This window comes from Brassica rapa, chromosome A01 (genome assembly GCF_000309985.2).
Source record: "Brassica rapa cultivar Chiifu-401-42 chromosome A01, CAAS_Brap_v3.01, whole genome shotgun sequence".
Classification (NCBI taxonomy): Eukaryota; Viridiplantae; Streptophyta; class Magnoliopsida; order Brassicales; family Brassicaceae; genus Brassica; species Brassica rapa.
The window spans coordinates 15,839,423-15,911,511 of NC_024795.2; the positions used below are offsets into that span (position 1 = coordinate 15,839,423).

At 38.2% G+C, this 72,089-nt stretch overlaps 1 protein-coding gene, 2 long non-coding RNA genes and 1 other non-coding gene across 6 annotated transcripts; 2 read left to right on the forward strand and 2 right to left on the reverse strand.

Annotated features, from left to right (window-relative positions):
* Positions 1-9,349: 9,349 nt before the first annotated feature.
* On the forward strand, positions 9,350-14,613 carry LOC103872946. Of its 2 annotated transcripts, XR_004458298.1 has the most exons (4): positions 9,350-13,388; positions 13,465-13,529; positions 13,865-13,989; positions 14,256-14,274. It is a non-coding gene; the product is annotated as an uncharacterized LOC103872946 (transcript). The 2 variants fall into 2 exon arrangements; XR_004458297.1 differs by lacking the exons at positions 13,865-13,989; positions 14,256-14,274 and adding an exon at positions 14,321-14,613 and having other exon boundaries at positions 12,476-13,388; positions 13,465-13,533.
* A 38-nt stretch (positions 14,614-14,651) lies between these two features.
* Positions 14,652-22,430, reverse strand: LOC103872961 (kinesin-like protein KIN-14F). The gene is made up of 19 exons (XM_033291924.1): positions 22,315-22,430; positions 22,102-22,223; positions 21,503-21,651; positions 19,237-19,400; positions 18,999-19,145; positions 18,531-18,905; positions 18,380-18,448; positions 18,059-18,286; positions 17,876-17,957; positions 17,709-17,804; positions 17,437-17,616; positions 17,254-17,360; positions 16,998-17,176; positions 16,739-16,903; positions 16,413-16,666; positions 16,166-16,329; positions 15,906-16,082; positions 15,067-15,824; positions 14,652-14,987 (listed from the first exon to the last, which is right to left on the reverse strand). Exons 3-19 carry the CDS (start codon positions 21,591-21,593, stop codon positions 14,858-14,860), a joined length of 3,366 nt encoding a protein of 1,121 aa, XP_033147815.1. The 5' UTR covers positions 21,594-21,651; positions 22,102-22,223; positions 22,315-22,430; the 3' UTR covers positions 14,652-14,857.
* A 1,008-nt stretch (positions 22,431-23,438) lies between these two features.
* On the forward strand, positions 23,439-26,451 carry LOC103872936. 2 transcript variants are annotated; one of them, XR_004458302.1, is made up of 4 exons: positions 23,439-24,820; positions 25,077-25,186; positions 25,348-25,436; positions 25,661-26,451. It is a non-coding gene; the product is annotated as an uncharacterized LOC103872936 (long non-coding RNA). The 2 variants fall into 2 exon arrangements; XR_004458300.1 differs by having other exon boundaries at positions 23,439-25,186.
* Positions 26,452-27,373: 922 nt separating this feature from the next.
* On the reverse strand, positions 27,374-30,116 carry LOC103872930. The gene is made up of 2 exons (XR_004451721.1): positions 29,388-30,116; positions 27,374-29,149 (listed from the first exon to the last, which is right to left on the reverse strand). It is a non-coding gene; the product is annotated as an uncharacterized LOC103872930 (long non-coding RNA).
* Positions 30,117-72,089: the final 41,973 nt, after the last annotated feature.

The window sequence follows — 72,089 nt, forward strand, 5'->3', positions numbered from 1 at the left end:
TTTTCGTAAAAATTTATCTGTCTTTACGATTTTCGAGAACATTGAGATACGAACGGAGAGGCATGGTTTATGATCTCGTATCTTTTAGATATCATGCCTTGAGATGTTTGAGACCAGAGCGTTGGGTTTAGGGCAAGACCTAGGTTTACTTTCGGTTAAGGTTTGTGCGGTGACTAGCCGACTATCGTTTTTCCTGTTGCGATTTCTTCCTGACTCGCACCGGTTTAAAGTCTGCGATATGTTCTCGGCTTATATGACTTGTATGGTACGAGTCGAGCATCTTCTCAGAGTAAACTGGAAGTGCTAAACCAAAATTTCGGATTTTTGTTGTAGCGCGCTTTTGTCCTTGTGCTGGACGTTTTTAAAGATCAAAAGAGTGATCGGATTGCGTTTGTTTAAGACGGCTGGCGTGTTCGTCGGGGCCAATCGACGAACGGGGTGTAAGGTTTTTTGGTGGTCGCGTTTGGACAATTTGTTTAGCATCGTCCTCGAATTTTAACTTCTTGCGACGTCTCGCAGTTATTTTCGAGGATTATGCGTGCATTTTTGCGTGTTTGAGAGGTGATACGTTTTTTGGGCCGGGTGAGGCCGCAGACGAGTGTAAACTGAAGCGTAGGCGTTTTCGATAAAAAGACAGTGTATATTGTAAAAATTTTTATGTTTCTAAAAACTCGATTACAATAATGGCGATTGTGGGAGTATATGAGTATACGCACCCACTCCCCCCCCCCTTTTTAGAGAGGGGGATAGCTGAACTCGTCTTTTGACAAGCTGCCTACGTACCCCTTTCGAGGATCAAGCCATCTCGTAGTTCTGTTTCATGCCGCGAGTGTTCTTACTCAGCGGTTGGTGTCGCGATGTCCGCCTTGACCATGTCGATCGTGGCTGGGTCGACGCTATTTTCCGGATGTTCCGGTTGAGTTGTCGCGTGGGCTTCGGGTTTATGTCGAGCTTCGACATCCGATGCGTTTGCGTTGACAGATGATTTTACTTCGTCGTGGTGCGGGGCGCTTTTGGCCGAAGATCGATCTATCTTCGCGCGTTTGCCGTTTGCAGAAGCCGTGATTTGCCTTAACTTATGCTCCGCGAGAAAGCATAGTCGCGACTGTTTTTGGCATCCCCAGATGGCCGCGACTCCGTTCGGCGTTGGGAACTTGAGACCCAGGTGGTAAGTTGACGGAACTGCCTGCATGGCGTTGAGCCATGGGGTTCCCATGATCACGTTGTAGATAGCGGGATGGTCGACTACCGCGAATTCGACGATTTTCGTGATCTCCTTGGCCATGACTGGCAATTGGATCGACCCGAGAGTCATCGATACTTCGCCTGAAAAACCCGTGAGTGGTTTTGGCGTTGGAATTACTTCTCCAAGCTCGATACTCATCCTCTTGAGAGTGTCGCGGAAGATTACGTTGACCGTGCTTCCCGTATCGACGAGTACCCTTCCGACTTCTAAATCTCGTATGACGAGATCTATGACGAGCGGGTCGCAGTGAGGTTGGTCGATACCGCCGGCTTCTTCCTCTGTGAAGGTGATCGAGCAACTTTGGCCGTCTCGGGGAGGAGACCATGTAGGCCAATTTGCGCTTGATTCTGCCTTCCGTTGGTAAGCCTTGATGGCCGACACGGTATCGCCGCAGTATTGAGATCCTCCGATGATCATATTGACTCTGCGACGATTGTTATCATTCCCTTTGTCATCCGGCCTCCTACCGCGTTTATCCCCGGGTTGGTTTCGTTGAGGGGATTTTTCAGCGGGCAGATTTCTGTCTGTTTTTGGGAGCCGATCAGAATCGAGGATGAGATCCTTGACGCTAGTTACCTCCGAAAGCTCTCCAGCGAGTAGCTTCGCGGCCAGTCTTGCTCCCAAGACTTTGCAATTGGTCGTGGAGTGTCCTCGGGATTGGTGGAACTCGCAGAAGGTGTTCTCGTCGTACCCTTGATTGCGAGTCCATGTGTTGCCCGTGGTCCGGCCTTGCTCCGAATTGATCGCATAGTTATGCGCCCCTTGGAGATCTTCCCCCTCGTGATGGACGTACTTGTCGTTACGTGAGTTCTTCTTTTTCCCCTTCGGATCTGCGTCTTTCGAGGATGGTCTTGCCGGCTTATGTTTTTGCGATAAGACTTTAGTTTCTTCCTCGACTATGATGTAGTCCGTCGCTTTGTGGAGGGCGTCCTGGATCGTTCGCGGTTTGTCGAGAGTTATCCATTTTCTGAATTTCGACTTGTACCAGAGCGTCTTTCTCAGCGCGTCGATGGCCACTTTGTCGCTTATCCCGCTGACCCTGGACATTATCAGCTTGAACCGACTGATAAACTCGCGGAGGGGTTCGTCTTCCCTCTGGGAGAGACTCCAGAGGTCCACATCGGAGGTTTCCCTGTCTATGAATACAGAGTACTGTTTGAGGAATTCCGATGCGAGCTGTCGAAAACTCCCGATGGTGTTGCGACGAAGGCGTGCGAACCATTCGAGCGCTGCTCCTTCAAGATTTTCGACAAACAAGCGGCAATAGCCGGCATCCTTTTCGCCGTCCTTCAGTCTTGCTCTTCCCATCGCGATATGGAAAGCCTGAAGGTGCGCTTTCGGATCGGCCGTACCATCGTACTTTGGTACTCTGATTTTTCCCGGATCGGACACCCTCATGTCCGAAATGCGGCTGGTAAAGGGGGTCTTTCGAGCTCCTTCCAGCAGTCGATCGATCTCGGGGGCAGCACTAGTAGCATGATGGATTTGAGACTTTACGGCTCTCACTTCTGCCGCAGTCTTAGTGATGTAATCGCGAAGATCGCGGATATCCGATGTCTCGTCAGTGGATTTCCGAGCCTGTCGGCGTTTACTGCGAGTGAGCTCGGTTTGCCTTTCGGCCAGCTCCTCTTGTTCGTTCCAATAGGCGACTTCTTCTTCTTCCGTCATTGGTTTTTCGAACGGGGAGCCTTCCCGAGCGGATCGGCTTCTAGTCATTCTTGGATGTCTGTCGACATCCTCGTCGGTGTCGTTGGAGACATCGCTAGGATCCAGGTCAATATGTTCGGCTTCGTTATCCTCCGAGTCTTTTGCAGGGGGGGAAGACTTTCAGAGTTCCCCTTTTCGATGGGAGATTTCTCGCTGGGGTTTTGACCGGAAGGTTGTTCCCGCGCGACTCCTGCTCTATCGAGTGGGGTGGCGAAGTCGAGCCTCTTTCCGCGGATTTTGGTGGTTCCGCGGGGACGGATAGCTTGGGTCCTTGCCGTTAAGGTTTCAACCTGTTTGGTCAAGGTATTCACGAGCTTATCCTGTTCTTCCGACCTTTTTTCATAGGTGGCGAACATCTTTTTAAACTCCTCGAGCGTCGCGGCGTTGGCTTGCACGTTGGCCGCAGATACGTCCGCTACTGGAGTGTGGAGATCGGTGCCGCTGCCTCCGTTAAGGGGAGTTTGCACGTTATCCGCGTCGTTGGTTGACATGTCTGACTGTGTGTGGCTTTTGCGGGTTAGATTGATCCGTAAGGCCCCCTCCTTCTAGCGCCAAACTGTGGGAACCGAAATTCGCACTGTCGATTTCCGTTTAAATAAGGAAACTAAGAAAACCCTAGTTTCCCAGAGGACCCGGATATCTGTTAATTACCACACGTCAAGCAATCAGAACACGAGAATAACAACGATAAAAATAAGAAATCGAAAAGAGAGCAAAGTAGATCTTATTCCGAATCTGCGTATGAGCGTTACAACAAGGTATAAGCCTGGGCTCGAGAGCTGTCGGCGAGATTCCTAGTTCTAGCAACCCTAAGACGGCTAAACCTAATTGAGTCGCAGCTCGAAATAACAAAAACGGAAAGTTGCCTAAATCGCTCTAAGTGCTAAGTTTGCTCTGAAAAAGTTCTCCTTTCTGCTCCTCGCCTAGGACTCCTTATATACTAGCTCCAAGGTCGGTTTACGTTTTTACTCTTCTGCCCTTAAGCCGTCATAGCAAAAAATGGAGATATTCCATTTTTCCCGATCTTCACAATTATCTTCAAAACTTCCGTATTTATCCGCGGAAACTTGACATTTATCCTTCCTCGTGGGCCAAGTGTGAACCATGCTGTGGTTCACGGGCTTTTGATTAGGAAAAATCGTAGGATGGGCCTCGAGTCGTGTTTTAGGTCCCTTTGGGCCGTCTTCCGACTCGACACGTTTACTACGAGTTTTTTCTGCGGTTTCTAATCGAAGTTTTGATCGATGGATTTAGAATAGCGGGAAACATGGACTGAGCTTGCCACGGTCTTCGGGAGATAGCATTCGAAGGTTTGACGAGAATGCAAGGACTGGTGTCGTATCGTTGTTCGGAAAGGTTCAATCGCTACACCGCGACCGACCTTTGGCTCGAGCCCGGTCGCTACGTAGCGACCGAGCGGGACGATCGCTCGGTCGTTACGTAGCGACCGAGCTTTGGCTCGAGCTCGGTCGCTACGTAGCGACCGAGCGGGACGATCGCTCGGTCGCTACGTAGCGACCGAGCTTGGCTCGAGCTCGGTCGCTACGTAGCGACCGAGCGGGACAATCGCTCGGTCGCTACGTAGCGACCGAGCTTGGCTCGAGCTCGGTCGCTACGTAGCGACCGAGCGGGACGATCGCTCGGTCGCTACGTAGCGACCGAGCTTTGGCTCGAGCTCGGTCGCTATGTAGCGACCGAGCGGGACGATCGCTCGGTCGCTACGTAGCGACCGAGCTTTGGCTCGAGCTCGGTCGCTACGTAGCGACCGAGCGGGACGATCGCTCGGTCGCTGTGTAGCGACCGAGCATGGCTGAGCTTGGTTGCTACGTTGCGACCGGACTTGGCTCGGGTTTGGTTTGAATCTCAAAGAATACTTCTTCGTAAAAACCTCGTATAGGTTATTTTTACGGAAATTACATCCCTTCTTTTACTAACTCTTTCGGAAATACGATCTCCGAAGATTTTCGGGTGGTAATTCCGTCATGACCGTTTTTGACCCCAACAGGTATCTAATTTTTACAAACCAAAATATCGAAAACTGGCCCGAGACCAGACCAAAATTCGGAAATCTACTTTGAATATATAAATGGGCTTATTTGCTAAATAGCCAAAAAAAAAGGAAAATTAGATTTTTAGAGAGAGAGTAGAGAGAGATAGGAAGAGAAAGTAGAAGAGAGGAGGTGTTTTTAGTTAGGTAGTGAATTTTGTTTTTTTTTATGGTTACTGGGTGCAATTTCCCTAATTTTTATGCATGTCTCATCCACACAAAGCGTGAATCTCATCGTAATGTTTATATATATATATATATAATAAAGAGGTCTGCTGACTTCAGCCGTTCTCCTGTTTTGAAGATTAGATTAAACTGTTTCAGTATATATAATAAAGGGGTCTGCTGACTTCAGCCGTTCTCCTGTTTTGAAGATTAGAGTAAACTGTTTCAGTAATCCTGTTCACAACTGTCTCAGTAATACTGTTCACATGTTTCATTCAAATAAATTCTCTTTTCCACCACTGTATGTTGGTTACAATATTATGAACATTTGATACTAAAATAAGTTCTTGTACCACGTGTGGAAGATAAACTCAGATTTCTATATTCAGATATTAATATGTTGAAATATTGAATGGCCAAAACTTTGGAAATAAGACAGAATCCTGAAGAGAAAATTGCATTTTAAACACCGAGAGTGTCACTTTCTAGCATTTTAAACACTAAAGTTTTTTTACTAGCACTTTAAACCTTCAAAGTAATATTTTTATCATAATAAACCTGCAAAGATGTTTTTCTGTTCATAGACTACCGATACTGTTTATTTTACAGGTTAAAATAATGATGTGTCGGTATTTTTAAAACAATAAAAATAAAAATACAGAAAAAATCGAATGAAATTGGCAAACAATTGTAAAAAAAAACAAAACCAAATTTGGAAAAATCTAAAAAATTCAAAAACATAAAAATTAAAATTTCAAACTTAAAAATAAAATAAAATATTAAAAATTCGAAACAAAAATCAAAAATTAAAATGTCAAATTTAAAAAAACAAAAAAAAATTTAAAAAATTCTAAAATAAGATATAAAATTAAAACTTCAAACTTAAAAATTAAAATTGTAAATATTTAACCCAAAAATTTTATTTATTTTTAAATTCCATCCAATGAAAATGACTGTCACTTATGATGATATCAAAACTTGCCACCATCAAAAACAATATATCAAAACTTGCAACCATTAAAAACTTTTTTTTTTGATAATCCAGATATCCAGACACCTTACATAGCCCGACTAGCGCCTAAGTACACTTCGCAGAAAGCATATCAGGGGGCCGCCAATTTCACCCCATGTTAATAGAAGAAGGGAGTTAAAGAGTTTGAAGGTGGAATGGCATTTTGGTTTAGCACAAGATAGAACAAGTCAGGAGATGATAGATTTATTTTCTGAAATTTTTTACAAAGGTTACACTTGATGTAAAGCAAATTACTTTTTCTTTTTGAATTGAATTTAACATTCAATTCAAAAACAAAAAATATGCCCTTGAAGTCCTAAGGAAAAAAAGACTTTTTGCAAATCTTGGTAAATGCTCTTTTGGAACATATCACGTGGTGTTCTTAGGTTTTGTTGTAGATGCTGATGGACATAGAGTGGACGAGGAGAAGATCAAAGCCATCCGAGACTGGACGAGTATAACCACCGTGGGTGAAGTGAAAAGTTTCCATGGTCTTGCTGGTTTCTATAGGCGTTTTGTCCAGAACTTCAGTACCATAGCAGCCCTATTGATGGAAGTGATCAAGAAGAATGTCAGATTCAAATGGGAACAAGCTCAAGAAGAGGCATTTCAAATCCTTAAAGGGAAGTTGACTCAAGCACCTTTACTTGTACTTCCTGATTTCTCTACAAATTTTGAAATCGAATGTGATGCCTCTGGTGTTGGTATTGCTGCTGTCTTGATGCAGGATAGGAAACTCATTGCTTACTTCAGTGAGAAACTTGGAGGAGCCGCACTCAACTACCCCACCTACGATCATGAGTTATATGCTTTGGTGAGGTCCCTTCAAACGTGGTAACACTATCTTTGGCCCAAGGAGTTTGTTATCCACACGGACCACCCGTCCTTGAAACATCTTAAAGGCCAGCAGAAGTTGAACAAAAGACATGTACGTTGGGTCGAGTTCATCGAGACCTTTCCTTATGTTATCAAGTACAAGCAAAGTAAGAAAAACGTGGTAGCTGATGCCTTGTCTAGACGGTATGTTCTCCTGTCATCCCTTGAAAATTTATCAAAGATCTTTAAGCAACTGATTCTGATTTCAAAGAAGTTTTCAAAAAGTGTCCCAAGGCGGCTTATGGAAAGTATTATCAAGCTTCTGGATTTTTATTCTTTGATAACCGCTTGTGTGTGCCCCAATGTTCTTTGAGGGAGTTGTTTCTCAGGGAACCACATGGAGGAGGTCTTATGGGACACTTTGGAATTAAGAAAACACACAAGGTGATGTATGAGCACTTCTATTGGCCGAGTTTGATGAAGGATGTGGAACGGATTTGTGGCCGATGTGTGGTTTGTAAGAAAGCCAAGTCTAAAGCCAAAAACGAAGGTTTGTATTCAACTCTTCCCATTCCTTCTCATCCTTGGGTTGACATATCTATGGACTTTGTGCTTGGACTGCCTAGGTCTAAATCTGGTAGAGATTCTATCTTTGTGGTGGTTGATAGATTCTCTAAGATGGCTCATTTCATACCTTGTCATAAAACTGATAATGTTGTGCAAGTTTCTTATCTATTCTTTAGAATTTTTTTTAGATTGCACGGAATGCCTAAGACCATTGTTTCTGCTCGTGATGCTAATTTTCTTAGCTATTTCTGGAAAACGTTATGGTCTAAGCTAGGAACTAGATTTATGTTTTCCACCACTTGTCATCCTCAAACCGATGGTCAATCTGAGGTTGTGAACTGGACCTTGTCTGCATTGCTTAGATCATTGGTTAAAAAAAATCATGGGAAGAATGTTTGCCTCATGTTGAATTCGCTTACAATCATTCATTGCATTCTTCTACCAAGTTTTCTCGTTTTGAGGTTGTTTATGGTTTCAATCCCTTATCTCCACTTGATCTTTTGCCTTTGCCTTTGCCTTTGAGTGAAAGAGTTAGTACAGATGGCTAGAGGAAGGCGGACACGATCAAGAAGTTGCATAAGACAGTTCGTGCCAACATTGAAGCCACAAACGAGGTGTATACAAGGAAGGCAAACAAGAAGAAAAACAAGGTCGTTTTTTAGGAGGGTGATCTTGTTTGGGTTCATCTTAGGAAGGAACGATTTCCGGAAGAAAGAAAATCCAAACTCATGCCCAGGGTCGATAGTCCTTTTCAGATCCTTAGGAAAATCCATGACAATGCTTATCAGCTTGATTTGCAAGGTAAGTATGACATTTCTTCAAGCTTTAATGTTTCTGATTTATCTTCTTTTCTTGCATATAATCCAGATTTGTGGACAAATCTTTTTGAAGAGGGAGGAAATGATGTGCCTCAGTACACGGAACCAGTCCAGGATGGAGCTCAAGACGATCAGATCATTCCAACCGAGGTTCGCACAGCCAACCGTACCAGACTGACTGACCGAGCCGTGTACTGGTTCGGCCCGCGAACGTCCGGAAAGGAGCTAAGGCTGGAACAACGTCTAGACGACCAAACCGACCGAACCATAACCCGTCTTCCCCGACCCACTCGCCAAGCCAAGATTGATGGTCTAGCCAGAAATCACTTTGATCGAGAGGAATCCGAGTCAGATCGTAGCTTCTCCCTTTTGGTCCATTTGTTCTGTACCAAGTGTCCCAACGAACGCACTGATGGACCAGCTGGACAGTACGACCAGTACCTGAACTTTGATGATCAGAATTTCTCTAAGGCACGGATTCTTCAACTGGCCGAAGACTTGGGTCGTGCTGGAACCAAGTTGGTTCAAGAGAGTTACCCGGCGGACTGTCCTGGCCGCACCGCGTCCGTACTGCTCCTTACCACGAAGGAACCAATTGGTTCGGATGAACCTGGACGTCATCCGAAGAGTCTTCTTTGACCAGATCTAGAATCCAAGAGTTTTCTACATTGTCTTTCAAACTTCTTAGTCAATTTCGATTTCCTATGCTTATCTTTACACATTCTTATGTCTCTTTCTATTCCTCAAGTAGTATAAATATTTAAACACTTCTCATAATAAAATCATTCCATTTTCTTTCAACTTTTGAGTCTTTACTTTTTGTTCTTCGATTAGAACTTCTCTCATTTTCTTGGTGTGGTTAGCTCCAAGCAAACTTCTCTTTTCCGTTGGTCTTGTGTGTCATATCAACCAACGGATCAAGACTACCCTTTTGTTGGACCGGTGCATCCCATCCGGCAACAAACTGGTTCGGGAATATCAAAGGCCATTGCGCAACCTTTGTGCGACCTTTCAATCCATCAAGTTCTCCTTCGGAGTTCATATCCAATCAAATCCGGTCGAGTGATCCTTTTTAGGGCGTATCAGTGAGGTTTTGATCGTTGTAACGAAAGCTATAGGTATTGCGATAACCATCATGTTGTACTCGATGATCAAATAGCCTAGGGCATCCTAAGAGAAGGTGACAAGCATCCATCGGTGCTACATCATAGTGAATTTGATCCTGGAATGTTCCACCAACTAAATAAGACATGAGAGCAGGGCGAGTAATGATCAAGTCTGTCTTCTGGTCTAACCAAGCTATCTTGTAAGGACATGGATGAATTTCCGTTGTCGGTTTGAGTTTGTTGTTGACGTCTTCTGCAACAACGTTTTTGCTACTTCATGAGTTGATAATAAATTTGCAAACCTTGCCTGCAATAGTACATTTTGAGTGGAACATGTTATGTCGTTGAGGGTTGTCATCGATGTGGCATGAAGCGAGGCAAACACGCTGAACCCTTAAGCAAGGTCCACTGTCTGCGGCAAGATTCTCTGTTTCCTCAAGAGTTTCTGCAATTTGCTCATCATAGATGACCTCTACATCATTGTCAGTCGTATCAACGAGAAATCCCCTGCGATTTCTTTTTGTACAGGTAGACTGACGGTGACCGATCTCTCCACACGTGAATCAACGAAAGCGAAGATGGTTGAGTTGTCATCTTATCCATAAAAGGCAGGAGGACAGTCTCAGTTTGTTGAGGAAGCGAATCATCAGTCGGGTTCGCAGTCTGTTGTTGCTGAGCAGAAAGGTTCGCACGAGAGGCAGACCAAAATAAATTGCTTCTAGTTAGCGATTCAATGGCGAGTGCTTGCTGGTGAGCTTCTGATAAGGTTAGTGGATTAAACAAGTTGATGGTGTGTTGTATTTGTTGACGAATACTGGCATTGAATTGAACAACCAATTGGCGTTTAGAATCCTGGAGATCAACTCATGTAAGAAGCAAAAAAAAAATATGTGGAATGTTTAGCAACCAAACGAGTTCCTTGACGAATATTATGTAGACGCTGGAACATAAGCAGATCATAGTTATACGGCAAGACTTTATTCTTGAGTTTTGATTTAAGCTTGTCCCATGAAATTATCTTAGGTTTTCCGAGACGAGCTCGTGTAGTTTTCAGTTGCGTCCACCATGCTGCTGCTCTATTGAAAAATCGCATCCTAAGAACAGGAACACAATGTTCCATTGGTGCTCTTTTGAATTCAAGAATTTCTTCAGTTGTGAAAATCCAATCGAGAAGTTCTTTGGCTGAGGAATTACCATGGAATTCTGGAATCTCTATTTTAAATCATGTTTTCCATTGAAAACCATCATCGATTCTTTGACGTGCAAGGGCGGGTTATTTCGGAGTGGGGCAAAAGCATTATCAGTGAAAATATTCTCATCTCTATCTTTTTCTTTATCTGTTTCATTAGCTTGGTCATTGGCGGGGATGCAAACAGGGGGTGGTCCGTTGCGTTGAACGTTGAGGTTTTGGAGGGCGGCGGTGATCGTTTGCATCTGAGCTTGCAGCTCAACGATTGCATCACGAGTGATTTTTGCTTCAGTTCGAACAGCTGCTCGATGAGGTCTTGCCATGATGAATGGAAACAAATTTCAAGGAACATAGCAAAGCTCTGATACCAACCTGTCGCACTGTATCAACGGTAACTCAGCTCAAATCTAGGGATTTACGTTAAATATCTATAGATCTGACTTCTTGGGTTGATGAACTTAGTCAAAATCAACACAAGGCTCTCGAATAGATAAAATAATCGAATCAATGCAAGGCTTTAGAGAAAACTCTAGTTTATTATCTTTCAAAAACTCCACTTATATAAGTCTCGAGAGACGGTTTAAGTAACCTAACTCTTCGAATAATAGAAAAACTAACAAAAAAAAATCATAATAAGAAAAGGAAATCATAAAAAAGCAGACAAAATATAGTAATTCCTTGGCGGTGAAGGTATTATGATGCTGTTCATTATGTTATTTGCATTAAAAAAATTTAACATATCATAAATTATTAATCTATTAAAAAAAATATTACTCGCATGATTACAAAACCGATCTAAAAGTTCTATACTATGTTCGAAATTGCGCTAGGCGTGATTTAGACGCTCGGTCTCAGCCTAGCGAGTTGCACAAAACTCGGGGAGTAATCGTAGATTAATCGGGGATTAGTTTTTAATAGTTTTAATAGTTTGTATGTTTATATAAATTTAAATGTATACAAAACGTAATTGAATCTGTTGGCCAAGTGGTAAAATTTTCCTTACTTACTCTTAGATATCAGGTTCGATCTATTATGAGCTCAAAAATTTTTGTTTTAATTTTTTTTTCATTAACTAAGCATTATTATTATATTGACATTGTCTTCTTCCCCTAAGTTCGGAAACCCTAATTCCGCCGCCCTTCATTTTTCATCCAATTTCATGTTTTAGTTAGAGTTCATATCAAAATCTGAAAGATATATCACGTATCCATTGATTTCATTCATGAAAAGTGAAGAAAATTTATTTTTTCCTCAGTTTCGAGTTTTTATCCGCACAGGCTCTAAACACCACGGTGAGTAGCCGCCAAGCACCTCCACGCCGAGAACTCGGCCGTCTTCCCCTCGTTTTCGAACATGGGTTCTATACAAACAAATAACCAAGATTACCCATAAGAGTAACTCATAAGATCAAATATTATAATGAATATATCTCCTATATAAGATTAAAATTTTATTATTTAATTAAGTTTTGTTAATATTATTAAATAATAAAAATTTATAAACGTTTTCATTTTCTAAAAAAGATATTATATAAAACAACTAATTTGATTTATTTTAACAAAAAATTGTAAATGTGGTATCCTCGTCAGAAAAATTAGGTTATGTAGCATTTACGTCAACAAAATTAGATGATGTGACATCTGATATGATGACTAAAATAAGATTTCGCCAAAAAAAACATGTATGTTATTTGAAATTTCAAAAGTATAAGTATATTTTTGCACGGTTATACAAGATGAATATAAATTGAACGTATTGCTTTATGTTGGGTATGAAATAAATGTTTTCTCGTTATTATCACTATTAAAATCACACATGCGTGTTACCATTCAAACCATTTTTCATTTTGAACTACAAAACAGTTTACATGGATCATTAAAACAAAATTAGATAGATAACTGAACATATGAATCTGATAAGAAAATAAAAAGAGAGAATAGGAAGATGAAAAACAGCTGTCAAACAATGTCAGAACCGTTGACTTAGATTGGAATATCTTACCAAACATGCAACACTTTATCATTTAGTTTGTAAGACTTTGGTTGGACCACACATCCTCAATTATATAATGAAATATTGCACTCGCCGTATTGCAAAAGATTTCCTTGTCCCCCTTCATTTGTACTCGGAATAATTTATCTCAATCATATTTCATTTAACATTATTTAATTTCACACTATGTGATCTGTGTATAAGATAATAAAACAAACCGATTTTTTGTAACAAAGGTAAATAAGTCGTTTTTATGGAAGAGTTTTGGTACATTGTGTTAACTATAAAAATCAGTGGCAAAACAAAATATTCTCTAATTGAAAAAAAAAGTCTTGTGTTTTGGTTCGATTTTTACATTTTCTGGTTGACATGATTAAATTTTATTGATTGAATCTTATGTTGTATATTTAGTTACACATTCCATTTGCTAACATCAGGTACTCTCTGTTTTATAATTGTCCATCGTACTTCAAGGTATCACGAGCATTTGACCAAAAGTAAAAACTTTTTTATAAAATATTTAATTTTAAATAGATTATGTATTTATATTTAGTATACACCTATGGATCAAAATTCACAACGCTTCTCACTCTTCCTTCTTTTTCTCTCTTTTGTCTCTCTCTTTCACAGCCAAGAACATGAAGCAAGCCTTGTGCCTCACAGTGTGTGTTCTGTTCTTCATCTTACTAATTTCTTGCACAAGTTCGTCTATAACTCAAAGAGGTTTGTTGAACACTCTGATTATCAAATAATACATATATAATCTTCATTAAACGCTAAATCTTAATCATTTATTTAGGAAAAGAGGATCCAGAGCTGAATCCAAGAGTTTCAGCTATACCAGTAGTAGACGACTCGGTTGATGTAAGTTTATCTATTTTTTCCCAAAATATTCATTTTTTTAACGGCTACAATACGCTATCATCATAGCCGTTCCCCATTATTATTATTTTTGAAAGGACTCCCCATGTCAAACTTATAGAAACTATATTTTTCCTTTTTTATTTTGCTACAACCTTCTAAAAACCACCTAAACTACGCTAAAAATTCACAACTATTTTCAGATGCATACCAAGAAAACGTTTGCAGTTGATAAAAAATAATGCCTATATTTTACATTCCTAAAGCAAAATTAGGCTACCAATGCTGCATTGGGCTAGTGGTTTAGGACTTAAAATCGGTTTCATTTGTGTTTCTAGTTCGATTTTTGTTGGGAGAGGGTGTGGACAGGTTTACGCCATGTCTAGTCTTGGTATTACCAACTGCTCAACTGCTGCGCCCAGCTTGGAGAGATACCCAGCTTGGAGAGATACCAAGACATGGCGTAAGGGCCAGATCACCTTCCGGTTAATAAAAGAAAAATCAAAATTTGGATTCAAATATATTTAACATCTGCCTGTGATTTAATTTTCTTTTATTTTTATGCTTTACAAAATAAAAAATGAGAAATATGGTGCATTATTTTCTCCGAATTTCAAACTTATAGCGTTACCGAACATAATATAAAGTAAATTGTAGATTATATGAAGCCTGGGATAAGATATATTATTAACCTGTGTAATTTTGTTTTCTAATTATAATTAATGATAGAAATTGATAGGGATGGAATATTTTTTTTTTTTTTTTTGGTAAAATCAGGGGAGGGGGGGGGGGAGGGAATATTGCGGAGAAGGAGATGAAGAATGCCTGAGAAGGATGATGACGGAATCTCACTTAGACTACATTTATACACAGCACCATAAGCATTAACATCTTTTAATCATTATGATTTGCATAGAGATATGTATGGTGAGGTTTACTTAGATATGTATTGTATATGATGAGTCCTATGTGACAAAAACCGTTATGAGGAAATTTCCTAGCGAACTATTTGCAGGTTTAAAATATATAAAGATTGTTGTAATGTTCCAAAACTTTTGAGTGTGCAAATATTATTTAATCACCCGTTGATTTTACGCTTACATCAATTGAAATGAACAATGTAAAGGGTAAACAGCCTTGAGTAGAACAAATATGTTTGCTACAGAGGACACTCGTTCATATGATAAAACGGTTCAATCTCAAATAACAACTATGGAGTGAAAGACACGACAAAACCCCAAAGATAAAAAAAACTCAACGTCGAACTGTCTGTACAAATGATACATATATAATGTGTGATATGGACTTTATGAGACAAGCTTGGAACATTTCTATGGAAACCTTCCGTGATTCGTTGAACGACTTCTCCTGAACTCAGGCATAGATATATTAATATTACCCTTCGATGGCTTGTCATCAAGTTTATTCACGAGTGCAGTGTCCTCGTGAGGATAGATCGTCCTGCATGGTATAACGAAATGAAGTCAACAACTGTTGTGATTGTACGTAATGAAAAGATCTTGTGGAGTTTTATAGTAACCTAAGTTTGTGGTTCTGGGAGTTTCTGGTGAAGTTTCTTTGTACGTTCTTCAATCGTAAAGGTGGTTCAACGAGTACATGCTCGTTGTCTGTCTCCGAGGAATCACTCTTGAGTGTTGTTGAATCTGATTTGTCACCGGCACAGAGATCAGAGAACAAGCTGATCCCAACGTCAAAATTTTGGAATCTTGAGTGCATCACATTGGGGTTGTTCCCTGAATAACTTCCAGTCTTTACTTGAGAATCTGCCTCAGAACGTAAACTGATCCCAACGTCAAGTTTCTGAAACCTAGCTGGCGATGGCTGCTTACCCTTGGCTTTAATGCTCTCTGCTTTGGTCTTCTTAACACCACCTTGACGTATGTTTAGTGCATGGCTCATATGTTGCTCATCAACCTCAGGGAAGAGCTTTCGAGCGCTTAACTTCTGATGACTGTGTAATGTCTCTGATTTGTTATCTATGCGCAGCCTGTTTTCTCCTGATGGGTTTAATGGAACAGTTGCAAAGGATTTGGCTACTGGTACTCTAGCTGGAAAAGGTGTTCTTGAAACCGGAAGGTTCTGAGTAACCTCGGGCTTGTTCCTACTTTTGATGGAAGATCCTCTATCTGTAGATGATGACCTCCTACTCGTAGGCGATGGTGATCTCGGATCTAACCTCTCTTCTGCAAGATTTGGCATCTTTTGGCTTGCTTCTCTGTTTCTTATTGCAGATGTAAACCCTGCCTTTCTCTGCTTGCCAGTTGAGCAACTTCTTGTCTGTAAATCAAAGTTCACCAAACAGATTAGATCATAGTCTTTTAACTAACAATAACAATTCAGTCTTTGCGTGAGTTTTACCTCGTAGTTTCTCATACTTTCACTTGGCTGTGGACTTGCATCAGCCTTTTTTCTTGGGATATGAAAAGGAGAAACTGTTCTTGCTTTCTGACATTCAGTTGTGGCCCGGATGCTACCGGCTCGCACTTGTTCAAGCTCTGCTTCTTTCTTCTCCAATGCTGATTTGAGGCTTGTTATCTACAAATGTGGAAAGAAAGAGTGTTTCACAACATATAAAGTTACTATAAGTGCAACGAGAATGAAGCAGGTGCTATTGAGACCTCATCTTTAAGATCACGAATTTCGCCAGTTTCCTTGTTTGAACGAGCTGCTCCAAGTTCAATGGACGAAACCCTTTGAGCAAACTTAAGGGTGCTTATAGTCTCTCCTACCGCGTTAACTTCAGGGTTAATATGCACAAACATTAAAGTTTTGGCTTGCCCACCTGCACATAAAGTTCATACTAATATATATGAGAGATGAAACTTCCAGATAATGAAAACAAAAGCCTTGTATTAGTGTTTATACCTAAGGAATCCTGTAGAACATGTGTAAGCTTGCTGTTTCTGTAGGGAACGTGTGAACTCTTTTGTGCAAGTGCTGAAATAACATCTCCTAGTGCAGACAAGGATTTGTTTATGTGTTGAGCTTCTTTGAGTCTCTCTCCCACAGCTTCGGATTTCTCTACTCTTTCACTTCCAGCCAAATCCACTAGATGAAGGCAGCCTCTTAAAATGGATCCTGTGGCTAACTCTTTTCCTTGGACGTGAACGGTCAAGACACTGCAGAGGAATTATTCAGCAGTTCAACGACCGTTACATAATAATCATAGGGTAAGTTTAGAGCTTTGATACCTGTGGGAACGGCTGCTTCTCTCATTTAGAGCAGTGGCGCCCACTGCACGGTTCTTTTGGCCAATCCTCATCAAATCAAGAACATCTCGAGTACTAGAAACCGGAACCAGGCTTGCGTCAGGTACATTAAGTCCATTGAGTTGAGAATTATTGCGTATGTCTAACGTGAGAAACTGGTTAAGAAGAAAACAACTCGAAGAGAGTAGTAATGTAGACAATTCAATACAACTTTTCATTTTTAAACTATATGAAAGGATATCTTCTGGAAGAACCATCACTGACTAGTAGATCTCTAACTTGTTCATTGTATATTTCAATCATTTGTACTCCAATTTCATAAGCCACCACATGTGTTCTTGCATTTGAAAGCTGGAAGAGATCACGTAGAGCTCTGTAGTTCACGCCCCAAGTTGTCTCAGTCATCAGATCTGGCCCACTCTGCAAGGGAAGATGGTAATACTATAGATACGGCATCCCTGACAATGTACGGGGAAGCAGATAGATATAGATGATACCATTGTGTATGTTTTCCCTGAACCAGTTTGTCCATACGCGAAGATGCAAACATTGAATCCATCAAGGACAGACCTTATTACCGGCTGAGTGTCAATGTATATTTGCTCTGGAAAGTAAAAAAACCATTGATCAGTATAATAGACAATAGATACAAGAAAGCATTGATCATGAAAGTAGTATACCTTGTGAAACGTTCTGTCCAAAAACTTTGTTGAAGGCAAATATTTTCCTTGCATCTTTTTCCTGCTTAAAAGGATTGACAATCATAATATTGCCATTTTCTCCAATATAATCCACGGTTGATTGCATATCTTTTGTTCCTTGTAAGAAAGGTCTGACCCTGCAGTATACTCTTATGGTGCCTATAGTACAGCGATAACACAACTCAACACATTAGAAAGTAGTAAAAAAAAAAAAAATCAAATGCAAGCAATGTAATAGGTGGTGGTGGCACCTTTAAGATCTTGGACCTCATTGTAAAGTAAGCGGTTTTCCTCCAGAACCTTGTGGTAAGAAGAAGATGTAACTTCAATGGCCTTGACGTGATGGACTGCCATAGAGTGTGATGGAGATCATAAATTACTGAGAAGATGAAATTTGGGTAAAGAGAAAATAGATAACCTATCCTTTGAAGTTCTTCGTGCCATTCTGACTGCATTTGTTCAACTTGGCATCTTGTTTCCATGTAATTTGATTTCACATCCTACATGAGTGAGGTTCAATGAAGAAATGAATCCATCCTGTAAGCATGAATGCAAATAAAAGATATGGGTCTTTGCGTCACTAGAAAATTAAATTCATTACCTCCAGCTCTTTCTGTTGAAGACCAATAGCTTCTGCATGACTAGGAGAAAACTCTTGGACGACTGATCCTATAATCTCAGGCTTTCCACCACACGTACAAAACTTTGAGAACTCCTTCGACACCAAATCTTTTCTGTGCCGAAGATATCTGAAGACTGCTTCTAAAAACTCTGTTCTTGATAGATATCCGTTGTCACATTTCAATATCTTCCTTAGAAACGAACCCAGCTGCAAAGTCAAGATGCCATAAACTAACTATGAACCCTGGAGAAATGTGTCTCTTTAACATTCGAATATAATCTGACGCAGCGTAAGTAGTACCTGAGTCCCTTGAGATACAAGTATTGCAGAGAAATCCTTGACTACCCTGTTGAGCAAGGTATCGATCACCTACAAAAGGAAACCAAAAAATCTAAGAATTTGAAAGAGAGAGCATCCTTTTCATCTTGATAAAACGTCATATGTTAACTACCATTTCATTTAAAGGTAGATCATTGATCCCATCACTCTCCTTGAGGTAAGCATTTAGAAGCTGAAGCGCGAAATGATCGAAAAGAAAGGCTAGGGAGATTGCGGTTTCAGATTCCTCAGTTGCAAACTCGTTAGAGAGGTGGAGAAAATCAAGAAGGTGGTCATACTGAGAAGACTCAGATTCGTCCAAAGACACAGACTCATCGGTGTTGCTTTCGCTACCAAGAGACAAACTCGCCGAAGAGACTTTTGGATGTAAAGAGACTATCCTCACTGTTCCTCCATACCTCCACACTCCAACTCCACCTGCTTGTTTCCACTCGTAAAACCCTTTCAAACACAAAATGCAATCTACTACTTTGTTCGATGAACCTCCCTGCAAAAAAAAAAAAAAGAAAAAACATTTTTATATCCTAAAACATGTTACAAAATGGACCAATCCCAAAACAAAAGTTGAAGTAACAAAAACCTTTTCAAGATCAGAAGCTCCAAATGTCAAAAGTTGCATATCCTCTACAGCTTTAAGAAAGTTCCTCATGTTCTCAAAATACTGAATTGCGGATTGAGCCGCTCCTTCGGCATACTGAATCGCCAATGTGACAGGATTCTCCACCACCTAAGCTCAAAAATGAAAGTCAGAAAATTAATATAATGTTTTGAAGATAGCAATCCTTGATCATTGCATTTTGTAAGAATACAAATTGGACCTTGAGAACCGAACCGGGGTTCACTTTGTTGAGGACGTTGCAGAGAATGAGGCCGTTGCGGAGGGAGAGGCAGAACTCTTCCTCCGACGGTTTTTCCGCCAGTGTGGCCGCCGCGCCTTGGTCCATCTGTCTCAGCCATTCCACCGCTTGGTACCTTCTCTTAGCTTTTGGATTTGTGACCATTCAAGGTACCAAATACACTTTTATTAATTCTTTTTAAAAAGGCCCAACAGATTATACATTAAGAGGCCAATATATTGGTAAAGTATCTTATTAAGCCGGGTGGTTAAAGGCCTCCATGTGATGAACTCAACGTACCAAAGTAAAATTTCTGCTTCTAAAATCATAAATAACTAGGATAAAAGACTTGCACCCTTCCGCAGAGTGAATTTATATGACAGTTATTTAAAAAATTTCGTATGGACGTAATAAGAAGTTAACGTTTAGATCGAATAATCACATGCCTATTATTTGGTTACAATGAAACTATGTCAGTTCGGTTTTATACCATGATTAAGCAATTTAAAAATTAATTATGGTTATGAGAAGTTTACGTTCACGTGCCAATTCTATCTATTTTTTTCTCATTTTTGTGTTGTTTTTTTTTCATTTTGGTTATTGATTGATATAAATATTAATTTTTGAGTTTATTCTCATTTCGTTATTTTATTTTAGCCTGAGATTTAGAAAATGTTTTAAGATTTAAAATTATTAAAGAGATCCATACTTATATTAAGATATGCGCCTTGTGCAGAATAAATATTTTATATTTTTATGCATATTATGAAATAATAAAATAATAGTTATATATTAAATAACTAAGAAATCAGTTAATATTATGTAATAAATTAGTGTGCGCATATAAATCAAACGACCGCTCTTGTTTATTCGCAATCATTTTAGGGTAAATAAATCAAAACAATCAATCTTATCTATTGTATATGATATATAATTAAATTTAGATGATATTAATATAGATATATATAGAGTATACTTTTAATATGGATATTTATTAAATGAGGTTTCTACTCGTATGATTTTATGATTATTTGCATATTTGTGTAACAAATTTTTACACCAACGATTTTTTTTTAGTATGGAATGTTTAATGGTTTCAATAATTTATAATCATTAAACAAACAAAATTTCAAAATTAAAATATTAACTTTTCACTATATGTTCAATGCATATATCAAAATATAAGTATGTATTTTCATATGATGTATAGTTTAATTTAAAAAATATTAAATATATACGATTTTATAAAATAAAATTATTTATTCATATGATTTTATAATCATTGTATCTTATAGTAGAAAAAAAAATTAAACATTGATCACAAAAGTTCATGTAAGACTTTTAACAGTTTTAGTAATTTATACTCGTTTTGAAAATTCAAAATACAACATATACAAAAAGATCTAAATTTTTATTATATGATTAATGTAATTGTGTAATTTATTTTAGTGATAAATAACTAAACAAAAATGATAGAAAGTATACTGATTATTAGCAAATATTTATTATTTAAATTAATTAATTGTCATATATATATATATTAAATCACATTAGGTAATTTCGTAGGTTTTATTTAAGGAAATAATATATAATAATTTCAATTTAGTATATGAATGATCCATAATGGACATACTATATAATATAACATTTCCTAACAATTTAATTTTGAACTAACAAAATTTTCAATTGATTTTCAAGCCACCACGTAAGCAAAATTAGTATTTGAATTATGTGACAACTCATCAGATCACTTTTTAATTATTACAAACTTTATGTTATAATTTTTTAAATGTTTCTCTATTAATATATAAGGGATATGCCTTAAAAAAATTACTTGGAGCTTTTTAATTCAAATGACTGAATTCAAATGGTTGACAAAGAAAAAAAAACTAAAGAAAAATAGAAATAGAAGAATAATGATTTGGAAAATATTAATTTTTTTAGAAATGTATGACCAGAATTGCATATATCCATGGTGATTAGTTGTACTCGTAACGTATTGCATTACGTATATGTATATATATCTACCGAACATAAAGTAATAATTAAAAGCTTGTGGTGGGTAACCCTCTAATGAAAGTCATTTCGTAAAGCATTTTCTAAAACGACTATCTCTAATTCAAACCCAACGTAATTTTTTGAATCTCAAAGCATACATGGTCCATCTGTAACTTTTTTATCTTTATCTGATTTATCTTCATATTTATAATGAAAATAGTTTATAAAAAAAAATAATGATGAGACAGACCTGTTTCTTCAGCTTTGCGTTGAGCAAGCTCATAATCTCCATTGCTAGTGGACACCAAACCCTTTAATCCTCTCAATAATTCTTGTGGCATTTTGTTTTCTTTCTTCTTTAATTAGTTTTTTTGCTGGTTTATGCTCCCATAGAGTATTCTGAATTTTTTTTTAAATAAGCATTTATTAAAATTAGCCATAAATAAATAAAGGAAATGCTTCTTGAATCAATTCTCGCATTTCGCACAATATTTTTTTGTTGACAAACACATTAAAAGGATTATGCAAAGATTTTGTATAACTCCTGTAGACAAATATTTTGAAAAAATACCACGCCGTAATTAAAAATAATAATTAAACAAGAAAAAAGTCTACTGAAGAAGTGATATATTTATCTAATTTGGCTACTAATTATACTTCAAAAAGGAAATAATTCGCCTATCAATTGAGTATCTCTATCTCTAATAAGCAGAACTGGAACATGAACAATTAAAAGATATATGTTATATAAGCCAAGTTACATAAAAAAAAAGAAAGATATATGTTATAAAGCTGGGGAGGATTCTAATAGCTTTAGAAGTAGAATTAGAGAGACTTTAGGAACCTGACCTAGAAAATGCAGAACATGAAGGTACACGTTACTCCTCGGACGATGTTCATCGATCACACGATTCGAACCAAGACGAACTTACATGGAAAAGGAGATGATGAGCTTTTCGATGTCGTAACTTCTAAGATGAGACACAACAGAGAGAGAAAATTAGAGAAAAAGACAGAGAGAGAATGGATTTGTCTAGAGAAAAATCAAGAGTTGATTTCTGCCTTTTGCGCTTTTGTTTTCCTCTTATAACGGGTAGAAGAAGATGGAGAAAGAGAGACGTGTATAGAGAAAATCGAGTGTTGGTTCACTGTCTTTTGTTTTTATTTATTATATCTCTTTGTAACGTCAAGCCTTTTCTTTTTTTCTCTCAAGATATAAAAAATCCAGCCGAACACACTGAAATCTCCAAAACACATCCTTAAAAGGAGAAACTAAAACCCAACCAACAAACGAACCTACAAGTCAATGAAGCAAATCCGTATATAAGCAAATTCTTACAATTAAACCCACATGCAATCCTTAAAAGGCTAAAAATAACAAATTCAAAGCCTAAGAGTATCTCCAAAAAACACTCTATAACTTCAAATATAAAGTTTTTTGCTCTCCAAAAATAAATTTTAAAACTTGAAATTTGAAGTTTTGAGGAGTGAAACTCTCTATATTTGAAGTTTCACTACTCAAAACTTCAAATTTGAAGTTTCATATTTTTATTTGCATTTTGATCCTTACAATTATACATCACATTTATAATTCATAAGTATTTTCTCGTTTATTGTTTTAATCCTTAAAAAAAATTATATCTCATAAATATATTGAATTTTGTTTACAAAATATTTGAGTTTTACACATATATTAAATAAACTTTAAAATAAGAATTTAAATATTTTAAATTTAGATTTAAACAACGAAAATATACAAAAGAAGCTTAACAAAAAAACTTTTGAAAAATTTCATGAAGACATAACTATTACACAAATTTAAATATTACAACAACACTAATATTCAGGTAAGTTTGATCAGGAACCTTCAAAATTTTCCAATATTGTCCAAATTTGTTTGTGTTACAGAGGATGGTTATTGTTGTTGATGTCTTTTTCTTACAATTTTTTCTTGTTCATATCGAAATTTTCATGAGTATTAATATCATCGATAAAAGTTAGTATTTTAGCAATATTTTATGTTTTTCTTTTACTTTCTTTTTCTGATCTAATGTATTTACAACTATTAATATCATCCGATTTCAACAATTTTTAGCTCGTAATCTACAAAGTAAAAATGAATAGAGCCAATTTTACTTCGAAATGCCCTAGTATATCATATATGCATTACGAAAATCATTTTATGGAATAATACGGTATTTTCTTGAAGTTTAATATTAATTAAGTTATCTTTGTTTAAAATGTTATATTTTAATATAATATAATATAAAATTTTATTAATTAATATTATTGTAATATGTTTATATATGTGCTAGTTATTTATAAAAGTTTTATAAATTCAAATTAGTTATGAAAAATATAAGGATCATATTATAAAATATCAATAATTTTAAAGTTGAGTTTGAAGTTTTGATTTGGAGAAGAACACCTTTAAAATTCAAATATCGAATTTTGGATACTTCAAAATAAAGTTTTTTTTGGAGATGCTCTAACTCAATACTTGCGCTGAACCACAATTAGACAAGAAATCAAGTAGCGAAATAGACTGAAAAAAATGGTCGCTTATTTTGTATTATTTATTTGTCCGAATGTATTTAATTTTTGCGCTATACTTCTTTCCATATATGATGTATTATTTTATATGATTCTAGTTTTACAGTAATACAACTTCTTTTTTTTATTAATTAAGGTAGACATAAATATACTTCTAATTTCCTTACATGCACAAATCTTAATATCATAGTGTTATAGATATAAATTATATAACTACTTAATTATTTTTTTGGGTCAAAATATAATTAAATAATCCATGAATGTGTTTTCTTATGACTATATATTATTATACTGTTACAATTTTAAAAATCAGAAAATAAGATATGATTATAATGTAGTAATCCCACTATATAAAAGCAACTAATTTCAAGCATTCTTAGGCATGCCACATATGATAAAATATTTAGAACCAATCATTTAGTCATGTCATTATGAGTTTCTTAATGACAAATTGCTGGGCCTCACAAAACCTTCACACCAATTCAATGTATCATTCCAGCCAATAGCATATCATATTCCTCCCTCTTCGTTAACCCTAACCTCCACAATTCTTATACACTTAAAATAGTTAAGGCAAATTACACTACACCATTAAATAATTCATACCACCATCTTTCAAAATTCCGGCTAGATAGATACACTTTCTCCACTGTTCAGAGCCATTAACACCTTAATCAGATCAAAAACCCCAACCTGACGACTCTCTTCAACTTCCCCATCTCCATCTATATAACCCTTTGGCCACTTACGAAGCTCAAGTATTCTCCAAAGCTATATGAAAATACCTACCGCAGCCATGGCTGGACAAACTCCAGCTCAACTGCACAAAATCCAGTCGAGGCGTGTTGAAGAAGAGTTAGAATTTGTATTATGATGAGAGTACACAAATTTCTGTCTAGATCGGCCATTTAGATCCCTGCAACTGAATCGCCACTGCCGAAGAGACGACGTAGCAGAAGATGAAAGATGTTTTTCGTTCGAGAACTTTCGTATTGAATCTCTTCATAAACTCTTGGTAAGCTTATTATGGTAAGTTTAATTTTCTAAATCTGATCTGATTTGATTCGATATTATACATCGACGAAATTAAGCTTTTAAATTTAGTCATGATAATTGATACTGTTATGAAAAATTCCTTTGAGATTAGGAAGCATAAGTATATTGAAGCTCCAGATTGGTAATGATTTGTTTTTAAAAAAAAAAATATTGTTCGAATGTATGGTTTGTCTATGCTCTTTCTTGATTAATAGTGTTTGTATGATTTTTTGCAGAAATGACAAAGCAAATCTGCTCAAATATTAGCCACAGACCTGAAAGTTTTTGCGGCTTTCAACTAACTTTACAAAGAGATCACTCAGCTTCTGACTCTAGAGAATTTTAGGTAAATTTTCTGTTCATTTTATATAACTGAATTTTCTGGAAAGCATACACTTTGGTGTTTAAGAGTGTGTGTGTGTTTGATATCTCCACAAGGAAAACGAGAAATTGTTAAAATATGGTGATAAAAAATCAGCCACGAATATAATGTATACTGAGTTGCAGAAGCTGATCGAGGGAAATCCTTTGTTTGATGTGAAGCTTCCCTTTCCCAGTTTCAAGGCTTCCCAGCTCAGAACTTTGATCAATCAAAGGTGCATTTCCTATATATTTCTTCAAACAGAAGGGTCAAGTTTTCAATGTTATTTTGTGCGGAATATTACATCTCGAATTGGCAGAACCAGCTATATCAACGAGGCCAGATCTAGAGTTCAACACATCAACCAAATTGACAAAATTATCCATCTCTTTTTTGATGTATGCCATCAAAATTTAATCTAATCTTTAACTCGAGTCCTGAAATGACTTTTTGTTGTAGGTTGTACAAAGTCTTGAACATTCTTGAGTTCAATAGCACGAGGCAAAATATGCCAACAATAGTGCATGATAAAGATGGGAAACTCTGACTACTTTTTGAAAAACCAAATCAGTAAGTGTAACTGGTGATTTCATATAACAAAGTATACATATCTTCCTTTTCAAATTATTTTATGCCACTTCCTTTTCAAAAAAATTGGAGAATGCATGCTTGATCATTAGTATATTATATACATATGGGATTGGTCATATAATACACTGAAAACGTAACTCAAGTTGCTGACTTTTTATGGGATGTTAACGCAACGATATTGCTATCTTTATTACAAACTCATGTTGGATGTGATCTTGACTTCAGGAATCTTTTCTTTTCCTAGATTGATAATTCTGGCAGCAGAAGCATGTAATACAAAGTTTGGATATTTATAGTTAATTAACTAACTTGTCATGATCTGTGTTTGTACCAGGTCAAAGTTGGGTGCACAAGGCAGGAAGCAACTGTGCTTAATAAGGATTTACTATATACATGCTTTACTATATTTACTCTGAAATTCTATCTGAATAAAACATTTTCATATCTTTTTTTCATTTTTCATTAAAACATATATATTTCATTTTTTCATTAAAATAAATATTTTGAATATTTAAGTAATTTCAAATTTATTTAAAAATAAATTTATATTTCATTTTTCTTTTAAACAAAACTTTTAAATATTTAATTAATGTCGTATTTATTTTAAAATTAAATTTATATTTCATTTTAACTAAAACAAAATTTTAAAATATCTAACTAATTTTGTTATGGGCAATTCTCTCAAATAGACCTTTTTATTTTGAAAATTTTAATATTTTTTAGTTTTTAAAATTTGAAATCATACCCCCAAAACTCCACCCCTTAACTCTAAACCCTAAATCATAAACCCTAAACCCTAAATTATAAATCCTAAACCCAAAAATACGCCCCTTAATAAAACTTTTTGGTCATTTTGATATTTGAGGTCTATATTTGTTATAAAAACTTTTTTAGGTCTATCAAAGGGAATTTCTCTTTTGTAATTACAACTAAAGACATGTATAATTTTGTATTAATCTGTGATTTAATTTAATATAATATAATACTTTTTAAAAAAAATTGATCTTTCACCAGTAAAATTTTTCAATTTAGAATATTGTATATCACATGATTTAAAATATGCTTTCACTAAAAATTTAAAACAAATAAAATAAATTATTGCAAATGAACTATAAAATTATTGTGTTTTAAAATGTTTTATAAACAATTAGTAATATTGTAAATGTAGTGATTTTTTTTGTAAATTAACAAATTTGAATCATGTAATCCGCGCGTAGCGCGGAAAACGAATCTAGTACGTATAGTTAGTATACATTTTTAACATTGTTGTCAATGACTGACTAAAATATAGGTATACTAGGGTCGGCCCGCCCTACGGGCGGGATATATTTTTCTTATGATTTAAATTACTATTTTTATAAGATTTTGTAATTTGTGTTTTAGGGTTGCATTTGCAAGAGATGTGTATATAATGATTTTTGTTTTTAAGAAAGTTTTAGATGAAAAAAAATTATATGTGGTAAGATATATTTTGCTTATTTACAATAATTGTTTCTATATTAAAGAATTATGGCATTAATATATTGTGAGGGCTTCAAATGGTCGATTTCATATTCGATGTCAAAATGGTTTTTTTTTTCCTAATATTAATTCTTGTATAGATTAAGTAAATATTTTCTTATTTAATCTCATACACTTTAGAGTTCTTGATTTAAATTGAACGGTTTTGGGATATTTTAAATTCTCTGTGTTACAATTGAAATAAAAAGCAAAGAAAAACACACTGGTTAAATATTTAATTGGTTTAAAGAGAATCCTGGACAGCTATCCTAAAAATATTTTAATTGTATGTTTTCTATCCCCTTTTACAAAAAAAAGTTCTCTTTTTAACTTTCTATATCGTTACCTCTGTATACTTTATAACATTTAATTTCTGCAATTACTTCTTTAAATACTTAACATGCAGATTTTAATACTTTACATTTCCATTTCAATCTTTTGTTTTAAAAATATATACTACAGTTAATATTTCTACACAGCTACATCATTCACAATTTACATATTGTAAATTATGTATATAAACAAAACAACTTTCCTATACTTATTTAACTTCATCCACTGCCGCATTGATCACATAAAACCCTCAGACTTACAAATCTGAATTGATCATGGGTCTTAAGAGTTAAGATGGAGAGCAAAGAAAACCTGCAAATATCACAGAAAGTTGTTATGCTGCAGAGAACCACGTAAACCTGCATACCTTAGTAATAAATAAATAAATATATATATGTTGAGATGGCATTAATTTGTTTATACACTAACGGTTCATCCATCATGTTATGTTTAGTAGCTTCCACAACGTGTGTGGTCAGCTTGGCATGGCTAGCTAGATTTGAGTTAGTTCCCAATAATCTTTTGGCTAAGTTATATAAGCAATGGCAACTTTCTTGACTTGTAGCAAACACCCACTGCACTAAGCAGTGCAAGCCTGACTGAGATGGATGGTTGAATGTTGAATGTTGAATGTTGCAGTGAGTAAACTAAAAAATCAACATAAAATTGTTGTGGTTTTACCTTATGCATCTGAAAGAGAAATTCATGTGGACTCTTTAAAAATCAACCATTAAGGTTTCTAAGGGAAGCTAAAGAGCATTATTGGGATCAATGTGCTTGTTTAGTTTGCTGAATCAGATGGACTAAAACATCAACTGCAAGAAATACGGTAACACATTCATCAAGCTACAATAATTAACTAATCATTAGTCCAAAAATACTTCACATACAATTATCTGCAATGCAAAATCCAATTAAAAAATTTTCTCCACAAACAGCCCCTCAGAAGATTGTTATAATACTTTTGATCATCTGGAGCATCAACTTTTAAGGATTCTTTTATTCTACAATATAAGTGGATGGAAATGTAGTATCTGAAACGTAGAAAAAAAAACAAATAATATAGATCTTTATAAAGAAACATGAACTCAAATTCCTAGGCGAGAAAGAAAACCTAAGTAGTATCTATATTGTTTGACAACTATATTGCATCTTTCTTCTCATATATATCAAAATACATGCAGTCGTTATATTGTGCTTCTCTTCTTCCTCTACAAACTTTGACCCTTTTCGAGATTTTAAATAGAGAATTTGGTTTTCAAATAGACTCTAGACTAATTAATGGTACATAATTGCATCTACAACAAACAATAGCACAACTAAGACCATACAGGTTATTATAATTTTGATTGAATGGTCTGTAAAGATTACAGAGCAATATTTTGTATATCATTGCCAAAGGTTAAAGATGTATATTACTCACCATGATCTGCATCATTTCTCTTCATTCTCTTGTGCATTCATATCCTTTCGCCGCAAACGTCTCCAATCATGCCAAACCGTACAAATTCATGGGGGTTTGCTCTGACAGATCAAATACATGTATTGTATAACAACCATGAGCTCATAAAGAAAATACAATTATCATAAAATCAAGCAAAAACAATCCAAGATATAAAGTTTCTGCCTTTTCATGATAAAATTCAAAACAAAAAACACTGACATGTTCTTCACTCATCAGCTGTTTAAGTCTCGTATATATAAATTCAAAAAAAAAATCTGCAGCTATAAAGATTACTTAGAAAGACTAATCTTACACAACCTTTCAGAACCTCCATTGTTGGTGAAACTAATCAGAGCTTCCAGCTAACAACGAACCCTAAAGATTCACGGTGGCAACTCGTGAAGCAGATAGAGGTGAGTAAAGCAACTCCGCTCCAAACGCGGCCTGATTAGCGCCTTCTCCGCTGGCGAGCGTTTGATCTGCCTTCGCCGAGATTGTTTCTCCTTCACACGTAGATGTTGCCTCCATTGATTTTGATGTTCGGAGGAAACAATTCGACGGAGAAAGTGATAATCATCATCTTCGTTGTAAGTGTTTTAGCCGGAGTCTACGAAGAAAGCGTTTCTAGCGAAAGAATTAGCCATTATCAAAGATAGGTTTCTTAGAGAGTTTATAAATGAGGTGAAAGACTGATGCATTTCAAGCATACCTTTTTATACTTGAAGTTTCTGACGGAGTCAATAAATGAGGAAGCATTGAATCATAGACCGACAATAGTTAATAATTGTGTTGAAGACGACCCTTCGCATGAATAAACCGCAAAACGTTGCCAGTTTCCTGCAGCAGGAAGATGAACAGTATCGTCGTTTAGGGTTTAGTTGGAGCGTTTTATGGAGACGGCTGGCCGGCTGGGTCTGTTAAAATGGACTGAAAACAACGATCAACAATTTTCGAAGCCCATTTAACAGCCCAAGTGAATAGTTTAAATATGTGTTACTTTCTTGTTTTCCTATCTAATGAAACGGTGAGTTTGGTGAGTTAAATAACCTGGACACGTGTCGCGCTCTCAGCCACCGACTTTTTGATGTGGATGATGACGTGGCGCGTTCTGGAGAGAGCAAGCTGTCTTTTATATATATAGATATTTAAGAAAAAAGGATAAATTCGTTTGTTTTGCTTAGTGATGCAGTAATATGAGATGGTTGACCATTTAAATGCTCAATATGACACATGGCGTGGATCAATGGAAGTTAGCTAATGAAACTTCTGGTTGTATGTAAGCCCACCTGATACAACACTAGTGCGTGGTATGCCCTAAACAATTATATATTCATACAGAAAATTGTATTCATTTTTTTTTTGCTTCCATCATCGTATATCTATAAAATATTACAATATAAATGGTTTTGGGATAAATGATGTCTATGGCTATGTGTTAGGTAAGACTATTCATAAAAATATAAATATTTCATCTATTTTATATAATTAATTATATAATTAGATCTAGCTTTGTAGTTTAATAAGTACTAGATTTTGACCCGCGCTTGAAAGCACGGGTTTTTTTTGTTATAACAAATTTTGATATGAATTAGTATTTTGTGATTGTTTTACATTATTATGTTACAAAGTCGAATTATATAAAAGAGTTAATTTAAAAAATATATATAATTCATGAATTACTTTATTTCGAATTATGTATAAATCTTATGTAATTCTCTCTTATGCATAGGCATTTTACATGGACCCCGCAAAACCAAACCAAAATCAATTCAAAAATATTGGTTCACATCGGGTCCAGAGAAAAATACATATATTTTTGGAAATACGGGTTTCTGTTCGCGACTGAAACCTACCCGAAACCCGTTTGGGAGCCAAAATACCCAAAATGTTTGTGTATATTAGATATATTTGTGTATTTTGGATATGTTTTTGGTATACATATATTTTTGAGTTTTTGGTTTGAATTTCCGGTTATAGTTTTGGATTTTGAGTAAAAATTCAAATTTTAAAAATATATTTCTGGGTATTCAAATACAATTTTGGGTATTCTTTGGTTCCTCGGGTTAGATTCCGGGTACAATTTTAGGTCTTTTGAGTATTTTTTAGATTTTTGGGTATTAGTTTAGTTTTTTTGGATACTTTTCGTGTTTCAAGTATTTTTATGTTTATCGAGTTTTATTTGAATCATAAATATCTGAGCGGATCCATACCCGTTCCGTACAAAAAATAACAGATATTTATAGGTATTTCAATTTTGGAACCGGAACCATCCAGATCCGAAAAAACCGATCCGAACCCAAATAACTTTTTTCTAAATACCTAATTAGGTCCAAAAACCCAGACCTTGCAAAATTCATTGATTCGTTTTATAAAATTTTGGGTGAAAGATACTCTTGAGGTTTGATCAATAATGTTTAATAGGTCATGGCTCATTTATATTTCAAAAGTTGATCTCGTAAGAAAATTTTGATCTAATGGAGGAGGATGGTATATATGATAATGACCCTTACATATTAAAATTTCGGTGCCATTTATATCAAATGTATATATGTTAAATTGAAAGAAGTTGATTTAAAGAAAACTAGATTTTGACCCGCACGCCTGCGCGGATGTATTTTTCAAAAATATGTTGCTATTTGTTTTTCATGTTAATATTAGGGCTACATAAAAAAATTCTAATTTGAAGAACCGAACCGATCCTAATCCGAAAGAGTGATACCAAAACCGTACCGAAATTAATTAAATATCCAAATTATTCAAAATTTTGATATTGAGCAATTCGAAATCTGATCTGAACCGAAGTATTTTGGATACTCAAATGTATTCGAAAAAGGTTTATATACTTATACATATTAATTATTTTTAGTTTTAATGTATATAAAGACATCCAGAATATATATGATACTTTTAAGTTGGTTTAAATACTTGATAATATCTACAAATAGTCAAAAATAAATATCTAAAATATTTAAAGTATACTCAAAACACCAAAAATATTTGTATATAATTATTGATTCTCGATCCAAATATTTAAAACAAACCAATTTATATGTTAAATTTAGGTATTCTAACATATGTTATTCAAATTTATATGTGATATTTTATTTTGTTTATAGATTTTGAGAAATTGAAAGTATATAATGAATTTAAAATTTTTAAAAATAATTTAAATAGGTTATCCGAACCCAAAGCCCCAAAAATCTGAAAATAATTCGAACCAAAATTTAAAAATATCTGAAATCTTTGACCCCGAAAACCCGAAATCCAAACAAATCCGAACCGAACCCGAATGGATACCCCAAAGCCCACCCCTAGTCACTATTATATAACATATATATGTCATCATATAATTAATAGTATTTTATATGTACCATCATAAAAGTAGTCATATAATTAATAGTATTTTATATGTTTCATCGTATAAATAATAATATATAATATTTTTAAAATTTAATGTGAAATATAAAAACCATAATTTAAGTTGGTATATGAAATTGGACTTTTTATTGTATTTTTCTTATATATATATTGAAAACATTATTTTAATAATGGTTATTGGAAAATATTTTAGTAGAAATAATTTTTTGAATATATGTATATTTTAAATCAATTTTTGATATAAATCAACTTTAAATTATTATTTTGATTTGAAATATGCATATAAAGTTTAAATTTTATTTTATAATTATTTTAGACAAAAAAATGCTTGTAGATAGTTAGATTAGTCAATTTACGTATATTTTAAAGTTTGCTCAAATAGACAGTTTATGATAATATAATGGACTTTCAATTTTTATTATTAACATAAGCCTATTTTTTTTCTTAATATACTGTTATCTATGTTTCCAAACAATATTATATTTTTTATACTACTATTCATGTTTCCAAACAATTTTTTTTTTAAACTACTATCCATATTTCCAAACAAATTACATTAAGACTACTATTCAAGTTTTCAAACAATCTTAATGTGTACTTCAGTTTTAATAATATAGATAACCATTTGAAACATTTCACATATGTAGTCATGATATTATTAAAGTGGGTGAAATTTATTTAAATATTAAAAGATATTATTTGGGTGCTATATAATAGGAGATAGTTAATAATATTTAGTTGTATACAATAGGTTGGACTAAAAAATAAATAGGTGCAGCAACTTTGTGTAAGTAGATTTTTTAAGACTTCTTTCTTTTTAATAGTATTGATATATCAAACAATTATGATCACGTAATGTGGTCGAGTGGTAGAAAGACAAATTTGAAATACTAATATATTTCAAATTCCATTTACTTGATATGTAAAATTAAATTAAATTTATTTTTAGATATTTACACGGATATGATTTTTTGTTTATGGCATATTTGCATATCCAAAAAGAGATTCTTATAAGTGGAATGCACTTTGTATTAAAAAATAGTTTGATTTTTTATAAGTTTGAGATACTTATATATTAAACAAAAAAAAAAGAGAAAGAAAAAGGAAGAAAAAATAGTGGACGTTGGATCTTAGGGGTGGGCACTTTACCCGATATCCGAAGTGGCACCCGAACCCGATCCGAAAAACCCGAACCGAAATCCGAACCGAAGTAGCAAAATACCCGAACGGATATTGAATAAGGAGAGATTGGATATCCGAACCCGAACGGATAATACCCGAACCCGAATGGATATCCGAAGATAACCGAACATATGTATAATTAACCTTATATTTCTAGTTTACATCTCTCATTTTATATAAAATATTTATATTGATACTACACATACTTTAAGTTCATATGATATACATACAATTACGGAAAAAATGATTTGCTACTCATTTAAAATAATGTGAAGTTTTTTATTTCAAAAATTAACAAAAAATTACATCCAAATTTTTTTTAAAAAATGACTAAATTAATGTCTTTTTAGTTTTAAAATGTTATGTCCAAATCTATTAACCATTCAATCTATTAAAAATAAAAAATTTGTTAACTTAAAGTTATATTTTTAAATACAAGAAACTTGAGAAATAAAAATTTTAATTTTTTTTTTCAAAATCTAAATATCCGAACCCGATCCGAAATAACCGAATCCGAACTAAAAATACCTGAACTCGATCCGAAGTACAAAAATACTTGAACGGATTCTACACCTCTATACCGAAATACCCAAAAATCCGAAATACCCGATCCGAACCCGAACGGGTACTCGAACGCCCATCCCTATTGGATCCTATGGAATTCAAATGATTACGGGCGGCACAATAAAAGCTTTCGAGATTGCTTTTTAACATTTTCTAACTGGCGGACCAAATAATATTCACTAATCACAAAAAGATTTGTATAATCTTTTGGAACGTATTGGGTCTTATAAACACACGATGTTTTCGGGGGAAACATACAAACTAGCTTGAAAGATACCAGTACGTTTATATTCATTACTTATATCTATTTTAATTCATTTATATTTGTCCATCATCATAATATTATCAGGTTAGTCGTAAAAGTAATTTAAAATCTATAAGTCAATCATCACAGTTCACAGATTTGTGAACAGTATTATCTTTATCTTTACATAATTTATTAAACTACAAAGTTATATCATAATGGTTATAAGGTCAAACAATATTCTAACCGTACAGTCATATCATATGATTATTTCAAACAAGGGAAACAAATGTGAAAATAAAAAGAAAAACTAGCTGTCGTGATGTAGAAGTATTGTTAAAAGAGAAAAAGGCTTGATGTAGAAGTTTCTGAGTTCAAATATAACAAAAGTAGTTAGGCGTGACAAGATTGTCAATCAATTAAGTTCTTTATTTTTACTTTGTTCTGTGCTTTTGTCCCAAAGCAATCAATTAGGATTAGGACATTGAGATTAAAACAAAAGGAAGAAGTAAATAAGTATTAATGACCGCAAGAATGCTTTGCTTGTTGGTCGCATGGTCCATTCTTTTCCACCATTTGCGCATGAATCTCACGTCCGTTTTGGTTAACCTTAGATTACGCATTTATGTGTGCGCCCCAAATACATAATTGTGGAAGTATTTAGGAGTATGACCAAACTTTTCTAGGAAACTAAATGATTGTCAAGACTGAATACTAGATTTACAGGTTGAGTTTTACAGGTTGGTTTTTTAAATAAGGAAAGTGCGCTTTGATGGTGATTTAGGAGATGACTAGGGGTTATTTTGTTTTTGGCGGCTGCTAGTGCATCAATGGAGTTACCACCGGTGTCTCCGCCTCTCCCGATGGTGGAACCTCCACTACTGGTGATAAAGGACAGCTTGTCGGATTCAAATTTGACAGAAAAAAAAATCTTACGTCTCTGCAGTACAAAACAAGCAAGTTTTGGTAAGCTATGAAGTTCATGTTGAAGTTGTAGATGGTGCTCAGATGATCAAAATCCCGGAAGAGTTCATCAAAAAGTCGGTTCTGCTTTGGGATAACTTCCTCCAGGGGAGGTTCCTGGATACCACTCTTCATGTAGCGAAGATCCACATCCTTGTTAACAAGATATGGCCTTTGGGTGACAAAAACATTCGAATTGATGTTTTTGCAGTAAGCGACACAGTTGAGAAGTTTCGTATATGTGATGCTTAAACGAGGGGGCATACACTAAGAAGAGGAATGTGGAACATTGTGGGTATCCCGATAATGATCTCCAAGTGGGCACTTGTTGATGATCTCCAAATGGGCACCCATTGATGAAGAAGAGGAAGAACCATAATCAAATTAATGCAAATGTGGATCACATTGAAAAATGTCCCCCATCGGATGTACTCTTGGGAAGGTCCCGGTTTCATCTCTACTGCTGTGGGTAAGCCAGTAAAAGATTCACCCAGAAACAGAGTTATGCTCAAATTTTGAGTAGGCAAAGGTATTTGTGAATGCGGATATGACCAATGAGTTACCCAAAATTCACTGGTTTCGATCTAAATATGGTATTGTTGCAGTCGTAGAATTCATATACCCTTGGCTACCCTCAAGGTGTAGTATATGTTCCATATGGGGACACAAAACAAAAGAATGCACCACTAAAGGAGTGAACATTGTGGTAACATAACAAGAGGACGTAATGGCTGAGGTTAAGGAGAAGGAGATAGGGAAACAATTAAAAGAAACAAAGCAAGATGCACTGGTTTCAAACTCGAACGTTGAGTCTCAAGATGGACATGATGTATCAATGCGGGAAACATAGCAAAAGGCTCTGGTTTCAAACTCAAATTTTGAATCTCAAGAGGGACATGATGAATGGGTGTGGGAAACAGAGCATGAAAATAAGGTCCTAGAAGAGTAGGAACAAGAGTCTTCGGGGTTCACTGAAAATAAAGTAATCCAAAAAGAGATGGGGCAGGAATTAGAGAAAGAGGTTAAAGTGATTGTCTCCAACACCTGGACTCAAGTTTCACCTGGTAAAACATGTCGTCACGCTGACAATATAATTCGAAGTTCACCAACAGTCACTTCTCCAACAAGAGTTTACTTATTGGCAAATGAGGATGATTCACAAGTCGAGGATTCTAATCAATCCCGTGAACTGGATATAGAGGACAGAGAAGAGGGTGAAATAGTCACTAAAAAAGAGGACAGGTCAAATCCGGTCGGTCAGGAGTCACACCATCAGAACCATTCCTCTAGACCAGTAAAATCACGTAAGAAGTATGATTTTAGAGAATAGTCTTCCCATTCATTCCCAAGTTGATCCTTCTTCTTCTTCCTAGGTATTGAGAGATTAACGGTAGATTAGAGAAGGTTAAGGGAGATTTGTAGAGAGATTAGATAGTAATCATGTTTAAGAGTGTTTAAGAATCATCATGAACAAGAAAGAGAGTCTAGAGAGATAAACCCAAACTACTTAATTATTAATCTGATCAGAGTTTATAATATATACGAGGAGGCAACACTAGGATGAGAGTTTTATAAAGAGGCACTATTACAAGAGATAAGATTTGCTTTAATTCAAACCATCCAATGAGCTTCTTTCTTGTGCATAAAGCTCATTTTGCTTTATCCAGCTCTTCTCCAGCCTGTCACACGCGCCTCCTCTTCCTTTGCAACGGTCTGATGCCTTAGCTAAGGGAATAGGGCTTCTCTTCTTCATCCAAAGTTACTGGGGTAACTAGTATAACTAGTATACTAGTATAACTAGGGTAACTTTGGTTTAACTTTTGCAAGTTACTCGGATAACTAGTATTACTACACCATGTACGGTCTCTTCATCATACTCAACTCCTCATGTCTTTCTCTTCTCATATATTGATCTCATCTCAACACTCCCCCTCAAGCTTAGCTTTGTGAAAAGCCATGAGATTTTCCTCATTAAAAACCTCACCAAGAAAAACCCATTGGGACAAAACCTTGATGAGGGAAAAAGAGTAAAAACCTCATGACTTAGGGGATCAGCTCCTTCTCTTCCCAAGATCTATGAGTCCCAATCTGATGTGAATGGACTCCATAGTCTTTTGTCTTGCTGCCTTGGTGAACACATCTGCCAACTGATCTTCACTTCTTGTATAACATGGCAAGATCACTCCCAAGACTATCATATGCCTCACCTTGTGGCAGTCTACTTCAATGTGCTTTGTCCTCTCATGAAACACTGAGTTTGTAGCAATGTGAATAGACGCCTGATTGTCACAATGCATAGTAATTGGTGTTGCTTGCTCAATCTCAAGTGCCTAAGGATCCCTTTGATCCAAACCAACTCGTTGGTAAGCTTCAGCATAGCTCTATACTCAGCTTCAGCACTAGAGCATGATACAAACTTTTGCTTCTTACTCTTCCAAGTAACCATATTTCCTCCAATGAAAGTGCAGTAGCATGTTGTAGACCTTTTGTCTGCTTTATCACCAGCCCAATCAGCATCACAATAATCCACAACTTCAGTGCTTTTCCATGCGCCAGTGATGCTCTTTTGGAGCTTGCATATGCTGGCTCACTTGATTCACAGCAAAAAAAAATGTCTGACCTAGTGATGGTCAAGTATATCAGCTTCCCCACAAGCTTCCTATACAGCTTTGGATCATGGAACAGCTTGCTGTCTTCAATCTCCCCCTCACGTGAAACCTTGTACCCATCCTCCATGGGCATCTTGGCTGTTCTTCCTCCATAGGCACCAGCATCCTTCAAGAGATACAATGCATACTTCCTTTATGAGATAAATAACCCTTCCTTGGATCTGCACAGTCCCAAGAAAGTACTTCATCTCTCCCAAATCCTTTATATCAAATACTGATTTCAGAAACTCTTTGGTGGCTCGGATTCCTTACTTATCACTGCCTGTTATGATGATGTCATCCACATACACAAGCAAAAAAATGATGCCTGAGGGAGTATTGAGGGTAAAGAGAGTGTGATCAAGCTCAGACTTCCTGAAGCCTCTACCATTCAATGTTGTGCTTAGCTTATTGTACCATGCTATAGGTGATTGTTTCAATCCATAGATGGCTTTCTTCAGTCTAAGAACATTTCCTGGCTTCACCATTCCTTCAAGACCCGGAGGTGGTAGCATATAGACTTCATCTTCTAGCTCTCCTTGGAGGAAATCATTCTTCACATTCATTTGCCAAAGATCCCACCCAAGGTTGATTGCAACTGATGGTACAATCCTAATGTATGGAGCTTTGCAACATGTGCAAAAGTATCAATGTAATCCTCTCCATAGGTTTGTGTGAAACCTCTTGCTACCAGCCTTGTCTTACGCCTATCAATCTTCCCATTAGGTAAATACTTGATGGTTAAGATCCACTTGCATGACACAGCTCTCTTCCCCTTAGGCAACTCACTCTCAAACCATGTATCATTTCTAATCATGGCATCAGCCTCATCATTGACTGAATCCCTCCACTCTTGAATCAGCATTGCTTCTTCATAGCTTGTTGGCACATAGCTTTCATCTAAGCTGACCATAAAGGAGTAGTGCTCTTACGGAAACTCAGCAAAGGAGCACACAGCTTGGGAAGGATGTTCCACAGCCTGGGCATTGTAGCACACTCTCGTGTTTACCCAGTTTCTCGTGTTTGCCCAGCTGGAAGCATCCCTCTTTACCCGTGTGCTTCTTCTGAAAGGAACTTCTACTTGTTCCTCAACGGCTTCTTCTTTTATTTGGATTTCTTCTCCGGCTTCCTGACCTTCATTCTGAACTTCTCTTACTGATTCATCTCCACTTTGGACAGGAGAATCTGAGCCTTGATCTTCTAGACCTCCAACTTCTTCTGAGCCTTGATCTTTTAACCCTTCAGGTTCAGATTCACTTCCCCCCTCATGTTCAAAGTGGGATGGTTCTTCAGCGGCCACTTGAATTGGCTCTTCACGTCTGCTCTGATCCTAGGACACACCAATACCGAGTTCTTCTGGTATGTTTCTCAAACTAGCAACTCTATCTGATGGTTGAGAAATCCCTTCAAGCTCCTCCCAATTCTTCTCTTCATAATACCCTTTATCTTCCATGAACTTCACATCCCTAGACACCAAAACTCTTCTAGCAGTGGGATCAAAGCACTTGTATCCCTTTTGAGATGCGAAATAGCCAATAAGCATAGCCTTGGTGCTCTTTGCTTCAAGTTTGTTTCTCATCTCACCTGGCACCAATACATAGCACACACACCCAAATGTCCTCAAGTGATCCAGAACTGGTCGACTCTTGTTGAGTACCTCAAAAGGAGTCTGATCCTCTAGGCTTTGGTTGGTATCCTATTGATCAGATAGCAAGCAGTCATCACAGCATCACTCCAAAATCTCTTAGGGACATTCTTGTGGAACATCATTGAACGGGCCACTTCCATGAGGTGTATGTTCTTCCTTTCAGCAACTCCATTCTGTTGTGGAGTGTAAGGACATCTAATCTGATGTTGAATCCCATGTTGAGCTAGGTGATCTTTGAATGTGTGGCCTATGTATTTCCCACCATTATCTAACCTGAAAATCTTAATCTTGGCATGATAATGGTTAGTAACATAGCTTTGAAATTTTTTAAATGCATCAAGAACCCTATCTTTTGTTTTAATGAGTGTTAACCAGGTGTATATGGGTTTTTTATCAATGAATGTGACATAATACTTATAATCATCCCTAGATAAACAAGGTGCAGTCCAAACATCAGAGTGAATCAAATCAAAGCAATTCTCATAAATAGTGAATGATCTTTGAAACAGAGTCCTACAATGTTTTTCCAAATACATGCCTCACAATCATTATTTTTAAAGATGACACCTGGTAACATAGTGCTTAAAGCCCTAACATGTGGATGTCCAAGTCTAGCATGCCTCAATGCATCTTTACTTAAGGAAGAAACATAACTAAATGAGAAACAAGAACTAGATATGAGACTAAGATCTTCAAGCATATAAAGGTCTCCTTTGGTTGCTCCTTGCCCAGTCAACTTACTGCTCTTAATATCCTGAAACTTAACATCATTAGGACTAAAGATATCATTGAAGATTAGTAGTGCATCTTTTGACAGATAAGAGATTATAAGTAAACTCAGGAATGAAAAACGCTTTAGAATCCTTATTAAACAATTTCAGTTTACCAATTCCTCTAATAGGAATTCTATCTCCATTAGCAATCATAACATGTCCATGAGCAGGTTCTATGTCTTTAATCAGGTTATTATCACTAATCATATGATGAGATGCACCAGAATCAATGATCAAAGGTTTATGCATGTTTCTAGTAATCTCAGTTCTTGACGGTTCATTTTGTTTTATCAGGTTTCCTAGTAATCCTAACAACCTACTAGTTATACTAGGTTTACTAGCTGCCGTGTACGAGCTTCTCAAAGTGTCTAGTAATTTATCAGCATTACTAGTTATACTAGGCTCACTAGCGGTAGTCTAAGAGCTTTTAAAAATGTCTAGTATCTTATCAGCAGTACTAGGCAATGTATGAGCAGCATATGAGTATCCAAAGATGTTTCCGAGAGTGTTACCAGACTCCTTAAGAGCTTTGAAGAAGGCTTCAAGATCAGCTCTCTTGAACACCTCCTGATCCATACCCTTTCCACTCAGTTGATGAGACGCCAAGGCTCTACCTTCACTTTCACCCACCTTAGCGCCTGAGCCAGCTCCGGATGAACCAGCACCATTTGCTTCAGCTGAAAGATGAGCCTTTGCTTCCCTATCCTTGTTGAACTTGCTTGGCCTGAGATGGGGATGTAGGATCCAACACTCACTCTTCTTGTGACCGGTCCTGTTGCAATGCTCACAGCTTCCCTCATACTTCTCATACTTCCTTCCTGAGCCTCTGTATGCAGCCTTGTTTTCTTGCATCTCCTCCGCTTGATGAGCCACAGTGAGCTCACCCTTGCCTCCAAATAGGCCAAGAGACCCCTCCTCCTTCTGAAGTTGCACGCATACTTCCTCCATGGATGGTAGGTTAGGCGATCTCAAGATGTGTTTGATAACATCCTTGTAGCAGGATCTAATGTCATCAACAGCCCAAACACTTGATCTTGTTCTCTCCTTTCCATAAGAGCTGTTTGATCAGTGGTGTTAGGTCTTAGATTTTCAAGTTCAGACCATAGTGATCCAAACTTTCCCATGTGTTTGGTGAGCTCTCCTCCATCTTACTTCATGGAGCTCTCTTCAGCTCAAACACACGGCTGATGTTGGAGACATTTCCAAACGTCTTTAAGAGAGTCTCCCACAAGTGTTTGGGAGTCTCACAGTAGCTGTAAGCTTCAAGCAGTGGGACATCAAGAGATCCTTGCAGCACGGAGAGCACCATCAAGTTTTCTTGTACCCATTTCTTTGCTTCAGCCTTGGTGCGAGTCTTTTCCTCTTCACCTTCTTCAGTTTCTTTGGCCACTGGCTCCAGAACATCATCAGTGATGTGGTTCCACAGCCCTAGCCTAACAATGGAAGTCTTCACCAATCGAGACCACATGAGGTAGTTTGAACCCCCTTTCAACGCAACCGGGACAATAACAAGCTTGCTGAAGTTGTCTCTTGTCTGACCTAGAAATGACCAGAAAGCTTCAACCTTGCAACTCACCTGAAGAACACACCGTAGCAGACTCCAAGAACACACGATCTCAAAGAACAGCACTGAAGAACTCAGCTTAATCACACACAGCTTCACGGACACTCAAGAACACAAGAGTAAGACTCAAGAGATATAGAAAGAAAAAATGGAACGAGGTTTCTCAATACCAAAGCCAACCTGGCTCTGATACCATATGATTTTAGAGAATATAGTAGGTACTGAGAGATTAAAGGTAGATTAGAGAAGGTTAAGGGAGATTTGTAGAGAGGTTAGATAGTAATCATGTTTAAGAGTGTTTAAGAATCATCATGAACAAGAGAGAGAGTTTAGAGAGATAATCCCAAACTACTTAATTATTAATCTGATCAGAGTTTACAATATGTATGAGGAGGCAACACTAGGATGAGGGTTTCATAAAGAGGAACTATTACAAGAGATAAGGTTTGCTTTAATTCAAACCATCTAAAGAGCTTCTTCCTTGTGCATAAAGCTCCTTTTGCTTTATCCAGCTCTTCTCCAGCCTGTCACACGCTCTTCCACTTCCCTTGCAACGGTCTGATGCCTAGCTAAGGGAATATGGCTTCTCTTCTTCATCCAAAGTTACTCGGGTAACTAGTATAACTAGTATACTAGTATAACTAGGGTAACTTTGGTTTAACTTTTGCAAGTTACTCGGGTAACTAGTATTACTACGCCATGTACGGTCTCTTCATCATACTCAACTCCTCATGTCTTTCTCTTCTCATATATTGATCTCATCTCAACAAAAAGCAGAGTTCGAAATCAGTTGCCTTGCCGACTAAGGATCATAATTGATATCACTCAAATTACCCTAATGAGTGACTTTTACTCTCTCAAATAAGAGGTTCAATTGTAGTACTTAGTGATCGAATCCACTGAGACTCTAGGATTACACAATAGATTTGTAGTTTTCAAATTAAAGCTAGATAATTATGATTAAAGCATTAAATGAAGCTAAAATTTGGTGAACAAGGTAGTTGTTCAGTTGATTGATTTTAGGTTTTAAGCAATTTAGGAAATACGCTAGATATAGGCATAATCTTGGGTATGATAAGTATGCAAACTTATTGAGTTATCAAGGATTTATAAATAATGATTGTTCTCGAACTCAAACTTAAGTTATAATCTATCAACTTTCGTTTGTTTAGATTATCTAATGTCTAGATCTCAGATTTCAACTTTCGTTTGTTAATCATGAGAAAGTGTCGATGGACGTTTTATATGAATATCAATCGATACACCTTTCAAAACGTCGAACGACACAACTGTCATTACATTGATCGATGTTTCTTCCAGCAAGCTTTACGAATGGGTCTGATTGGTTCTCTAATCTCCTAGACTAACTTTCGTGTGTATCTAGTTAATTAGATCATACTAGTTTAGTTTCAGATAACAGATCAAGCTTCCGCTTGCGCCAATTACTCATAAGATCTAAATTTAGGGTGATCAAGCCTAAACTTAGCAATAAGAACAACTAGATGAAGAACTATTTTAATTTCCTAACACATATTCATTTCAGCGATACATAAATCAATCTTTAAAAAACCTAAACCTAACAATAAGATTACTCAAAACATATTCATAAGAAACATTATGATGGTCTGAATAATACTTAAAACAAAGATGAAAAGCAAACAACTAGAGTAAGAAACAAAGGGGACTTCAAGATTCTTCTCTTGTATGAAGTTCAAATCTCTCTCTCCAATCCTAAGCTCTCTTCTCTAAGTGTAGAGATGTCTGCCTCCAAAAGTTATCTATCTTTGAAAGTCTATCTCTAAGTAAAACATAAAAAACCCTAATAAATAGCCTAACATGCGGCCATGAACTTATGGTGCAAATCTTGGAATTTCTGGGTAAAACTCGTAATTTCCATAAATCATTATTAAACTTTGCGGATGGATCGCCGTTGATTGGCGGTGATAGTGATCCGTCGATCGATGTTTTCTTCAATAATCGACTCCGTCTTCATGTTTTCAGCAATATTTTCATAAAAGCTCCAAAATATCCCAAAATCACCATTATACTCCAATGGGTACCTAAATCTGTAAATACTCTAAAAAGATCCCAAAATGCATAAAGTGGGTAAAAATGGATAAAAGCCATGTCATATCAACTCCTCCAGACTTATCATTTTGCATAAAGTGGGTAAAACCTGTTGAAAAAGGTTTGGAAAACAGCAGGGATTCACAAAATCTAAAACTACTACTCCCACTTCTGCAAATATGATAGATAATCGCTTATGCAAATATGATAGATAGAAATGAATCATTACTAACCTTGGATAATTCAATGTACTACACTCTAGTTTAGTCACCATATATCACACGACTCCACTGATAGTGCCTGACATATCCTTCTACTGACCTCATTTCTACATAAAGTAAATGTGTAAGCTACATCTAGGGAGTATCGATCAAATGACACATGTAATCAACTCAAACAAGTATCTTGACCTACAAATAACCCTTTATGGCTTTTTCTCTTTTCTCCTTTTATAATATATATTTGGGACCTTCGTAGTTACTTTGATGATCTTTAATACATGCACAATCAAACATTTTGAAAGAACTCGGGTCCAAAAGAAGACAAGTTATGAGGCCGGGTGCTCTTTTCTTTTGTGGTTTTGATGCTTTCCGAGGGTGTTATCTGAACCCATCTGAATAAGAACTCCAGATCTGAAAGGATACATCATACACCTGATCATGTGGGTGCTGTTTCTTGACAAAGATTTTCTAAAGATAGAAATCTACCAGAAATAGAGCTTCATCTCTTTTGACACCTTCCGGTTTAATTTACTTACTAGACATAGATGCTACAGTACATACATATGTATATAATGTTGAGAATGATGATGTAAACTAAGCCTAACTGATAAGTTGGACAGAGTATACGTTCGGGGAGGAACAAAGCCGAAAGAGACATTGGAGAATAGTGAAGAGTGACGTGGCATAAGAATTCAAATAAATAACGGCAGAGACTTTGCTTGAGTTAGAGTCTTTCTATCTCTTTGTATTTTCAAATTGTATAAAGTCAGGTTGTGACTGTTAGATGAGGTAGCTTGTAGATTTGAGTTGAGTCTCACGACTTGAGGAGTGTATTGTCTGGGTGAGGCCATCGGTTTCTCAGATTCAAATCTATAGGTGAAATCGTTATCGAATTGTACTTTGAGAGAATGAAATACATTGAGGATTGGGTTTACATACGTTTCTATACATTTACGGTGCTTAAACCTTATTGATATACCATAGATTTGAACCATTTTCACCCATGATATAAGTATTTTACTATCTATATACTATATATTCTATCCAATTGGGTATGTTTTCAGGTTCAGAAGTATCTTGGAGTAAAGTCATGATTATGGAGCATTTAGGAGTTTAAATGAGATTTCATCCGAGCTGACCATTAGAGGTCGATACAAAGGAGAGACAATCGATCGATGCACATCCAGTGTCGTCGATCGACACAGAAGAGACGCCTTGACGATTGAAGATTATGATTGATCGATGTACATCCTGTACCATCGATCGATGTACATCCTGTACCATCGATCGATGCCGAGACGCGGACGCGCGACCTAGTTGCAGCCGACTTTAAACTCAAGACTTCACCAAATTACAAGAATACCCCTGACGAGTTTTTAACCTAACAGATTATATACTTGCCTAAGTATTTAGAGGCAGGAAAGTTTTTCAGCCACCTTTTGTGTTTTCTTATTTAGAGAAGAGAGTTTTAGGAGAGAAGATCATAGAGAGATTGTGACTTGAACTCCATTTGATTCATCTATTCTATTCTATGCAGTTTTCATGTACATTTTGTGTCATGAAATGCTTAGCTATGGTTGAGTAGTTCACTTGTTAGATCCAGGGTTCAGATAGGTTAGAGGGATTAGCCCCAGCTATAGATTGCTAAGTTGTGGTATTTATTGATAGATCGATCTTAATGCTTGTTCTAGATTAGCTACCTAGAATACTGAATCTAGGAATCTGCATGAGTCAAGTAACCTTGACCATCCTGTCCTGAATCTAATCTGTCAGACTAGAAGATAGGAAAAAGGCTACCGCTGAACCAGGAAGCTAGTGTTCATTATCAACTTGCGCCTAGGGCTTAACTAGAAGCATCGATCGATACTGTCTTCTGACAATCAATCGATTTTGCGAAAGGTGTATCGATCGATGTCCCTATAGGGCCATCGATCGACACTTTCTTGTGGTCAATAAACGACAGTTGAGATCCATGATCTAGTTAGTTAACCAGTGAAACATTGCCATTGCTGATCACTGTGTTAAGGGGTTGAGTTCTAACATATCATACAAGCAACTGATAGGCATCTATAGGATTATAATCTCCAACACCTGAATAGAAACCCTGGATCTAATATCTTTCCAATAAGTTACACCCCCAATCATCTTGTTAGTCGAGCAATAGACTTGCTCATTTAGGATTGCTATTTACTTTTAGACCAATAAACTACAAAACCTTAGAATTAATAATCATCTAGATTTAATAGGTTCCCTATCTCCTTGTGGATTTGATCCCTAAGTACTACAATTGAACCTCTTATTTGAGAGAGTAATTCACTCCTTAGGGTAATTTGAGTGGTATCAAATTTGGCACCGTTGCCGGGGAGCTTTGATCGCCTTTTGATTTAGTATTATTAATTCTTTTCTTTTTCTTTACCCCCATTCTGACACAAAAATCTTTTCTTGTCTTTGCAGGTGCATGTTCAGCAGTACCAGAAGCAACAAGGAAAAATACATGCTATTCTCAGAAGATCGTGCTCACCTGGAACGCACGATCCACAAAGATCAACGTTCTACATCGCTCGACGCAGAAGCTTTCACGTCGACCGATACTCGCACCCAAACGTCGACCGACACCCGACCTTCACTGTCGACCGATATACCTCGTTCGACATCGACCGATACAACACCCCGTTCATCGATCGATCCTCAGTCGCAAAACATGGTTGCGGTTGTTATTCTCAAACAAGATGAGAATGGAAACCTGTATGACCAGGATGGTCATCAGCGTAATGCAACAGGTCAGAAACTAGACGCTCAGGGGACTGTAATCCCTGATGCTGATGCTACAGGAGCTGCTCAACCTGTAGAAGAGGCTGCTCAACCAAAGGCACTGGCCGACTACAATCGTCCAGACGAGTACTACACCAACCGATCAGCCATTCGCCTTCCAGAGATTCAGAAGGAGAATTTTGAGGTGAAGCCTCAATACTACACACTCGTATCGCAGCTACCCTAGTCTAGGTTACCGCACGAGCATCCTATGGACCATCTGGAAAGGTTCGAGGATCTAATCGCTGCTATTCGTATGGTTAGAGTCCCTGAGGACTACCTAATGTGCAAGCTCTTCAAGTATACTCTGACTAGAGAGGCGATGCACTGGCTTAAGCAGCTACCTGCAGGATCTCTAACATCCTGGGCCGACATCAAGAATGCTTTCTTGTGAAACTTCTTTGATGAGGCACGCGCTGAAGATTTGAGGAGCAAAATTGCTACATTCGCGCAGGAGACTGGGGAGTCTTTTAAAGATGCGTGGATCAGATTCAAGTTCTTCCAGCGTGACTGTCCACACCACGGATTCAATGAAGTGCAACTGTTGAGCACTTTCTTCAGAGGTATCGTCTTCAGGTATCAGATGGCTCTTGATACAACTAGCTAGGGAAACTTCAACACTAGGAATCCGGTGGAAGATGTGAGACTGATAGAAAATCTGGCAAACTGCAGCAGCACCAAGAACACTGACTTTGAGAGGAAGAATTCTGTTGCATCCCTAGGAAAGGAATAGATGGACAAATTTAGAGCAAAGTTATATGTGGTTCATGAGCTTCTTAGGAAGCAGGTCTTCTCAGCTGAAGGAGAAGTAGCTGTAGACATGGAAGGAGAGGAAAATGTGAACTACATTGGAGGAACTGGATTTTAGAGGTCTGGAAACCAGGGAGGAAACATAAACTTCTATGGCAATGGTCAGAGGAGTAACCAGAGTTCACAGTTCCATAAACCTTTCAGCAACAACAGCAGAAGCTATGGAAACTCATACTACCAGAATCCACCACCACAGACTCAGGAAAGCAAGATTGAATCGATGCTTGACAGAGTTCTGGAAGGACAAAAACAATTCACTGTGGATTTCAATGGGAAGATAGATTCCGTCTACAACAGTCTGAACATAAAGATTGAGACCTTAGGGACTCAGGTGAGGAAGCTTGAAATGCAAGTGGTTCAGACTGCACACACTGTAAAGAGGCAGGAAGCGTTGGCTAGAAAGGCAGGAGTTGAGAAAGCAAAGCACCACGTGAATGTCATTTTAGATGATGATTTCCGGCAAGAGGTGAAGCATGAGAAGCTTGGAGAAGGAGACTTCGAAGTTGAAAGCTCCATGAGCTTCGGCGGATCCCAATGGTGTCGATCGATGTCAATGGATGCACATCGATCGACATACCATGACGAAGTTCGATCGATAGATTTCGCTGGACATCGATCGACGTCATCTGCTGAAATGACTGTGGAGTGTAGTGCAGTTCGAATCATGACTCATGAGGAATTCGCAGAGAAACACCCTCACCCACCCTCCCCTTTCAACGTTAAAATCGATCGACAGCATGAGCCAACCATCGATCGACAAAGAGAAACCATCATCGATCAACCTACCTCACCCCCGATCGATCGACAGGCACCTCTCACCCACCGAGTGCGATTACCATCAATCGACAGTAACCGAATCAACGCACTCCGACCACCACCTAAACCTTTAGCAAACCCACCAGAACCAACACCCAACCAGAGCCTATACAAGATGATGAGGCAACTGAGGGAAGAGTGTGAAGGAAAAGGAAGGAGAAAACTCCTAAGAACCTTACGAGGGAAGCTAATGAGAAGGAGATGAATGGTTTCACTAAGAGAGTCCTCAGAATCCCAGTGGAGAAACAGTTTGATGAAGTTTACTTTACACACCGGTTGTGGATGTTCTTCAGGGAGACTAAGGAAACTAAGAAAACATTAGGAGAATGTTTAAGAAAACATTAGGAGAATGTTTCCTCATGTCAGGGAAAGGATGAAACTAAGGATCACATCGAAGAAGAAGAGTGATGCTGGAAAGTTTGCAATACCATGTATGGTAAAAGGTATTGAATTTCCCCATGCACTTTGTGACACAGGAGCATCAGTCAGTATCCTACAAAAGGTTATGGCAGACCAGCTGGGTCTGAAAATAGAGCCTTCATCAGAATCTTTTACCTTCGTGGACTTTTAGAAAGGAGCTCAGGAGGCATCATAAGAGACCTTAAGGTACAGATTGGTAATGCCCTTGTCCCGTATATTTTTTTATCCTGGACATCAAGCTTAACTAGAACTCTTCACATCTGCTTTGAAGAGCTTTCCTAGCTACATTAGGAGCTGTATGTGACATGAACACCAACAGATTGTGTCTGACACTGATAGATCCAGACGTACACTATGACCTAGTTTGAGTTGTGAGACAACAGGTCAACGTCGTGGAGCTTGGGAATGAGCTTGGCTACATTGCAGCATGCCATTGTGGAGCAGAGTACGAAACCGAGTACTCGGAATCGCTTGACACTTACACTGTCACATCGATCAATTCATATGAGTCACCGATGATCGATGAAAGCTATCCAACATCGCTCGACGGGAGGCAACCGGTAGACTACTCCACATCCCTAGATCAGTATTATCCAGACTTTGCCTTTGAACAACCCAACAAGAACAGACGTGATGACTATTCAATAGGCAGTTGGGCAGACAGTTGATTCCATGAAAGCTTTGCAGTGGAAACTGTGATTCTTTCATCAAATGAGGATCCTACTGAGGAGTATGATGAGGATCACTGGAAGAAAAGAGATACAGAGATTGCTCTGCAGGATGAAAGATATTCAACAAATCCCTTCAACAACACGCCTACACCATCGATCGACGGAGTCTACTCAGCATCGATCGATTCCCACCCTCATCCAGCAAAACAATTATCTTCATCGATCGATATGCCACCGGCTACATCGATCGATATTAAAGCCGCCGCCTCAGAAAAACAAGGAGGGAATATTCCAATTCCTATCTCAAATAAGTTTAACAAAACCTATATAAGGAGTTTTGCACCCAAGAATACTTCTCATGAAACAGAAGCAGGAAATATGAGTGCTCCAACAAATCAATCAGAAGGAACATCCAGGAAGAGCATTCAATCCAAAAACCCTAATTCAGCAGAGAAACGTCTACCATCGATCGATACATCAGTATCAACATCGATCGATTCTCATTCTAAACCTCAACTTTCTTTATCTTCTAGGAATATAAGTATTGATTACGACTTTCTATTGCGTGATGAATTTGGTATTTTCAGGGACCAAGATGGCAATGCAAGAGCTACGGATGGAAAGATTCTACAAGTATCCAGAGAGGACATAGCAGATATCATTCAGCTGGCCAATGAAGCAGACTACTTGTTTACACAGCAACGCAGCATCCCAGACAACAATCCAACTGTTCCAGACAAATTTCAAAAGGCCACAACAACATGAATTGGTTCACACAAATCGTGCAAACCTGCTGGCCAAGCATCGATCGATGAGGTTGCTTATACATCGCTCGACAGGTTAACACCAACGTCGCTCGATAAGGAACCTCTGCCATCGATTGATAGATGTTACGAATGTGGACGTCGCGCTTATGACAACTTTGGAGCCAGAAAGTTCAGATGGGAACAAAAAGACAAATATGGAGTCTACAGAGACGAGTCTGGACATGCAAGGAGCGCAACTGGTGATATGATTCCTGTTACCAAGGATGACATCAGGAAAGTTCTGGAGAGAGCATCCCTATTTGGAGATGCAACATATGTCTTGCAGAACCAGCCACTTCTCACACACCAACAACACTGGCACCAATAACACTGGCACCAGAGATCAACACCAAGGAGGAGATCAATGAAATGGTGACTGGTATTTGTGGAGCTCAGGAAAATCTAGGAGATGAACTCAGGACATTGGTAGATGACTGTGACACCCCCGATCATAGATGACCGAAAATGACACGGTCAATGTTCCTCAATTGTCGATCTGAGGTTCTCAGAATACTTCCGATCGCCTAAGACCAACAACCAAAGAACACCAACGCTCCTATTGGATATAACTCTAGGCTTTTCAACCCGACAAAGCAATACCCGATAGTTAGTTCGTCCGGACAAGGACTAATATCATATGGAACCCGTACTTTAAAAAAAACATTCTTTATATATCAATCAAAAGTATCTTACAAAATTTGTTATAAATTAACCTCGAGGTTTTCGGTCAACAAATCTTATACATAAGATATATCAAAATGACTTTGCAAGGATAATAAAACTACCGCTGGCTAATGCTGTTCCTTCCCGTCCTAGAGTAAGGTCTCCCACCTATTGGTTACCTGCATCACAAATGAGTCATGAGTAACTAGTTTACTCAGTGAGTCTAATCCCACACCCAAACACATATCAATAGTATCCCGAGCAAGCGACACCATTTGAATGCAGTGGAATTATATTCCATAATTAATATAATTATAAGGCCTCTCAATCCATCCATGTGAATCTATCTTAAACATCACCTCCACGATACCCGCCAATCACTCATACTCTTAATATATATATATGCTAAACCCGGAAAACCACCAAGGCTAACCGAGCCTAACGGGGAATAAATATAACCATCATCTCCATCAGATATTCCAAGATAGAACATCCAACGCTGCATGCAGTTACACGGCCTCCAGGGTGCGACCCCATCATCGTGTCTTCATGACCTTGATCCATATCGCAGGACCAATTCACGGCAATGCGGGACTTTCGGGAGAGTGAGTATACAATAAGACTTCACATGATTCACAGTTATTAATAGAATACTTATAGATTAGTACTTGAGAACAAGTACCAAGGCTCGGGATAACCTCAAAGAATTATTCTTATTAATTCTTAAGTATTTAAACTAGATAAATACTTCATATATAAATATAGATCAAGGGATAATACTTAATCAATCAACCATAATTACTCCTTAATTAATCCATGATTAATCCTTAATTAATCAATGATTATCCCTTAACTAATTCATGATTAATTCTTAATTAATCAACCATATTCAATATGCAATCATGCATACTCATTCATAATTCATTCATCATCTATCTAGACTCACCTTTAAATCCATGAGATTGGCTAAGGAAGACTAGACTCGAGCTCAAGCTAATCACACTTCACTTCTGGATCACTCTCGGTTCAGAACCATCACAAGGATCCGGCTGATCCGAATACTCTCCTTGGCCATCGGTTTTACTCAACTAATTAAACTTGACTGGTTGTCTCTCTTCAAGCTAACTACGAATTAACCGATCAAAATCAAAGGCTGAAGAACATGGGTGATTCTAAACTCTTGGACACCAAACCTTCAGCTCTTAGCCACACCAAAACACACTGGATAAAGTCACAGGATGGTGAGAAAGGGTTGTCCATGCTCAATTCTCTTCTCTGAATTTTTTTCTGAAAATTTTCAACTAGTTTTTCTCACAAATTTTTCTCTCTTCTTTCTCTCTTTCTCTCTGAATTTTTCTCTGGTTTTTCTTGCAGGTTATGAACGTCCAGAGGAGAGAAGATGGTGTTTTATAACATAAGAAGTTGCTTCAGGTGAGGGTTTACTTAAACCAAAGCAAGTTGCTGTCCTTTCCCTCCTTTGAAGAAAGATTATTTTGCTTTTATTAAACAAGCAGCCAGCTTGTGACTTTCATGTGACTTTAGTCAAGCAAGCAAGCAGGTAGGTGCAGCTCATGTGACTGATTTACTGAGAAAGCAAGCATAATAGCTGGTGAAGGTATTAGACTGGTCGGAATTTAGTTAAGAAACTTAACGACATTTTCGGACACTTTTCGACTAAAATTTCTCATCCTTCGAATCTCGTCTTGCTTTCAACTAGGCTTGACTAGCTTAAATAAAATTCGACCAACATTATTAACACTCTACCAGAACTATCAATGAGAGGCCTTTCGACCACAAGACAGTCCCGTTGAGGTATTAATTCACCGGGTCAAATTCATTTTTAAATCTGATTGACCAACTCCAAACTGGTCGAACGGAGTTTTTCTCGACCAAAAATTAACTGGCTCGTGAGGGTTATTACATTCTTCCCCCCTTAAAAGAATTCGTCCCCGAATTCTGAAAACATAGCTGTACAGACCTTTACTGAACACTGGAGTCTCTGCAAGAAGTTTAAGATAACCAAGTCTGAACTTATCCTCATCTGCCCGTGTCAAAACAACTGATGGTTCCCCAAATACTTGAACTTTTACAAATTTTTCCTTTTCTCCAATCTTCAGATATGGTGCTCACCTATCCGCAAAGGTCCTTTAGGATAGGCTAAATAGGGTTACAAGTTTTCTTGTCTCAGCAGTTCTATCATACTGGGTCTGATATAAGATTACGCAAAATCTGCTCACCAATAGCATAACTAAAAGAAGTTCCGGTCAACAGATAACCATTTCAACTCTGAACAACTCGGTACATACCAAATAACAGATTTGCAGATTTCCCCAACTTTTCTAAAGCAGTTCTTTCTTTTCTGAGCAAACACTTTCACGATAACTAATTCTTGATCGCACATATATAACTTTCATATACTGCGGTCTACATACTTCCTTTAACATCGTTGAATCTCTGAATACCATTACTTCTGAAACATTTCTATCTGCTTTCCTCCAGTTCAATAACATGGAAATATGGAACGTCAGGTGATGTGCCATACGTGAAGGTAACATCTTCAGTCTGGTCAATGTCAACTTGATTAACCGTGCAACAATCAAACAAGAACATGCACGATCAATCACGCTAACATGATTCAGACCAAGGGTGCCACTCTCAAATACACACACACACACTTATTCCAGGAATGATTTCCCTTACAGTATTCCATACCCTTCTTATCTATCTGAGATACTCTTCAAAAACTGCTGAACGACTCAATCTCACTGAAGTTTTGCATATCCAAGTCTTGTTCTATTACTTTCTGATTTCCTTCTTATGTCTAGTAACTGAGGAATCAACAAGTCCGCCTATACCAAACTTGATTTACCAACGAAGTACTCTTGTATGATGACTTTACACTTTCTCTGTTAATACATCTTCTGATCTCTTAACAACTTGAGCATTCCCGTATGCCTTATGGTTATACCTTTTTCCTTGCACTCTTCAATCTTCCTTGGGATTTACTTCACATCTGCTTAATTTTAGGTTGAAATTGGGTTCCTTCTCCCACATCTCCACTTTATGAACTTGTACATGACACAATCCTCATATTATTCTTCGAAATTCTCTTCACCCAGTTTCTTCTATGAATTCCTTAGATTCTCATCCTTCAACTGAGTTCCTCAAATACGAATGAATAAGCCATCTTGATTTTCTACTTGCAATCTTGAAGGTTATCTATTCTCTCCAGACTGATATGAGCGAGGCTCCAACACTTAGTAGAATACGACTGCAGGCCAACGGTAACCGGTCTTCTCTCAAAGACTTCCTTCCTCAACAACATCCTAATTGAGCTCGATAACTAGATAGCCAATCTCACTCTAGATAGAAACAAACCGTTCTAATGGAAGTACTAAGGAATGGGGATGGGATACGAAGGCATACCATAACTCTAAATGGCAGCCAGTACTTCCACGAATAAGAACAGTGTACCTGAATTCACTAAAGTGAATCCTTCCTAAAACAATGATACTACCCGAGAACTACATCTATGTGTTGTTCCCGCATCAAACACAATATGGGCGGAAAATTCCGTCCATAGGCAAGGTCTCATACGACACCTTGATCACTCCTTCACTAATTTATTTAATCATTCATAAATTTTTAAAATGCACACAACACGCAATGGGATAAGAAGCAAACCTGTGATTGGACCTTTTCAGAGGTTTTGACGGTCCAAGCAACTATAAAGTGTAGGCTCTACCCAAATAGCCAAACACTTAGTTAGTGACTAATGGTAAGGAAAGCGAACAAGTTTAACAAGCGGTACCCTAGGTATAACTTCATGGGCCATGGTAGGATAACCTCTGTACTCATTACTGGCACCACCGAAGCACAAATGACGTAAGCGATCGAGGATTTTATATACTTGAACAATCATCACCTTACTCTCCTTTCTAGCCAAAACCAAAACAACTCAGGGTCCTCGGTCTTGATCTGATGAAACGTCCAACAAAAATTATCTCCATCGACTTTCTTGATTCATTACTTGAAACTGACCTTCTATCTGAATAGGTTGAAAGTTAAATAATCTGCATGACTTGGTAAACTTCTTCAGTAAAAACGGCTTCTATAGAATTCATGTGATCCTCCACCAACTCCTCATAGCTCTTAAGCTTTATAGTTTGGGTTACTCTGAGATTAATGGCTAAGTCACAATAGTACATCTTCATGATCTTTAGCTCATCCTCCAAACCATAATGGATGAATCAGATTAACTTGACTTCGAAATCTTGGCAGAAACATCTCACTGTGCGAACTCCATATCGGTCCCATGTTTTGGGTAGAAAACACTCCATCTTGAACTCTTGAAAGAAATCCCAAATGACGCTAGACGCTTAATCACCAACTTACTGTATCATTCTTGATGATGTATGGTTCCATATCCTTCTTGCAATCTTCTGAACAATGGGCCACGTTAGTCGTTCTGCTCCTAGTGTTGCATTCGAAATCTTCCTCTATACAAAATCTACATCGAATGGTTTAGTACTTGTCGGTGTTATCCCAACTTCCTTATCTTGTTCACAAACTTCAAGATGTCTTGTTGCAACGGAATGGTGCTGGTGCGTCCATCGTCTTGTACTACTACTGAATTATCTCCGCCACCAACGTTAAGCTTGAAACAAGTGCTGAATCAATCCGGCTTGTACGTCTCTGGTTCTGGTACGTTTGGGCATAAGCTGGATTGAAATGAGCAGCCGAAAGAATAAGTCATATTAAGTCGGATATTCTGAACCGGATCATCACCAACAACGTCAACTTTGACTTCAATAAAACACGGGCTGAAGATGTAATTGATGTGTCAACTCTGTCTCATATATCTTTGAATATCGATATCCACACTAGAAATTGTAGGAACGGCATGAAAGCATGATGATACCAACTCCGAGCATGATGGTAGCAAACCCGAGCACGTCGTTAGCTCACCCGAGCATGATGATAATGGATTGAACCATGAACGGATTGAACCAAAACATGACGACAACAAACCGAATCATGACGGTAGAAAGCTCAATCATGACTATAGGAATCTCGATCTTGACAGGATCAAAATTGGTAAGTACACTCCACTCCGTCGAGCTTGTCTTGATGCAACTCGTATGAAAGATAACAGTAAGGTAACTACCCATGACTATCTATCCTAAGATGAAGGAACAAGCCAGCACATCCTAATTATCCATGCGACTCATTTTGACTCGAAAAACATTTGAAACAAGTCCCATTCAAGCATCGTATAACCATGCTCTGATACCACCTTTGTGACACCCCCGATCATAGATGACCGAAAATGACACGGTCAATGTTCCTCAATTGTCGATCTGAGGTTCTCAGAATACTTCCGATCGCCTAAGACCAACAACCAAAGAACACCAACGCTCCTATTGGATATAACTCTAGGCTTTTCAACCCGACAAAGCAATACCCGATAGTTAGTTCGTCCGGACAAGGACTAATATCATATGGAACCCGTACTTTAAAAAAACATTCTTTATATATCAATTAAAAGTATCTTACAAAATTTGTTATAAATTAACCTCGAGGTTTTCGGTCAACAAATCTTATACATAAGATATATCAAAATGACTTTGCAAGGATAATAAAACTACCGCTGGCTAATGCTGTTCCTTCCCGTCCTAGAGTAAGGTCTCCCACCTATTGGTTACCTGCATCACAAATGAGTCATGAGTAACTAGTTTACTCAGTGAGTCTAATCCCACACCCAAACACATATCAATAGTATCCCGAGCAAGCGACACCATTTGAATGCAGTGGAATTATATTCCATAATTAATATAATTATAAGGCCTCTCAATCCATCCATGTGAATCTATCTTAAACATCACCTCCACGATACCCGCCAATCACTCATACTCTTAATATATATATATGCTAAACCTGGAAAACCACCAAGGCTAACCGAGCCTAACGGGGAATAAATATAACCATCATCTCCATCAGATATTCCAAGATAGAACATCCAACGCTGCATGCAGTTACACGGCCTCCAGGGTGCGACCCCATCATCGTGTCTTCATGACCTTGATCCATATCGCAGGACCAATTCACGGCAATGCGGGACTTTCGGGAGAGTGAGTATACAATAAGACTTCACATGATTCACAGTTATTAATAGAATACTTATAGATTAGTACTTGAGAACAAGTACCAAGGCTCGGGATAACCTCAAAGAATTATTCTTATTAATTCTTAAGTATTTAAACTAGATAAATACTTCATATATAAATATAGATCAAGGGATAATACTTAATCAATCAACCATAATTACTCCTTAATTAATCCATGATTAATCCTTAATTAATCAATGATTATCCCTTAACTAATTCATGATTAATTCTTAATTAATCAACCATATTCAATATGCAATCATGCATACTCATTCATAATTCATTCATCATCTATCTAGACTCACCTTTAAATCCATGAGATTGGCTAAGGAAGACTAGACTCGAGCTCAAGCTAATCACACTTCACTTCTGGATCACTCTCGGTTCAGAACCATCACAAGGATCCGGCTGATCCGAATACTCTCCTTGGCCATCGGTTTTACTCAACTAATTAAACTTGACTGGTTGTCTCTCTTCAAGCTAACTACGAATTAACCGATCAAAATCAAAGGCTGAAGAACATGGGTGATTCTAAACTCTTGGACACCAAACCTTCAGCTCTTAACCACACCAAAACACACTGGATAAAGTCACAGGATGGTGAGAAAGGGTTGTCCATGCTCAATTCTCTTCTCTGAATTTTTTTCTGAAAATTTTCAACTAGTTTTTCTCACAAATTTTTCTCTCTTCTTTCTCTCTTTCTCTCTGAATTTTTCTCTGGTTTTTCTTGCAGGTTATCAACGTCCAGAGGAGAGAAGATGGTGTTTTATAACATAAGAAGTTGCTTCAGGTGAGGGTTTACTTAAACCAAAGCAAGTTGCTGTCCTTTCCCTCCTTTGAAGAAAGATTATTTTGCTTTTATTAAACAAGCAGCCAGCTTGTGACTTTCATGTGACTTTAGTGAAGCAAGCAAGCAGGTAGGTGCAGCTCATGTGACTGATTTACTGAGAAAGCAAGCATAATAGCTGGTGAAGGTATTAGACTGGTCGGAATTTAGTTAAGAAACTTAACGACAATTTCGGACAGTTTTCGACTAAAATTTCTCATCCTTCGAATCTCGTCTTGCTTTCAACTAAGCTTGACTAGCTTAAATAAAATTCGACCAACATTATTAACACTCTACCAGAACTATCAATGAGAGGCCTTTCGACCACAAGACAGTCCCGTCGAGGTATTAATTCACCGGGTCAACTTCATTTTTAAATCTGATTGACCAACTCCAAACTGGTCGAATGGAGTTTTTGTCGACCAAAAATTAACTGGCTCGTGAGGGTTATTACAATGACACTTATCAACCTTTGGACAGACGCTACAATCAGCTTTTCAGGTGTATGACAGAGATGAGGACATATATTGAGAGTATGCAGCACAAACTTGAGAAGGAAGCTACGGCATCAACATCGATCGACGCCAACAAAGCAACATCAATCGACGTCAAGCCACATACATCCCAGATTCCTACAGAACCGAAAAGTTTGGCAGAGAAGAAGGATGAATGGGAGATCGCATACATCAACACGAGGATTAGCGACGTCTACGACCCTCTCAACAACAATGTGGACTGGTTAAGCACAAAAAATTGATCTGCTACAGCAAGAGTTGGACACCATTCGCGAGAAGGATCCAACACCAGTCACATCGATCGATGTCACCTACATCGTATCGATCGATGTCACCTACATCGTATCGATCGATGAAAAGTTCGCAGCAGTGGAAGATAAGTTGAAATCGTATGAGGATATGCACGGTAGTTTCAACTCACCTATCATGCAATACTTAGACACCTTGTCTACACAGATGATTAATGTCCAGAAGGACATTGGTAAGCTTAATGATCAATGTTGAGGTCAAAATCGGTCACGACGGAATCAATGTCTGAAAATCTGTAAAAATTTGGCATGAACATTTTTAAGAAAAGAAATCTTCGTAAAGAAATTTTTACGAAGAGTCTTGCGGTAAAATCTTGTTCAAATCTCAATCGAACCACTAAATATTGATTATCCAAAGGCAACAGACACATATCTAAACCAGCCACGGACGAGCTCGAGTATGACGATCGGACCATGGACAAGCCAAGCACGATCACTACGCAGCGACCAAGCATGCACACTGCTCGGTCACTACGTAGCGACCGAGCACGGGTACTGCAAACACCACAGTTCTTGAGAAAATCGAAAACCTTGCTGCGAATTTTCGCCACAGGAAGTGCAATGAAACGAGCTCGCAATTTCTCTTTCTAAACATAAAGGGAAACAATAAATCTTATTAAACCCCGTAAGTTTGGCTCATTACCGAACAAAATAAATATCAATGCGTAAGGGTTTTACCAAACACGTTTTCCGAAAACATTTCGGAAGGATAAAACTTGTTCTCCCAAAAACCGCAGAAAACCCCTAGGTATATCGCGGAAAAAGGAAGTGCAACAAATCGATTACACAGCTACGTCACTACGTAGCGACCGAGCATGTTTTGCTACGTAGCGACCGAAGCGACCGAGCACGCACACAACTCGGTCACTATGTAACGACCGAGCAAGCACACAGCTCGGTCGCTACGTAGAGACCGAACACGCACACGGCTCGGTCGCTACGTAGCGACCAAGCTCCAGCCAAGCTCGGTCACTATGTAGCGACCGAGCACATACGCAGTTCGGTCGCTACGTAGCGACCAAGCACGCACACAGCTCGATCGCTACGTAGCGACCGAGCACGCACACAGCTCGGTCGCTACGTAGCGACCGAGTACGCACACAGCTCGGTCGCTACGTAGCGACCGAGCACGCACACAGTTCGGTCGCTACGTAGCGACCGATCACGCACACAGCTCGGTCGCTACATAACGACCGAGCACGCACACAGCTTGGTCGCTATGTAGCGACCTGTCAGGCCTAAAAAGGGTCCTCCTTTTTGTTCTATTTTGAATCCTCATCGAAATGCTTTTCTTTTCGTCTCAATCGGAGTTTCCGTCGAGATTTTACGACGAAAACAATTAGGACTCGTATTGGCTTACTTCTACTCGCTATGTAGCGACCTGTCAGACCTCCACTCGCTACCTAGCGACCTGTCAGGCCTCAAAAGGGTCCTACTTTGCGTTCTCTTTTGAATCCTCATCGAAACGCTTTTCGTTTCGTCTCAATCGGAGTTTCCGTTGAGATTTTACGACGAAAACAAGTAGGACTCGTCTCGGTTTGCTTCTACTCGCTACGTAGCGACCTGTCAGACCTAAGCTCATTACATAGCGACCTGTCAGGCCTCAAAAACTCCTCCTTTGTGTTCTCCTTTGAATCCCGATCGAAACGCTTTTTGTTTCGTCTCAATCGGAGTTTCCGTTGAGATTTTACGACGAAAACAAGTAAGACTCGTCTGAACTCCTATGCTTGCTCCTACTCGCCGTTACCTCCATCTTTGTGTTCTCCTTCAAATCTCGATCGAAACGTCTCTTGTTTCGTCTCGATTGGAGTTACCATTGAGACTTTACGATAAAAAAAACCCGCAAAGACTTGTTTTCTCGCATGAATTCAAATTAATCGTATAAAACGACAATGGTTAACTTAACAACTTAGCCGCCTCAACTATACGATTATGTTGAACCTTTTTATGAAAATTGATGTCGTATCTAAGGTGAAGATAACAGTCAAGTTCGGAAGATAAATGTCAAGTTTCAAAGGATAAACACCAATATCGAAAATGGCAAGAGAAGAGGAAGGGGAAATAAGCAAGCAAAATTGAAAAGAGACAAAACTGCATCGTCGAGAGAACTAAGGTATTTCCGACTTGAAATTTTTGAAATTAGACTTGGAATTTTCGTAGGAAATTACTAAGAAATAAAAAACGCCTTTGAGACTGCCATAGAACTTTAGGGAACGTAAAACCTAGGTGGATAGTCTAGCGAACTAAGTCTTAGGCGACTTTTCCTGTCTCGATACATCGTTCCATAACTGTTTATCCAGATCTTGCAAATCGATCTAAACTCTCCAAAAATCGAGAAACGATCGCCACACATATCAAGCTCGCTTCCTAAGGAGAGAAAAAACTAGAGACATCAACGTCGTCTTAAAACTGATTCGTTTCTGGCCATTTTCTCGGAACCGACATATTCCAAGTTGTCAACGTGGAAACAACAAAATCACAGTCCAAGCGTTGTCTTTAAATCGTCCCGGATTATCGATTATTCCAAACCTCAGAAGAAGAAACGTACACAACCCTTCAAAGTATCGGCTCAATTGTTTTATTTCGTAAAAAAAAAAAAAAAAAAGAGGAGTAGGTTCGTATACTATACTCGTTTACTCCAGAACTTCAAAATCTTTTGCAAATCGTCAAGAAAACGATTTTGTCAAAGCAAATCGTCCCAAATAGGCAAACGACAATCTAAAATTCGTCTAAACGCTAGTAACATATCCAGACGATCATGAACATAATATCAAAGACTATACATCATTTCTTGTTGCAATCATTTGTACAGAAAACCTGTACCAATATCAAACTGAAAATAGACGGTTAGCCAAAGTATTGAACCCTTTTCCGGTTTTAGAAAGCCATTTTCGTTTAAAAATTTCTACGAGAAATATTCAATCACCAAAGCATTTCTTTCAGTTTTGCGACGAAGAAAACTCGAGAATAGATGTAGCATCGTGCACATTAAAAGGAACACTTTCCTCCCGATGGTTAGCTAGATCCACCTCTGGTTAACCAATTCGTTCCAGAAACGAATGTGTCTTGAGAATCCGCTAAAAAAACCTATGAAAAACGTTCTGCGACTAGATCGTAATAAATATACTTCGGTAACACTCCATGAGTAACTCCAAGCAACTTTCACCTAAGATCAAAATCACAGCACAAACGTTTCTCGTAAAACCCGCAGAAACAACGCTACTTTGACATATGTATACGTATCACCGATTTACAACCTTCATAAAACCGGTCCCCATTACTTACGCGAAAATCCTTCGTACAATCAGACCAAGTCTTAAGAAGAAACTTTCTAAAGTTAACATAACATGCCTTATGAAGAAGTATGTTTTGTATAGCAAACCTCTTGGGCTTCGTCTTCCTCAGACAAAAAGACTCGATTTTCATAAGACTATAGGTCACATTATACGAAATATTCGTCATATAACTGAAACCTAGAGCGGAGAATCGTTTTCTACGACTATCTGCCATATTAGCATGGATAACCCTAGCAAACTTGGCCTATCAATCTCGACAAGCGCTTTTTGGCTATCGGGCAATTATGCCTTCCACTAAAGGTCCAAACCATTATTTGCCATCACCTTTAAAAGACCATTGTAAACTAACATGACCTTAAATGTTAAAGTACCATGGTCTAATCCTTGACCTACAACATCCTTGGCTATCTGAGTGAACACATCCTTCTCGCCAAGCCAAACTATTTGAGAAACCATAGGTCCATCACTTAACAACTAAACGACAATCTACGATTTGTCTAAAAACGTCGTGTGACTATTAAGAGAACAATTATCGTATAGCCCACAGTCGGAAATCATATGATAAATTCTTCGTAACGTGAAACTCAGTCCTAACAACCAAACGGTTAACGGAAAATCTAAACTTTTAAAAAATTGACAAAGTTCAACACTCTCCACAATTCACTTTAAGGCCGCAACGTTTTACCCATAATACACGGCATGTAAGGAAAAATTCATAACAAAGCTTATAGAGCTATACGAAACATCCTAAAAAAATGCACGAAATAGATCTCGGAAGGCCAACACTTCACAAAGCACTATGAAGGAAAATGCTTCTTCCTATGGACAAATTTACGCGACACCTCAGTCCTAATTCTTCGATCGCAAATCAAATTATTAGCATCCAAACAGGAACAACAATTTTGGCTACGAACATCCGTAGTCAAACCAGAATGCTTCTCAAACGCAGGGCGTAGACTACACCCTTGCAACATCGCGAAACATCTTCAAGCCCGCTAACATTTTAAGCACGAAACGCGGTATATGAAAGAATAACAAATCTTCAGCATCGCGAGACGTCGCAGACGCCTGAAGATTAATTCTTCGATGAAATTTCCTTCCTCGACACCTTCTTAGAAGACCAGACAGTCATACGCACTAACATCTTCTCAAAATATATCCTTCGCGAAGACTCAAGATGGTAATTTTTACCATTAAGTTTGTGGCTGATCACAACATACTCTTAACGTCCTAAACTCGTAGAGATGACTCTCGTACATCCGACACAAGGATAATAGCGCTATAAAAGAAACCCAAAATTTTTGGTCAGCACTTCCAAGAGGCTTAAAAATTATCCTTGGAGAGATGCTCGGTTCCAACCATACAAGTCGTATAAGCCAATAACCTATCGCAGACTTTAATTCGGTATGGAATCAGGATGAAACTGAAATGGGATACATACGTCGAATTAGTCATCGCACCCTCTAAAACCAGGAGTAAATCTAGGTCTTGCCCTAAACCCAGCGCACTTGTCTCTAACATCTCTGGACATAGTATCAAACACCCTGATACGAGATCCCAAAATTTGTCTCTTTGCCAATATTCGAGCGTCTTCAGAAATCACGCAAGTTTACACACTGCGGAGAGCTCTCGAAACAGATCACAAATATAGCAGTTCACACAAAGTTAGATTACGAGATGACAACTCGTAGTCTTCCTTCTACATCCATATAAAATGCCATCGGCAGCAACACGCCTGATAACCTCTACATAAAAAATAGACCGTAAAAGTCTCGCTGGAAAACTAGTCATAAGAACCTTAACTCCATGACAAAGTACGAAAGGCTTGATCCCTTCAACAAGGGTACGTAGGCACCCGTCATAAGGCACAGCCCCAATCTTATCGCGTTATACTTTTAGAAGAGCGAGAAGACCACTTACCATGGACCTTTTCAACCATTAATTCCGCCTAACTCACCTAACTTGCCACTCGTTAGAACCTCACGCTAGAAGTTCATGGTTCTAACGAGCTGGGGGCTAACTGTTGGGGTCAAAATTGGTCACGACGGAATCAATGTCTGAAAATCCGTAAAAAAATCGGCATGAACGTTTTTAAGAAAAGTAATCTTCGTAAAGAAATCTTTACGAAGAGCCTTGCGGTAAAATCTTGTTCAAATCTCAATCGAACCACTAAATACCGATTGTCCGAAGGCAACAGATACGTATCTAAACCAGCCACGGAGGAGCTCGAGTATGGCGATCGGACCATGGACAAGCCAAGAACGATTGCTACGCAGCGACCAAGCATGCACACTGGTCGGTCGCTACATAGCGACCGAGCTCGAGCCAAGCTAGGTCGCTACGTAGCGACCGAGCTCAAGCCAAGCTCGATCGTTACGTAGCGACCAAGCATGCGTACCACTCAGTTGCTACGTGGAGACCGAGCTCGAGCCAAGCTTGGTCGCTACGTAGTGACCGAGCTCGAGCCAAGCCTGGTTGCTACATAGCGACCGAGAACGCGTACTGCTTGGTCGCTACATAGCGACCGATCTCGAGAAAAGCTTGGTCGCTACATAGTGACCGAGTCCGTGCACGTTTCGATCGTTACGAAGCGATCAAGCTTTTCCGAAACGTCGATACGACACAAATCCATGAATTCTTGCATACTCTTTAATGCTATCTCCTGAACACCGTAGCAAACCCATTTCATGTTTCTCGTCAGTTGAAGTCATCAATCAAACTTTACGATAAAAACCGCGGAAAGTTCCTTTCTATCGATAGAAGCCGTAATATACGTTTCAAGTCAAAAGACGGCCCAAAGAGACCTAAGACGTGACTTGAAGCCCACTTACGATTTCTTAACCAAAGCCCATAAACCGTAGGACGGTTTATGCTTGGTTCGTAAGGAAAGATAAATATCAAGTTTCCGCGGATAAATACAAAGTTTTCGAAGATAATTACGAAGATCGGGAAAAATGGAATATCTCCATTTTTAAGCTATGACGGCTTAAGGGCAGAAGGGGAAAATCGTAAGCCGACCTAGGAGCGAGTATATAAGGAGTCCTAGGCGAGAGGCACATAAGAGAACTTTTACACATCAAACTTAGCACTTAGAGCAATTAGGCAACTTTCCGTTTTTGTTATTTCGACCTACGACTCAATTAGGTTTATTCGTCTTAGGGTTGCTAGAACTAGGAATCTCGCCGACAGCTCTCGAGCCCATGCTAATACCTCGTTGTAAACGCCCATACGCAAATTCAGAATAAGACTTCTCTTTGCTCTCTTTTTACGATTTTTATACTTTGTCGTTGTTATATCGTGTTATGATTGCTTAGCGTGTGGTATTAGCAGATATCCGGGACCTCTGGGAAACTAGAGTTTTCCTACTTTCCTTATTTAAACGGAAATCGACAGTGAGAATTTCGGTTCCCACAATCAACAAAATTTTCAGGAAGAAGGTTCAACATCAATGGATAGGTTCCGCAGGACATCGTTTGATGGCAAGAAACCTACAGAACACCTTCCATACACAGCAGCAGAAGTTGATCAGATCACAACAAAGCTGTACACAGCTATCAACACCTTGGAGGACCGGCTTGAGAAGAGGTGCGATGACCTCTACTTTACATTTGTGCCAAACTCAGTGGACTAGATAGACAAGTAGAATGGCTACAGAAGGAAGTCAAAGCCATTCAGAGGCAACTGGCACCTCAACAACCAATATCAGCATCGACCGACGAAGCATGGTCCAAATCGAGCGACATGAATGCACCAGCTGTTGGGGTCAAAATCGGTCACAACGGAATCAATGTCTGAAAGTCCGTAAAAATCAGCATGAGCGTTTTTACGAAAACTAATCTTTGTAAAGATATCTTTACGAAGAGCCTTGCGGTAAAATCTTGTTCAAATCTCAATCGAACCACTAAATACCGGTTGTCCAAAGGCAACGGACATGTATCCAAATCGGCCGCGGACAAGCTCAGGTATAGAAATCGGACCGCGGACAAGCCAAGCTCGATCGATACGCGGCGACCAAGCATGCATACAGCTTGGTCGCTACGTAGCGACCGAGAGTATGTCCCGCTCGGTAACTATGCAGCAACCGAGCTCGAGCCAAGCTCGGTCGCTACGTAGCGATCAAGAATCCGTCCCGCTCGGTCGCTACGTAGCGACCGAGCACTTCCGAAACATCGATTCAACACTAGTCCATGCACTCTCGACTATCCTTCGATGCTGTCTCCCAAAGACCGTAGCAAACTCAGTTCATGTTTTCCGCCATTCTAAATCATCGATCAAACTTTACGGATAAAACCGCAGAAAGTTCGTTCTTTATCGAAAGAAGTGGCATTAAACGCTTCAAGTGGGAAGACGGCCCAAAGGGACCTAAAACACGATTCGAGGCCCATCCTACGACTCCTTAACCAAAAGCTCGTAAACCGTAGCACGGTTTACGCTTGGCGCGCAAGGAAGGAAATATGTCAAGTTTTTGCGGATAAATACGAAATTTTGAGGATAATTACGAAGATCAGAAAAAATAGAATATCTCCATTTTATGCTATGACGGCTTAAGTGCAGAAGAGTAAAAGCGTAAACCGACCTTGGAGCTATTATATAAGGAGTCCTAGGCGAGAGGCAGGGGGGGAACTTTTTAGACTCGGAATTCTTTGCACTTAGAAACTTTAGGCTGTATTCTCGACAAGTTCGGTTTCTATGTCTGGCACTCAATTTCTAGACGAACTCGCCCAGGCAGTTCGATCTCTTGTCCAGCTCTATCAATTGAACTACGTTCGGCTTGATCCTCGAAAGGCGTACGTAGGCAGCCTTTAACAAGGTTCAGTCCGAAATCAATCAAAAACCTTTTCTGTATCTTTTTCGTCTCTTGTTATCGAGCTGCGACTCAACTAGGTTTGAGGAATTAGGCCGTTAGAACTAAGTAACTCACTGACAGCCTTTGCGGCCAAAGCTTTTATGATCTCTTTTAATGATCGCAACGCTCTTACGCAGACTCGAAATAAGATCTACTGTTTTCTCTTAACTCGTTTGTTATCTTTTCATGATTTCCGCATATATTCGGTCATTTGTCGTTGGCTCTCGCAGAGATCCGGGACCTCTGGGAAATTAGGGTTTTCCTAGTTTCCCAATTTAAACGGAAATCGACAGTGCGAATTTCGGTTCCCACAGTTTGGCACTAGAAGGAGGGGGGGTTACGGATTACTCTTACTCATGGCCACAAAACGCTTGATCGAAATGATGTCTGGATATATGAAAGACAAACTCGCAGCACTGATTGCTCCTATGGCCAACGCTTACGCAAACGCCGTAGTTTTCAACAAAATCGAAAACTTAGTCGCGACCTTCCGCCACAGGAAGAGCACTAAAACAAACTCGCGATTTCTCCCTGTGAACACGAAGGGAAACGATAAATCTTATCAAAACCCGTAAGTTTGGCTCATTACCAAACAAAAGAAGTCTCAATCTGTAAGGGTTTTACCAAAACAAGTTTTCCAAAAACATTTCGGAAGGGTAAAACTCGTTCTCCCAAAAACCGCTGAAAAACCCCTAGGTTAATTGCGGAAAAAGGAAACACAACAAAACGATTACACAGTTCGGTCGCTACGTAGCGACCGAGCAAGCATACTGCTCGGTCGCTATGTAGGGACCGAGCATGCACATAGCGACCGAGCACGCACACGCTGCTCGGTCACTACATAGCGACCGAGCACGCACACGGCTCGGTCGTTACGTAGCGACCGAGCACACACACTGCTCGGTCGCTACGTAGCGACCGATCACGCACACGCTGCTCAGTCACGTAGCGACCGAGCACACACACTGCTCGGTCGCTACGTAGCGACCCAACAAGCACACCGCTCGGTCGCTACGTAGCGAACGAGCTCAAGCCAACTCTCCACTCGCTACGTAGCGACCTGAAAGGCCTCAGAAAGGTCCTCCTTTGGGTTCTATTTTGAATCCTCATTGAAATGCTTTTCGTTTCGTCTCAATCGGAGTTTCCGTTGAGATTTTACCACGAAAACAAGTAGGACGCTTCTTGGCATGCTTCCACTCGCTACGTAGCGACCTGTCAGACCGTCAGTCGCAACGTAGCGACCTGTAAGGCCTCAGAAAGGTACTCTTTGGGTTCTATTTTGAATCCTCATCGAAACTCTTTTTGTTTCGTCTCAATCGGAGTTTCCGTCGAGATTTTATGACGAAAACAAGTAGGACTCTTCTTGGCTTGCTTCCACTCGCTACGTAGCGACCTGTCAGACCGTCAGTCGCTACATAGCGACCTGTCAGACTGTCAGTCGCTACATAGCGACCTGTAAGGCCTCAGAAAGGTCCTCCTTTGGGTTCTCTTTTGAATCCTCATCGAAACGCTTTTTGTTTCGTCTCAATCGGAGTTTCCGTTGAGATTTTACGACGAAAACAAGTAGGACTCTTCTTGGCTTTCTTCCACTCTCTACGTAGCGACCTGTCAGACCGTCAGTCACTACGTAGCGACCTGTAAGGCCTCCGAAAGGTCCTCCTTTGGGTTCTCTTTTGAATCCTCATCGAAACGCTTTTCGTTTCGTCTCAATCAGAGTTTCCGTTGAGATTTTACGACGAAAACAAGTAGGACTCTTCCTGGCTTGCTTCCACTCGCTACGTAGCGACCTGTCAGACCGTCAGTCACTACATATGGACCTGTAAGGCCTCAGAAAGGTCCTCCTTTGGGTTCTCTTTTGAATTCTCATCGAAACGCTTTTCGTTTTGTCTCAATCGGAGTTTCCGTTGAGATTTTATGACGAAAACAAGTAGGACACTTCCTGGCTTGCTTCCACTCGCTACGTAGCGACCTGTCAGACCCCCAGCTCGCTACATTGCGACCTTTAAGGCTTCAAAAAGCTCCTCCTTTGTGTTCTCTTTTGAATCCCGATCGAAACGCTTTTCGTTTCGTCTCAATCGGAGTTCCCGTCGAAATTTTACGACAAAAACAAATAAGACTCGTCTAAAAACTCTTTCGCTTGCTCCTACTCGCCCTTATCTCCAGCTTTGTATTCTCCTTCAAATCTTGATCGAAACGTGTCTTGTTTCTATCGGAGTTACCATTGAAACTTTACGATAAAAAAAAAAAACCGCAAAGACTTATTTTCTCGCATGGATTCAGATTAATCGTATAAAACGGCAACGGTTAACTTAACATCTTAGCCGCCCTAACTATACGATTACATTGAACCTTTTTACAAAAATCGACGTCTTATCTAAGGAGAAGATAACAGTCAAGTTCGGAAGATAAATGTCAAGTTTCAAAGGACAAACACCAATATCGGAAATGGCGAACATACGCGAGAAGAGGAAAGGGAAATGAGCAAGCAAAACTGAGAAGAGACAAAACTGCGTCTTCGAGAGAACTAAGGTATTTCCGACTTGAAATTTTTGAAATCAGACTTGAAATTTTTGTAGGAAATTACTTTGAGGCTGCCATAGAACTTTAGGAAACGTAAAACCTAGGCGGATAGTCTAGCGAACTAAGTTTTAAACGATTTTTCCTGTCTCGATATATTGTTCCATAATTGTTCATCCAGATCTTGCAGACCGATCTAAACTCTCCGAAAGTCGAGAAATGATCGCCACACATATCAAGCTCGCTTCCTAAAGAGAGAAAAAGTTAGACATGAACGTCGTCTCAAAACCGATTCGTTTCTGGCAATTTTCTCGGAACCGACATATCCCAAGTCGTCAACGTGAAAACAACCAAATCACGGTCCAAGCGTCGTTTATAAATCGTCCCGAATTATCGATCATTCCAAACATCAGAAGAAGAAACGTACACAACCCTTCAAAGTATCGGTTCAACCGTTTTCTTTGGTAAAAAAAAAGGGGGAGTAGGTACGTATATTATACTCGTATACTCCTAAACTTCAAAAACTTCTGCAAATCGTCAAGAATAGGCAAACGACAATCTTAATATTCGTCTAAACGCTAGCAACATATCCAGACGATCATGAACATAATCTCAAAAACTATACATCATTTCTTGTCGCAATCATGCGTACAGAAAATTTGTACCAATATCAAACTGAAACTCGACGATTAGCCAAAGTATTGAAGCCTTTTCCGGCTTCAGAAAGCCAGTTTCGTTTTTGAAATTTCTACGAGAAATTTTCAATCACCAAAGCATTTCTTTCAGTTTCCGTTGTACCAAGTAAGTCACGGAAAAGCATCGAAAACATTTGCGACGAAGCAAACTCGAGAATAGATGTAGCATCGTGCACATTAAAAGGAGCACTTTCCTCCCGATGGTTAGCTTGATCCACCTCTTGTTGACCAATTCGTTCAAGAAACGAATGTGTCATGAGAATCCTCTAAAAAAACCTATCAAAAACGTTCTGCGACTAGATCGTATTGAAATAAACTTTGGTAACACTCCATGAATAACTCCAAGCAACTTTCGCCTAAGATCAAAATCACAACAGAAACGTTTCTCGTAAAACCCGCAGAAACAACACTACTTTGACATATGTATACATATCACTAATTTACAACTTTCGTAGAACCGGTTATATGATATGATAAATTATCGTATAGCCCACAGTCGGAGAGCATATGATAAATTCTTCGTAACAAAACTAAGTCCTAACAATCAAACGGTTAACGGAAAATCTGAACTTTTCAAAAATTGACCAAGTTCAATACGCCCCACAATTCACTTTAAGCCCGGAACGTTTTACCTATAATACGTGGCATGTAAGGAAAAAAAAAATTCGTAACAAAGCTTCTAGAGCTATACGAAACATCCTAAAAAATGCACGAAATAGATCTCGGAAGGCCAACACTTCAAAAAACATTATGAAGGAAAACGCTTCTTCCCATGGATAAATTTACGCTACACCCCAATCCTAATTCCTCGATCGAAAATCAAATTATTAGCATCCAAACAGGAACAACAATTTCTGCTGCGAACATCCGTAGTCAAACAATAATGTTTCTCAAAAGTAGGGCTAAGACTAAACCCTTGCAACATCGCGAAACATCTTCAAGCCCGCCAACATTTTTAGCACGAAACGCGACATAGGAAAGAATAACAAATCTTCAGCATCGCGAGAAGTCGCAGACGCCTGAAGATTCGTTCTTCGACGAAATTTCCTTCCTCGATAAAAACATTTTCTTGGAAGACCAGACAGTCATACGCACTAACACCTTCTCAAAACATATCCCTCGCGAAAACTTGAAACAGTATTTTTTTACCATTAAGTTTGTTGCTGATCACAACAAACTCTCAACGTCCTAAACAGACTTAGCCATCTCATAGAGATGACTCTCGTACATCCGACACAAGGATAATAGCGCTATAAAAGAAAACCCAAAATTTTTGGTCAGCACTTCCAGGAGGCTGAAAAATTGTCCTTGGAAAGATGCTCGGTTCCAACCATACAAGTCGTATAAGCCGAGAACCTATCGCGGACTTTAAATCGGTATGGAATCAGGATGAAACTGAAACGGGATACGTAAGTCGAATTAGTCATCGCACCCTCTAAAACCAGGAGTAAACCTAGGTCTTGCCCTAAACCCAGCGCACTGGTCTTTAACATCTCTAGGCATAGTATCAAACACCCTGATACGAGATCCCAAAATTTGTCTCTTTGCCAATATTCGAGAATCTTCAGAAATCCCGCAAGTTTACACACTGCGGAAAACTC

What these genes read in the sequence shown, in the direction of transcription:
- LOC103872961 (XM_033291924.1), bottom strand. Translation starts at nt 21,593, where the DNA reads ATGCCACAAGAATTATTGAGAGGATTAAAGGGTTTGGTGTCCACTAGC. An exon ending in TTGTATCTCAAGGGACTCAG is followed by an intron (nt 18,287 to 18,379) that starts GTACTACTTACG and finishes TTGACTTTGCAG; the next exon opens with CTGGGTTCGTTTCTAAGGAA. An exon ending in AAAGTATGAGAAACTACGAG is followed by an intron (nt 15,825 to 15,905) that starts GTAAAACTCACG and finishes TTTGATTTACAG; the next exon opens with ACAAGAAGTTGCTCAACTGG.